The sequence below is a fragment of the Oncorhynchus keta genome, chromosome 5 (genome assembly GCF_023373465.1).
Source record: "Oncorhynchus keta strain PuntledgeMale-10-30-2019 chromosome 5, Oket_V2, whole genome shotgun sequence".
In the NCBI taxonomy this organism is placed as follows: Eukaryota; Metazoa; Chordata; class Actinopteri; order Salmoniformes; family Salmonidae; genus Oncorhynchus; species Oncorhynchus keta.
In genome coordinates, this window is record NC_068425.1 from 20,806,047 (window position 1) to 20,859,971 (window position 53,925).

Here is a 53,925-nt window from a genome sequence, read left to right on the forward strand (position 1 = left end):
CTGTCCCCAGTCCACCTGGCCATGCTCCTGCTCCAGTTTCAACTGACCTGAGCCCTAGGACCGTGCCCCAGGACTACCTGACATTAAGGCTCCTTGCTGTCCCCAGTCCACCTGACTGTGCTGCTGCTCCAGTTTCAACTGTTCTGCCTTATTATTATTCGGCCATGCTGGTCATTTATGAACATTTGAACATCTTGGTCATGTTCTGTTATAATCTCTACCCGGCACAGCCAGAAGAGGACTGGCCACCCCACATAGCCCGGTTCCTCTCTAGGTTTCTTCCTAGGTTTTGGCCTTTCTAGGGAGTTTTTCCTAGCCACCGTGCTTTTACACCTGCATTGTTTGCTGTTTGGGGTTTTAGGCTGGGTTTCTGTACAGCACTTTGAGATATCAGCTGATGTACGAAGGGCTATATAAATAAATTTGATTTGATTTTGATTTGATTTGAATTCACCTGTCAACACAAAATCTCATCATTACTACCTCATAAACACAGTGATATTCTTGACACAGCCATGATGGTTATAAATAGGGGTTGTGTGGCTTACCTTGTGATAGGCACTGATAGATTTCAGAGGCCCGAAAGATTCTGGAGTCATGGACTGAGCCAGGCCATTTTGCCACAACATTGCTGATCACACAGTCAGCATTGCAGACCATCTGAAATCATAAGATGAGGAATATTACACCAATCAATGCACATCACTGGCAATGCAGAGTGTTCGTCAATGGACAATATCAAAAGTTATGTTCACCTGAACATTAATGCTGTGAAAGGATTTCCTATTCACAAAATCGGCCTCATGGGCACCTGAGGGGGCTTTTATCCTTATGTGTGTGCAGTCCACTGCACCAATGACATTGGGGAAACCTGTCACACAAAGTAATGAGTATCCTACTATGTGTTAACAGTTGTCCTGTAATTTGTAGATCCTCTTACCTGCAATCCTATAGAACTCCTATTTGATGTCACAGAGTCTTCTGTGGCCAGGGAAGGAGATGAAGACATCTGCTAATGCTTTGATAGCCAGACACACACTCCTTATTGTGCGGCAAATTGTGGCCTTGTTCAGCTGTTCTGCATCCCCCACTGAGTACAGGAAGGCTCCACTAGCAAAAAAGCGCAAGGCCACACAAACCATTTGCTCCACACTCAGTGCATGGCTCCGTGCAGTGCGGTGCTTAATCCTGGGACCCAGTAGTCTGCATAGATACCTGATGCCATCTGCAGAAAACCTGTATCTTTCATATAGATGGTCGTCAGGGAAGGCCAGTGGGTCCAACCGGTCCCTGAAGACCCTTTCTCTCCTGAAGGCTCTCCTCAGCACAAGTGCTTCTTCATCCACCACATCTCGCACGAATGGGCATGCCATTGTCAGAGCAGAAAGGAACACACAATTTTGGGCCTTCATATAGGCTAGTGGCCACACCTGGTGCTGGGGGGGGGTGGGCAAAAGAGGGCGATGCCTTATAACGATGACTTGGTTGTACTGATTGCTGGGAAAATAAAAAAAACCTTAGAAAGATGCCACCGTCCTGTGTGCTCACAATAAGAGCTCATATGTCATGGCTCACTTGACTTTACGAGAATATACCTAATTTTTATTTTGAGCTGTGTCATCTTCTTGGAGCTGGGGGAGGAAATACAAATAATGATTAATACATTTGTGTTACAGTTAGCATTCAGTGTAGATTGAAGGCATATCTCACCTCCCTCTCAAGTTTTTTTATTTCAAGGTCCAGTTTCCTAATTGTCCTCTTTTTTATTTCAGACTCCAGTGCAAGATTTTCCATCTTTTTCTTCTTGTACTGAATGTCTATGTCTGCCAGTTCTATTTGGTGCCGGAGGTGGTTGCCATACAACTTTCTGATAGCTTGTGAGCTCTGTGAACACAATACAATTAGCGCAGCTGGAATTTGGCTGGATGTGGTGTCCTTTTATTAATACGCACTATGTTGCCAGGCTGGTTTTCCCACTGTATAGCATCTGGGTCCTGTAAAAGAAATTAGATTTTTTGATTTTGATGAGGACTCCTCACCATTGTAGAGTAAATAGTACTTTCACAGTCTTACCATGATACCTCATGCCTTCTGGAATCCAGAGAGATGGTCTCCTCCTCATCATCATCATCGTCTCCATCATGTGCTGTTGCTGCTGCACTGGGGCCTTCACCCTATCACATTTAATCGGATTCATATTGAAGCTAGTAGACAAGACATGCCAGGCCTACAGTATGCCTTTGATGGAGTACTCACTGGATCAGCATCGTCTGGTGCTTGTGCTGGTGGCTCTAACAGGAACACAGTGCTGCCAGACACTGCAAGGCAATAGGTAAACCAAAGTCAGACAGTCCAAATTGATTCAATATGAATGTGGTTGTATCCCATGTAGAGATGGAAGGACATACCTTGAATGAAGCGGGTGGCATCTTGGGAGGAACCTATGCTCGTCTCTTTCCCCCAGGGATCCCCTCTAAGACGGGCCTGCCTTTATTTAGCTCCAAGGCCATGTCCTCTGCTGGGGTAAGGTCAGCCTTTGGTGACCCACCACCCGTGCCTTGTCTGTGGGTATTCTTTTTCACTGCTAAAACAGTACAGACAATGTGTGAGCAGGCACCTTCTGGGTACAATATATGCTTGTGCTTTGTTAAATATTAGTCAGGGACCATACCATTCTGCAGAATGTTCTTGTATTTGATTTTGACCTGCTGCCATGTCCGTTTTGGCCCGTTCATGTTTAATCTACACACACACACACACACATTTAATGGAGTCACAATGCAAAAAATTACTTGGTATTTTTGTCTTGTTTTCAGTAAAAATATAAAAAATAAAAAACTTAAATAAAGATGTATTTTCTTGATTTGCTAAATGACCTAGCAAAATAAGTATAGTTTAGACAAAAAATATAAACTTTAAGTAAATGTGTGCTTAAAACAAGCAAATAAAAAAATCTGTCAATATAATAAAAATTCTCTTGAAATAAGTTTACTTTTTCCATAAACACTTAATTTTAGAAAAGTTCTCGTTTCACTGGCAGATTTTTGTTGCTTATTTTCCTAGGTAATTTTGCTCAAGAAAATATTCAAGATGTTTTTTAGATATTTTTTTTTTACTGAAAACAAGACAAAAATACTAAGTAAGAAAGACATTTTTGCAGTGCACTGAGCAACCGACCTTGGGTCCTTTGAAAGGCGCTATATAAATTAAAGTGATTATTATTATAGCTCATCTATTTATTCAATTAAATTTTATTTATATAGCACTTTTCACAATTGTTTCATTCTGTCAAAGCAGCTTTACATTAATGAAAGCAGGAGAAACACAAAAAAAACGGTGGACAACATAAGAAGCAGAGTACAACGGCTAAGATTAAACCGTACTGAGCGTAGTAACGTTAAATAATAATGTAAGGCTTTAATAATAATTTATCATAGCTTTATACAGTGTGATGGACTTACTTTACACAATTTCACTCATATCTGCAGTGCATTTCAATTAAAAATTGAACCGTTTCATAATTACAGTACAACTACGTTTTTGGAGATGTGAATTAAATATTTGAATTGTAATTGTGATGTTTCAGCGGAGCGGTGAGTGTGTAATTGTGCACTACTTACGCATTCAGGCGGTCTGCAATACTTTGCCACGCTTTTTCTCTTTGCTTTATCACTGTGGCGGTGTTGCCTTTCTTCTTAATTATATCTTTTACCTCCTAGTATGCCTCCATGAGGATTTGTGCTTCCGACGGGGAAAAGTACGCGGCTCTAGTTGCCATGGTAAATCAATTAATCTGTGATCTGTGGCGGGGTCTATTTGAGTGAGCCGTGAGCGCGCACCTATCCAGGATTGGTTTCACCTGGCTTAATGAATCCGTGTCTGCTCATCCTGGCTTGGTCTTTGTGCAACCAATTAAGCCTGGACGCACATGTTTTGGCTTCATTGAGCTCAGCTGAGTCATTTATCCCGGATGTCTTAATTCTACTTTTGTGCAACAGGCCCCTGGACATATTCTAATGCTAGAATTGTTTTGTTGTCTTGTTCAGTGAGGTGAGTTACAATTGACATTTAAGTTCTAATTGAATTTGGTGACCTCCATAGACCACTTTATCAACACCCAAACCAAAAGCACTGACACAATCAAAAACCCTGATTTATTTATCTATAAAGCAGGTAGAGAAGAGGCACAGGATTGCAGAATATTAAGAGGATAACTCCACTCCGCTTCATCTCCATGGATCTCTCCCTTTCACCCTCTGTTTCTGACACTGTCTGTGTGCTCTGGGGTATGTAACAGAGGTTAATGCCACTTTGAGATGGTTTGAAATTGGTGACCTAGATGCACAACAATGTATTGTAAACCCAGGGTCTCCTCTCCCCTCTGACTAGGCTGTGAGCTGAATGACACCCAGAGAAAGGCAGTGTTTGAAATAGCGGAGGATTTGTTGGAGCATCAGTTCTTTATCCGAACGGTCAGTCTAAGTCTTTAGTCCATCTCCAGCCCTCTCCACACACCCCATTAGCAGAGATCACTTGGCTTAGTCAGTGACACAACCATTAACATAGTCCAATGACAGCCCAACTCCTAATCTCTGCTCCCCTTGTGTATAGATGTGTCTGGGTGCAGAGGCCAGTAAGGAGATGCATGTGGTGGAGGTACAGGACAGAGTTGGGGAATGCTGCAAGCCAGTGCCCATTGCCACACTTCACCCTATGTGCCAACCCATGGTCAGTTTCAGTGGGTTTGAGCTCATCCCACCTGTCATCTTCAACCTTCGCTCTGGGCAGGGCCCCCTCTTTATTTCTGGACAGCATTTGACATGTAAGTAATTGAGATATGAGAAAATGATGTTATTGTCGAGAGAATGGCAAGAAAATAAATATTAATCGGAAACTATTTGTATGTCAATTCTGGGACTCGTTTTATTTGGCTTTAAGTTCCATTCAAATGATACCTGGTATTTTGTGCTGTCATAGTAGTGGAGGAGGAGGAGGAGGAGGAGGAGGAGGAGAAGAAGAAGGAGGAGGAGGAGGAGAAGGTCTTCTCATCAACACCCCCACTTGGTAAGTAAACAAATCTAGAACTTCTAAGCTTCATAACAGGATTACCTTATGACATTGTACAGTTCAGTATGAAATAGTTATTGTGTTTTTATTTCAGATCACAGTGGTCTTCAATAACATGATCACATTTGAAGGACTTCAATAAAACACAGCATAAAAAGTAGAACCTTTTGAGTTTCATGTATTTATTCATCACGGAAAGTGCATTGTTATTGCAGGATTAATATTTCACAATATATTAAGATAATACTACGGTATTCTTTCAAATGTACGAAAATACAGAGCATGTGAGTGCATAGCATAACTGGAGTAAGGAAGAGGCAGAAAGAATCACATAGAAGCAGCAGCATCAGTGGTCACATAGCTATCCAATATCATGATGGTCTAGTTCTTTACAGTAACGAAGGTTCTGATTACTCTATAGGAGTGGTGAGAGGGTAACCATAGGGTGGAGGGATGGTGTTAAGAGGGAAAGTTCAGCCCAACAGGCACAGGGAGGGACAGAGGCAATAGGCCTTGCTCCCAGGGGACTTGATCACCAGGTCCTTAATGATCTCCGTCGTGCCGAACAGAGGGAACAGCTTCTCGTTGAAGCTCTCATTGTAGGTGTAGATGTGGGAGCGGCTGTCTATGTCGTAGAAGGACAGCTGGCCCTGTTCGTAGTCCAGGTAGACGGCCACCTTGCGGGAGATGAGACCAGGCGGCAGGGCAGTGAAGGGCACAGTCAGGGCCTTGAGCTCCGTGCCCCTCTCCAGGCGCAGGGTCAGGTAGCCCGTATCTGTGTTCAGGGACTTGAAGCCCTTCCTCAGGGCTGACTCCTTGGCCACACCCAGCCGAAAGTCCCGCTCCCCCACCTCCACCTCCCAGTAGTGGCGGCCAGAGTTGAAACCCTCCACCCCTGTGGCGCACCACCAGCCATCGAATCGCTGGTGGTAGTTTGGCACATCCTTTCTCTCGAAGCCGCAGCGCATCTTCTTCTCGTCGTTGGAGATCAGCAGGTCAGGGTTGGCCGTGTCCAGGTCAAGGGAAATCTCCACTGCTGCATTAGAGATCCAGTCCCATACTAGAATATACATAAGATTAGTAACAAAAAATTGTCAAATTAACGATACATTCTGTGAACATCACACCTGGCTCTGTCAATGCCTGTCCAAGGCATCACATACCTGAGTGAGGAATGTAGTGGGCAGCACCTATCTTCTGAGTCCTCTGCTTCCATATGAGCCACTGTTGAGGGATGGCTTCCTGCAAGCACAAAGATGGAGAGGGAGAAAAGCGGCTTTGGTAAATATCAGAGCAGTTAACATGAATATACATTAATTTATTTTAAAGGGGGACAATTGATATTTAAGGAGGCCCCCACCTTGTCCAGGCCCTGTGTCAGTAAGACCCACATGAGCAGTTCCATGGCTGTCAGGAGGTTGGGCATGTGGTGACTCCTCCATGCAGCCTGGAGGTCCTCCAGAACTTGAGCCACAGCCTCCCCAGGCCACACACTTTGCTCAGGTTGGGCTCTCAGGTCCTTGGTCCAGTTAATGATGGTCCTCTTAGCGTTCTCCATCTCGTTCTCACTGAACAGGTCCTGCTCCCTCCACTCGCTCTCCTCTGGCCAGCCATCCGACTGCATGGGCCTCTTCTGCTGACAACAGGTGAAGACTCATTCAACACGTGTTTATAGAAAGTCGCCTGCAAGCTATACAGTATATATTAATAGCTGTTACAGTATATTGGCTCCTGCTCTCCATACCTTGCTCTCCAGCAGAGACGCCCACTCCAGGATGAAGGCCCTGCAAAGAGGAGTGGGCCAGATGTCCTCTAGTTTCCAGATGTTCCCCAGCACCTCAGACCTCTGCAGACAGGATATAGACAAGTGGGGGATTTAGTAGACTTGTTTATCCTCCAAACTAGACCTGACAGTGGATACTTGCATAATGGATGTTACAAAAGGTGTGTATATATTTCAGTGTACCTGGCACACTCGATTGAGATCTCTGGCCAGCTCCACTATAAACAGCTGATTCTCTTCCAGTGGCTCTCGCTTCTCATTCTTCGCCCTCTTGCGAGATTCCTGACAGACAAAAAAAAAAAAGAGTGAGAAGAGTTAGATCACATAGAATGTAGCAATGAAATATACATTTTAGGAAAAGAGGAAAGGAAACAGATTTAGGACAGAAATTAGTGTTTTTCTAGTGGTTTAAAAAGTAATAAGGTCAACCCAGAAAAGGACCCATCAGCTTTGATTTAATTTGTTTTAAATATAAATCAATAGGTAATTAAATCAAACTACAGGAGTAAGCATGTGACTGGTGACGCTACCATGACAACCCCTCCACAGCCGTTTCAAGGTGACTTTCCTTTATGATAAAATCTCTGACCGTAGCAAAACAAGATTTGAACAAAAAAACATGTAAATTGTGTTTTTGTTGTTTGGAGGATTTGTAATGCATGACAGGAGTTTGACCAACTGTACCTTAAGCTTGGCTGTGATGTTCTTGACCGGCTCGACTATAAAGTGGAAACACTGCATCATCTTGGAAACTGTGCTGAGACTCTACAAAGAAAAAGACAGATAAAATAGCATTATAAATGTACCTTGACAGACAGGGAACCTCTACTTGACAGAATGTACACTACCCGTGTAAGGATTTCAGATTGACAGGTGCTACTGCTGAACTAAAACCACACCACTGATCTGATTCAGTGGTAGCAGGACCACCTAAATTCTCTAAGGGGACTCAAATGGTTTGAAATCTAAAACTACCCCTGCCCTACTTTCCTTAGAAATGTGTCAGCTGTTCCACCCTACTGCCCTATATTCTGTCCCGAGTCAAGTTAAAAGACATTGGCATCATGGCCAAAGGAGTAACGCAGCTCCCCTGTTAAGAAGATTGCTTTAAATCGTTAATCATCGTGCGGAGGACAGGCAACACATGGCTAATCGTACTGGACCAAATCATAACAGTAACACCTCTGTGGTCATCATAACATGAAGAATACCTCCCCTTTGGTATTTTTAATGATACTCTGACCTAGTTATTGTGTGGATGTTATTCAAGTCATATTATCATTGTGAGATAAGCACGGGATCCTACCCACTTTTAGAGCCTGGGGCATCAACTGATCAGTAACTTGGTTAGGATCAGTGATGAGTCAGAGCAGAGGTTACTTGGCCCTCTGCAACGTGACTGGCCCTGCATGCTCTTTGCTGCTGTCTCATCTGCCAGCAGTAATGTTTGGCCTTTGTTTTTCCATAACATAGAGACACACAAACACACACCTTGTGGGCTAAGCCAGTAAGTCTGCTGTCAGCAGCAGGGTAAATGTGGCACGTGAGTTAAGTCAGTGTGCCACTGAAGCCCTTAGCAGATTACCTAGAAGGACTTCCAAACCGGGTTTATGGTCCTGATACAGCCAAGTACAAACAGATAGAGGATGGCAAGCACAATATAGACCAAATAATAATGGCCGGCACAAAATAATAATTTTGATAAATGAAATGCATATTCATCAGCACACATTGTGGAGAGCAGAACCAGGTGGCATTTGTTATAAAATGAATGGTAAACTCATGTCAACCTTTAATAGAATATAAATAAATACAATGGAAGGAAGTGGAATACAATGCAACACAAATGTGAGAAGGCAAATTAAATCATGAAAACAAAAACAGGAAACAATGTTCAGGTATTCAGAGTAGGCCTATGTGTATTACATATTTTGTTTGAGTGACAGTGACCCAGTTACAGACCAGTCTAGACACACGCAGTCTGCGCACAAAGTAATGAGTAGGTTCGTGTGACTTTGTGGCACTGCCAGAGAGCTTGATCCTATATATCCTTGGTTGACATTGCAACATGTCGAATTTTGCACTATGCATGATAGTTAAGTTATTTTTGCGACACTAAACAATGCCATGCTGTTATGTGACGTCTGTGGACTTCCATGCAATCGAAATTAATGTATTATATTTTATGGCAAATTTGACACAATCATGCAGTTGAGTCGTACAAACTTGTTAGACATACCTGTCACAATGTTGTAATGTAAGCCGATTGGTGTCTTCTATATACTGGAGAACAAGTTGACTGTATGCTGCAGTATGACTGACCTTGTTTACATACAAGATTTTCCTAGGAACGAAGATGGTTCGGCTCTCTCCGTTTTCTGAATCCGAAGGCAGACAAACAGCGCCGCCATGATTGTTGTGGTACATCAGTTGTCCACAAAGTGGAACTACGGGCTGTCTAGCTCCCGCCTATCCTTTCTTTGGATTGGTGGATACATAGCATTATTGTTATCCCGTTTTAAATATTCGATGAGATTTGTTAACGCCTGAATGCAATGGAGAGAGATGCTATGCTACGAGCCATCTCGAGACAACTGATATAAAGTGTTTTTTCTCAAAGTTGGAGGGATGTCACCCTGTCCTACTTATATAGTAGAGGAGAATGAATGTGTCTTTAATATAATAAACATGGTAAACGTGGGTTCAAATACTTGTGTGTGTGTGTGTACAATATAAATGATATGAAATGCATAACCATGGTTGCATTTGAAAGGGAACAGCTTGGAGATGATGGGGAAAGTATTAGATCAAAGGTGAGGATGCAACAGTTCACCTGACACGACTGAATCCAAACATTATTACCCTGTTTATTTAATGTGCATTTTACATTTACTGTACTTTTTGATGCATTTCTTGATAACAAAATCTAAAACTACTCTGGATACATTCTGTAACATGATAAGACTATTCCTGGAGAATATGGGGCAGGTGTAACATAAGACCCCTCAAAAATTACAAGGGTCTGAGTGAGTAGGTTCGAGAGGACTAAGTGGCCACATACCTCTCCAAAGTTTGCACAGTTCCTAAGCATTTTCAATGCACTTTTATGAGTCAAAGAAGAGTCTTCAACCAGAAGGATTTAGTTTAGCTCTCCTAGCTGTGCTGTTGAGGAACTAGAGCAAGCACACTTGTAGTTGTTTAGTTTGGAACACAACCCTGCATTCCTGCCATCACACAATTACTGTTGTTGTTTACGCAATCCAAAAACGGTCCATTATAAATCGCAATCTGGGTCAGGAGGGCATGATTTGAAAGCGTGTTCTATTGCCTACATGATGCCATGTCATCTGGTAACTGTACATCAAACATAGTGATCATAAACACTGACACTGTAAATGACATGAGTTTTATGTTTGGAAATGTGAAGTTCACATTTGGTCTCATGGATGTTTGTGTTGCTCGTATGACATCAAAGCTGTATTTATTATATTCCTCAACATCTCGTCTTTCAGAATACATTGATTGATTCATCTTCATTTACATAATTTCCCTCACTCAGACAACAAAATATTTGTAAAAGTTGCCCAATTACTGGGAGTGATTGAGGAGACCTCTGGCACGCGTGGTGCTCAAGTTCAGAACGGCTGTCAGCCAAAACCCATACAGCACTGTGAAGTTCAGAGCCAGAGCTCTGATGTCATGTATAGCATGTTACTGTACAGTAACTGCATTCCAATTTAGGCACTTATTAGTGCCCAAATCTGTCATTTTCAATCCATATACAGGTACGAGTGTAAAGGGCTACAAAGATTAGGACGTTTATTGAAGAAAAAATCCACTGCTATTTGCTTTCCTTCATTGAAATCTGAAGGGTTATCAGAAAGTAATTGTAAATTTAACAAACGCCTGTCTTTCAATATAGCATGTGCTAATCCCTTAAATGCCAAATCTGTATGCTTAATTAGCTGTTGAGATGTCAATGATGAAGAGAGCACCCCATGTCACCTCTTTTTGTGGTCTGTGTTTTAAGGGATCAAACGACCATAAGACCTAATTAACTATATGGGGCTCATCTTTTAGGACAAGAGCTCAAGGGGATTACCAAACAGTTGCACTTTGTGTCTGTCAGTCAGAAGACGGTCATGGAAGTTGTTCATCCTGTAGTGTCTTCTCATTCTGCCCTTAGGCTGTTTCAAGCTGTGCTGCCCAACTGTGAGGAGCTTAATGACCTCGTTTTGTTCTCTCTCTCTCTCTCTCTCTCTCTCTCTCTCTCTCTCTCTCTCTCTCTCTAATTAGACACCCAACAGCAGGACAATGGAACCCTTGTGGACACTTCATCTAATGAGTTCTATATATTACTGACTGTGACATCATTATGTGTATGTGAGAGTATTGTCTCAAAATTATGGGGTGGGTTGGTTCAGTTCAGTTCAGTTAATATGGTGATCTTCAAGACTGCAATTCTATAGCTGGCCACCAGATGTCAGAGGTCAAGCTTTTGAGTGACAATGGATGGAGAAGGACTTTGACAAGGCACAGAGGTAACATGTTCATTAATACAGAAACAGATGCATCCATTTTCCTCCTTAGACTGTCATTATGACTTTTAAAAAGAATTCACCCATTGCAAGTAACAATTTACATGATTAAGAAAATATAAAATACCCCCCTGTATATAGTCTCGCTATTGTCATTTTACTGTTGCTCTTGAATTACTTGTTACTTTTATTTCTTATTCTTATCCGTAATCTTATCTGTATATCCAACTGCATTGTTGGTTAGGGGCTCGTAAGTAAGCATTTCACTGTAAGGTCTACTGTTGTATTCGGTGAATGTGGCTAATACAATTGGATTTAATAACAGTTTATTATTTACATACATATGTTCAATGTGTGTGTACAGGTCAGATATAACTTGGTGCTGGGCTCAAAGTAAACTTACAGGTCATTAATTCACTTGTATAATCGTTAGGTTCCAGGGTCATTCAAAATGCACAAAAACACTGCTCCCACCAATGTAAAGTGCAGTTTAGAGGGTTCGGAAAGTGAAAGTTAGACGTCCTCCAGTGATTTTGTTTTACTTTTCCTGTTCAAATATCCCAAGTATAAATACATACACTAAAGGGTTAAAAAAAAAAGATGTTTTGAGCAAAATAGTGTTTTAGAGACAACCGCAAACTTTAAGTTAACTTCAAGGATTTTGGAGTGGCAGGTTTGGGGCGGCAGGTAGCCTAGTAGTTAGAGCGTTGGGCCAGTAACCGAAAGGTTGCTAGATCGAATCCCCGAGCTGACAAGGTAAAAATCTGTCGTTCTGCCCCTGAACAAGTCAGTTAACCCACTGTTCCTAGGCCGTTATTGTAAATAAGTATTTGTTCTTAACTGACTTGCCTAGTTAAATAAAGGTTAAATAAATAAAATAAAAGGAGATGGTCAGATGTGATGTCATCAGCCTCCTCCTTGTTTGAGGAACAATGGAGAACAAAAGAGGAAAGTACCACCTGCCCCTCCCCCTGCTTGTTCATGTCATACCTGGACCACCTATTGAGATGTGCCTTTTGTTAAGTAAATCATGTGTTAAATGAGGTGAAAAGGAAACTAGTGGACATTAAGGCCAGACAGAGACAGCACACAGGCGCTGTGTTAAACATGTCTTTATCTAGAAGCCACCACCATCTCAATTAGTTTACGTGACAGACAGGAATTTATATGTCTTTTGAATAGAACTTGCTAACGGCTGTTGAAACCTCATACTTTTGTTTCAGACATGATGTGAGGGAAATATTACATACTTTTTCTTGTCATTCATACTGGTTTCTTCTCAAGCTTGTGCAGGGACTGTTAAAACAGGCAGCCCAGTTAATCAACAACAAAAAATAAGCTTTTTACACAAATATTCTCATTCACTGTTCACAGAGCTCTTGAATAAACAAAGGTAGCTCCTTACCGCTTCCCACAATCCCAATGCTGAATTGTATCTTAAAGGCCCTGTGCAGTCAAAATGAAGTTTGTGTTTTGCATCATATTTTACAAATGCTGATGAAACTAACAAGATTTGATCAGTATTATTTCCTGGTTGAAAATACATTCTACAAAGGACCTTCTAAACAGCAGGTTTTGCATCACCAGGTGGTAAATGAGTTAATAGATTAATAATAAAGAGTTCCAAACCTCTAACAATAACAACTAGTTTTCCCTTTTCTCCTCCCCACTCAGACCACAATTATTGCTTGTTTAAACGTTTAACGCTTAAAAGCAACAAAAAAACAATTTTGATAATTTTAATGGAAAACCATTACAGTAAGGTACATTATTGTTACCCATAAATTATTTGATATAAAAAAACGGCTGCATTGGGCATTTAAGACCCGTTACCAGAGCCAACGCAGGTTTGGTGTTGTTGACTCACTCTTCACAGGTTCCAAGACTAACACACAAATTGTAGCTGGCTCAACTGTACAACCCAAGTTCAGCAGGGTAGGACATATGAGCATTTTACAACTCACGCTTATACGTTTTTGGCTCAGACATTGCACTAAAAGAGGAGAGTGGTTTTACTCAGAAAACAACTTGCTACAACACAGTTCCCCAAAAAAACAATAATCCAGATTACTTTAATCCATAAAATGATCAAATGTAGAAAATATGAGAAACATTTCTTTTAAATCTAAAGATCGTTCTTCCCTTTTTGGTGCTTTTTCTGTTCACAGCAAAATGATCTTTGTTTTTCAGCAGCACATTTGTCATGGAGTGTCTTTCTACCTGGCCTGTCTCCTCTTACAGTTAACTTTGGCATTAGAACCTGCCACCTCAGACATATATAGTCATGGTATTGGTCATCTACAGGACAGTTTCCCTTTTCACTGAAGAATGGTAATCCAAGTCTTCCCAGTTCATCAATCTTATTTAGGCTCCAGTTTAAAATCACAACTGACAAGAGGTGTTTAGACATTCAAGTTTGTCAGTATGGAGTAACCCGCAATGTAGAATTTCACCATCTTTGGTCACTATCTTCCAGCATACTGTCACTGCAGGATGTTCCTACAGTACAGTCAACCCATTGGCTGCTGGATCTGATTCAACCTATTGAGAATGTGTGCATTTCCCCTGTCTGTTATCCTCTGACCAGTTTGGCACATCAAGATGGATAAAAAGCATCAATACTCCAGTTGTCCTTGTCATCGTGTGTCAGTAGCGAGTCTGAGGATTCAGACTGGTAGGGTGGCACTGTTGGCATCCTGAGTGGATGGGCACTGAGTGGTTACCTCTGACTGAGTGGTAAGGTCTGTGCCAGTGTGCGGAGGGTAAATGTTCTGGGGATGAGGGGCGTCTATTACAGACCCCAGAATGTCAAAGGGCACTTCAATGGAGTGGTGGATGCTCTCCTCATACGTTGGAGGGGGCTGTGGGAGAGAAAGAGTAAGCTTTGGTTAACACTGCTTTAGAACCTAGGGTAAGTGGGTACGTGTCAAATGGGTGAGTGGATGGCTTGATTTGAGTGGGTCGCAGCTCATCATATCAAGCTATACTTTGTGACAAAGTGAGCCACTTAGAATGAGTCACCTTCCTAAAATAAAGGTTAAATAAAAAATAAATAAATAAATGCTAACACTCATAATTGAGAGGCTATAAAAAAATACTGAAAATGTTAAACGCTATATATTCCACACACACAACAAAATAACCCATGACCTTCTAAAATTACATCCCATCTAAGATTAGAGACTCCATTTCCCAGGTGTAGGTGTTTCCTAGCGTGTATTGGCTGATACATGATCTCTAACATCAAACCTAATGGCATCATGTTAGCGTTTACATAGCCTTTAGCATCACTCCTCCAGTACAGAGCCTATCTCCGTCATCAGCCAGCTCCTCACTCCCTGACTAACCCCTTATCTTTTAATTGCTTGGGGCCCCCGCAGGCGGCAAGGACAGCCCTGCACGCCTATAAAAACACCACACATGTACAATGCAACAAAGTTTCACTCCAGCCCCTACAGCCACAGCACAGACAGGGCAATTATGGGACATCAGACCCCCTCTAAAGTCTGACAGGGGCCACTTTGAGCTACCGGTGACAGAATGGGGGACTGAAGGGAGGGCACTTATTCACTGGGACGTTTACTAAAGAAAAAGAGGAGCAAAAAAAGACGAGTAAAGGAGGAAAAAAGCACAAAGCTGCATTCTCTGCCACTGTTTACACTGAGGACACAAGCTTTAATTATGTTTGATTTGCCTTTTTCTAATTACCTTGTTTGCTCGAGCGTTACACAAGTCAAAGCCCCGGCGAAAGATCAACAACAGTAAAACCTGGGAATGCGCAGTCTGTGCATCACTACAGCAGAAGATGAGATGATAGGGCTCCTATTTACGGCATTCTGAATAGTGTTTCATCTTAGAACAAGCTCCAGTTATCCTGTGACAGCACATTCATAATGAACAAAACCTCTCATTTATTCTCTTTTATAGGTCACTGCACTTAGGAGTAAACAACAGATTATATGTGAGGCTCTTATGGACTAAAGATTGACTTTGGTAACGTTCAATAACCTACACTTTCAGGCAGCGTTCAATACTTATGAGTATGCCACTTAATGCTACCCATCCACCCCCCGGTATCTTACCTCAGTCAGCATGGCGCCGTTGAGGCCGAAACGGTCAGCGATCATCATGTGTATCTGTCTCTGGCGGTCCTTCTTCCTGACACTCTCGTAGGAGGGCAGCCTGGGGAGGGGCGCCTCCAGGGAGGGCAGGCGGTAGCTGGAGGGCAGGCCGATAAGGAACAGCTGCCCTGACTGATGGAGAGAAGAAGCAGACAGCCGGGGAACACAATGGAACAGTTAGAGAGATGTCACAAACTCTTTGATGGAAGATACTGCTGGTGTCTGTTTGGTAACCTACACTCGATCCCTCCGATGTCAACAACTACAGACCAGTATCCCTTCTTTCTTTTCTCTCCAAAACTCTTGAACGTGCCGTCCTTGGCCAGCTCTCCCGCTATCTCTCTCTGAATGACCTTCTTGATCCAAATCAGTCAGGTTTCAAGACTAGTCATTCAACTGAGACTGCTCTTCTCTGTATCACGGAGGCGCTCCGCACTGCTAAAGCTAACTCTCTCTCCTCTGCTCTCATCCTTCTAGACCTATCGGCTTTCTTCGATACTGTGAACCATCAGATCCTCCTCTCCACCCTCTCCGAGTTGGGCATCTCCGGCGCGGCCCACGCTTGGATTGCGTCCTACCTGACAGGTCGCTCCTACCAGGTGGCGTGGCGAGAATCTGTCTCCTCACCACGCGCTCTCACCACTGGTGTCCCCCAGGGCTCTGTTCTAGGCCCTCTCCTATTCTCGCTATACACCAAGTCACTTGGCTCTGTCATAACCTCACATGGTCTCTCCTATCATTGCTATGCAGACGACACACAATTAATCTTCTCCTTTCCCCCTTCTGATGACCAGGTGGCGAATCGCATCTCTGGCAGACATATCAGTGTGGATGACGGATCACCACCTCAAGCTGAACCTCGGCAAGACGGAGCTGCTCTTCCTCCCGGGAAGGACTGCCCGTTCCATGATCTCGCCATCACGGTTGACAACTCCATTGTGTCCTCCTCCCAGAGCGCTAAGAACCTTGGCGTGATCCTGGACAACACCCTGTCGTTCTCAACTAACATCAAGGCGGTGGCCCGTTCCTGTAGGTTCATGCTCTACAACATCCGCAGAGTACGACCCTGCCTCACACAGGAAGCGGCGCAGGTCCTAATCCAGGCACTTGTCATCTCCCGTCTGGATTACTGCAACTCGCTGTTGGCTGGGCTCCCTGCCTGTGCCATTAAACCCCTACAACTCATCCAGAACACCGCAGCCCGTCTGGAGTTCAACCTTCCCAAGTTCTCTCACGTCACCCCGCTCCTCCGCTCTCTCCACTGGCTTCCAGTTGACGCTCGCATCCGCTACAAGACCATGGTGCTTGCCTACGGAGCTGTGAGGGGAACGGCACCTCAGTACCTCCAGGCTCTGATCAGGCCCTACACCCAAACAAGGGCACTGCGTTCATCCACCTCTGGCCTGCTCGCCTCCCTACCACTGAGGAAGTACAGTTCCCGCTCAGCCCAGTCAAAACTGTTTGCTGCTCTGGCCCCCCAATGGTGGAACAAACTCCCTCACGACGCCAGGACAGCGGAGTCAATCACCACCTTCCGGAGACACCTGAAACCCCACCTCTTTAAGGAATACCTAGGATAGGATAAGTAATCCTTCTCACCCCCCTTTAAGATTTAGATGCACTATTGTAAAGTGACTGTTCTACTGGATGTCATAAGGTGAATGCACCAATTTGTAAGTCGCTCTGGATAAGAGCGTCTGCTAAATGACTTAAATGTAAATGTAAATGTAATGTAAATGTCATGGAGAATCCTTGTCAGTGCATCACTGCTGACTAAACACATCAGAGCAATAAACCTATCCACACACAGCAGTAGCGGGGCCTCCTGTTCCTGGAGATGTTTTACAAGAAAAACATTGTACCAAAAAACAAATAAAATAAATATTATTTAACATGACAAATGTACATATAATATGATATACTGTATAATATGATTTTATTAAATCTTGGAATTGGTCTGAGCTGGTGTTGCTTATTTTATAAAGCAATGTACAGCTGTGTGTCGCTATACCCCCTTGATGAGCCCCCTGGCCTGAGACTGGCGCTGCGCTGCTGGTGATTATGGCTATATGAAATTGCATTGGCAATAGCCTTGTTTGTTAATTTAGTAGAAAATACACTTTTATATTCCTGTGCCCTTATCACAGTCAAGGCATCCCTATTTTATAGGTAGAATATTATGGAATATATAACAAAATAAATAGAAAATAATATTTTTGAAAAGCAAAGACTTGCAAGTGCGAAGTGAGATGCACATCTCATGACTGGAATGGTTACTATTTAAAAAGAGTGACAATTTGACAAGTCTCATGAGCTCAATTTTAAGTTGAAAGATAATTTATTCAGGGATATAAACCGTATCATTTCTTATTTTCGACAATATACATAGATGTTAGTTCGCATTAGGTTCTGCCTGTTCTTTGGACATTTCAAAATGTATTTACAATTTTACATTGCATGATTACGCATGAATGACCCCATGACACGACACATCTGTTCGGTGAGTAGGTTTACTATAATGTTCTCCCCTGTAACTTGTTTTTAAATGGCATATGAACGCAAAAGTAGTCTATTCTATATTACATAATTAGGTTGAACTATAGCATAGTAGTAGACACATGGGATTCAGTTCCTTGTGCTTGACTACAGAGAGCAATAGCCTATCAAATTGATGTGGATGTGTTTGCTGCTTATGTTGTAGACTGCGGTCTACCTGATCATGCATGATTAATGTTATTTAGTTTAATGTCTGACTTATCTAAAGAGCAAGGTGTAGCCTAGGCCTAATTCTTTCTCCATGGTTCTGACTTGTCTACTTGTCTGCTCGTTGCACATTGCACCCCCCCCCCCCAGCTCCGCCTGACACACAGGTATCAATGGGACTGACAACGTATTGACTGAAAACGTATTGACCCATCCAGTGCTGGGCCTTTTTACCTGTGAGTGTGTGTTGTCGTGTATGATGTCGTGAGTCTGGTCCAGACAGGGGTTTCCCACCAGTGTCTGTCTGCTGCTGTAGTACTGAGGAGGGGCATCCTGCAGGAGGACAGAGGGAACAGTGATTAATGTGAGTTAGACTATAGTATGATGAATCCTCCATTAGCACATTAACTACAGAGATGACTGAACAACTTCTAACAAGCCTACATTTAAATTTGAGAATCTAATTAAAATAGAGATTGAATGTCGACGATCTGCCCAACGTTAACCTTGTACAACATCCCAAAAGTCTTGCGAGGTTACATTCTGTTTTGATAACGCAGTGGTAATCAGTCTGGTAATTACGAGGCTAGCCCAACGTCCCAATTAGGAAGACATTCCCTAATTTCAGCCTCATTGACCAATTGTCATGCCTTGTTTCATTCATTTTGGACCTGACTGTTTTAGCAATACCATAAATTATCTATCCAATAAGACGACCACCCTACAGTTTCTGCGCCTCCTTCCAGTCCCACCCATTTCAAACAAGATTAGGCAGGCTCACACTGTATGAGGTGCTGGAATTCTTCAAAAGCCCTGCCGGAAAACTAGGTGATTACCCTGGGCCTAAATGAGTCTCTTTGTATTGGGGACAATGCAGTGTCCTACTGTGTCACCAGGGTCCCTAGCAAGAAACCACACAGTGTGACCTTTTCAGCATCTCTCTCTTTCCTTGGAACTGTAGCAGGTTCCTCTTAACAAGCATGCTCAAATACACATTATGGCCCCCATAGTTAATTTGGACGACATTACAACAAAGGAATTTTTTTGCCTGAGAGAGTTCAATCCAGCATTACAACTGGCCATGCTCGGGAGTCCCAATTGGGCCAGCGTCATCCGGGTTAGGGTTTGTTCGTCATTGTAAATAATAATTTGTTCTTCACTGACTTGCCTAGTTAAATAAAGGTCAAATAAAATAAATAAAAATGAGGATGCGTGATGAGTAGGAGAACGGTTGTAGCAATTTACATAGGAAAATTGCCCCACTGCAAATCATGCATAGGGAAGCAGCCTTGTTCATATTGACAAAATGGTCACCTTCAAAACATCAGGGCCAGTTTGATGCCTGCCTGAACAGGGACATCACTCACGTTCCCAGTGATGCAGTTTGACCTTTGTCACCACCCCTCCAGCATGTGACAGAGAGACGCCACAGAAACATTGATGTCAAAGGTCACCTTCCCTCGCTAGGTTGCACTTTCAAGGGGCGAAAAAAGTCTTCAGGATAAAAAGGGGAAATGTCCTTTTGTTTACTGCCTCGGATTCACCCAGCGTGAAAAAGCACAACCGTGTAAAATCAGAGCTGAAGTGGGGGGAGGACCCCATCGGCAGTGTGCCTTTTTCAGTGCCGCGACCTGAAGGAGAGCCATTGTTCCCAACACCCACAGGAGGGTCTGGCCATTATTCAAACTGAAGCAGGGAAAGGTATATGCAACAACACATATAGAGGAAAGTAAACGTTCCATAGAAAACAATAGAGGATTTTTTCCATGTGAGCCTCCCTCGCAATCTGGCTTGCCTTCAGGTTGGTGTCCTTGTAATGATCTTGTAACAAAACCACCCTCTTCTGCAACATGCCTCAGTTAACCAGTCACTATGACTATATGGGTGACTGGATAGGATTTCAGGGAATGTGTAAACAACATAACAGGGACACCAAAAACAAAACTGATTTCAACAAATCTGTTTCTATATAAAAACAACTTAAATCGTCAGGAAACTTGATTTTTTACTTTGCTCACACCGCCAGCTAGCTGTGTATTCTTTCACCCAGTACAGATCCCAGAGGTCATCTCCATACCCACCAAGATCTTTCCATGTTTACACCCTATCACCCACTGTTTACTATATAGACTAGACTCCACTCCCCACACTGACAATATGGAAATAGTGACGAGCAATGTTGTCTGATGTGTCATGTGTGGGTTACTCAAGCTGACAGCAGGTCAAAATGGCTGACATGTACAAAGGGACAAGCCTGTCTATTCCTGACAAGAGACAGAAAAACTTTTCTCTAATCTGTTCAGGCCAGAGCCAAACATAGCAGAAACAAAGGAGATGTTGGTGTTTCCTGTCTCTCTGAGAAAGGGAAAGAGTTGGAAGGTATGAGTAGTATCCCTGTGCTCCAGAGATAACATACTAACCCTACCCCAGGGACGCAGGTCAGGAAGAGGAAACATGGAGGAAACTGAAAACTGACCTCCATGGAGAGTTTATACTTCCTTTTCCCTATTTCCTGTACCAAGTTAGGGACTTGAATATTGGTCATAGTTTGAAGTTGTTAAATAGTATTGATATGTATGAACCTCCATACTTTGGGCATCCATACTCTTGTCTGCTAAGTTCTATTCTCTGGGAGGGAGGGGAAAGGAGGTCAACAGTGATACAGAAGACTCCTCTGTGCCAGTGTTTGTGTTCCTCACTCAGGGGAACACTGAATATTGTATCCAGTTTTTGGTTTCTGGGTGAGATTTTCCAGTAGGCTGTGCAGGATATGCTTGTCTGCAGTCAAGATCAGATTTTCCTCCGCCCTGTGTTAGCCATTCATATGTTTTCATATGTTTTCATACAACATGTTTTGAGTCAAATGTTTAGCTAAACAATCTGTTTGTAATATTCTCATTGTAGTGGTGTTGACACATCACAAGATTGCCGCAGGTATCAATAGCATTTGTCAATGCTGCCTCACCACACACTATAGCCCATGATTGCTTTGGCACTCAGGGATAGTTATGGAAGCTGGAGCTCATAGCCAAAGCACTGTTAATAATTCCATGAAATACAAATGCATGGTTTTACAGTGATCATATCAAGTTTATTCTGGGCCTGTTCCCATAGCCATGCAAATTAAACGTGCCAACTCTTAATGGCGCTACATTTACTTTGCATGGTACATTTGGCCTCAGTCACATCTAATCTGTATCTGTGCCTAACTTTAATTTATGGTTTGTTTACAAGTGACACTTTCTCATTAATTGTATCTTTCAATAAAATATAGTGAGTGAGCTCAAGGTCCTTACCATGTCTCCATGGGTGTCCTTGCAGCAGTGAGGTTCTTTCCGGTATATGGACAGCAGCACCACGATCACCACAAAGAACACCAGACCTGAAACTAGTAAAGGAGAGGAGAAGAGAACTCATCACCCGCTGTTAACAATGCATCAAAATGACAATGGACACGCACTTGTACAAAAGGTGCATTATGTAATGCCTCAGTCTAATGAATGTAAAGTAATAGTTTATTATAGTGTTCAGAAGACTGTAATATGCGGTTGCTAGGGGACAGAGCTTTTCCTGCTCAGGTCACAGGTAATTAAGTTGAAACGCTGTGTGGACATACTGTGTAGACTATTTAATGGAACGCTGTTCACAATATGTTTTTCAATCTGTGGACAGGGATAATTGGCAATCATAATGTTAGTCGCAGTCGATTTTCCACACTTCAAATTAATTTACTATCAAATATAAATGTGAAGTCAACCATGTCATTCATCTTCGGATACAAAACAAGTCCAAGAGGAACACTAGTAGCTTCAAGATAATACAGATAGGTTCTAGAAATAGAAAGCTTCATATCTAACGTGGTCGGCAAATAGACTGCTATCTACAGTGATAGCAGCTGGCGAACAGTGTATTCAACATATTCCTTATCACACCACCACAGCAGTGATTTGATGAGGTAAAAGAATCATCACTGGTGTGAACAACCTGCTGAGGCATCAGACTCCCCATCCAGATCTATAGCATAAGTCAGTGTTCCACATAGGCTACACTGTTGCAGTTTTCTACAACTTTACAATAGTTGTGCTTTGTCCAAAGAAAACGAATGAACACATACAACTGTTATTAATGTAACAGGGAAAAGTGACATGACAATATGCCTGTTTATCATAACAGATGGGTTAATTACAAAAACATGCCTAAGCTTATATCTGATTCTGATCTATGCTCAAATGCCACCATCAGTTTCATGGAAAATTTGACATTTTGAGAGATTAAAATTTTACTTACATGCTGCCACAATGACCGTGAGTTGATCCGATGTTAACTGAGAGGGGGTGGTTGGAGTTGCAGCGGTGGACATCTCTGGCGAATAGACCATCTACACCCAATTGAATCATGAAGTCAGAGGGTAAAATGGGACTGTTTTCATCAAAGGGACCGAGATCATATATTCGGATTATTTTCCTTATCCCTTGTACTATTCCAATGCAAGAGAGACGAGCTCCAAACAAGAGTCGGATCAGGAAAACTCACGTCGGTAAACATGCCACAGTATTTGAGTCCTAGGGCGCACTGTCGCGCTCCCAAATTCCGTGACGTTGCGGGGCACCGGACAACAAACATTCCTTGTACGATGTTGATAGACACGCGCGCGCAGTCACCAAGGAGGCAACTTGGCTGACACTGGTTATTAAGCAGCCACTGAACTCATAGCAGCACACCGAAGCCTTTTTTCATAATGTTGAGACAATGAAATAAAGGTTTTTCTGTTACATTTTCTTGACAGATCATAGGCTAAATCCAACTTTACTCGATCAATCATTCAGAAATGCACTAGTTTGTATTCTTAATGATAGTCTGGTTGATGGTTAAGCCTATCTAGTATATCTAACACTAATGCAAATAGTTTATTTATTTGATTAAATGTAACTTATTGACTACATTTACAACATCCCGCTTTATAATATCGCAAAGTGTACAAAGTAAGAAGCCTAAATAGTTATCTTGGTTGGGAATCCCAATATTAGGGTCCAAATCAGCCAGGAGGACATCACATTCCAGCGTTGTAGTCACAGTTTACCTTGGAGATGCCTGTGATGGGATAGTGTGCAATGAGAGGGAACAGCCTGTTGGTGGAGTCCAAAACTGCATCTCTGCTATATGTACAGTTCCTTCGGGGAAGTATTCGGGCCCCTTTGACTTTCCACATTTTGTTACGTTACAGCCTTATTCTAAAATGTATTCAATATTTTTTCCCCCTCATCAATCTACACACAATACCCCAAAATGACAAAGCAAAAACAGGTTAGACATTTTTGCTAATTTATAAAAAATTAAAAAACGAAATATTACATTCACGTTCCTCCTCTCTGGCTGCCTATTATTTTGTTTAATACTTTGTTTAATATTAAACAATATATATACTTTTACCCCTTTTTCGTGGTATCCAATTGGTAGTTGGGCAACTCCCATATGGACTTGGGAGAGGCAAAGGTTGAGAAACATGACCCAACCAAGTCGCACTGCTTCTTGAAACAATGCCCACCTAACCCGGAAGCCAGCCACACCAATGTGTAGGAAGAAACACTGTACACCTGGCGACCATGTCAGCGTGCATGCACCCGGCCCTCCACGCTAGAGCGCGATGGGACAAAGACATCCCTGCCGACCAAGCCCTCCCCTAACCCGGTCGCTGCTACAGAGCCTGGACTCAAACCAGGATCTCAAGTGCCACAGCTAACAACTGTGATGCAGTGCCTTAGACCACTGTGCCACTCGGGAGGCCCAGGCTCCCCATCATTACCACACATTATGCACCATCATTATGCACATCAGCGCTCATTGAACTCCATTGCCTTGTTGATTGCCCCTCCTATCTGTTTGTTCCTCGGTTAAATCCCTGTGTCATCATTGATGTCTTTATTTCCCCCTGTCCAGACGCTGTTCCTGTTCTGTTTCATGTCTGTTGTTTATTAAATGTTCACCCCCTGTACCTGCTTCTTGTCTCCTGGGTTGATCCTCACAGAATGCTGACACCAATATGAGAAGCATCAGGGAGTTCTTGTTTTTGTTGGCAACGTCGGGTCCGGGTGCCGTCGTTATCGGGGGTGCCTCAGCTGGCTTTTCGGGTTTCCACGCCTTAGCTGGCTCGAGAGGTTCTCTTGCCTTGGCTTGGCAGGCGCCCATCCCACGTCATGCCTCAGCCGGCTCATCGGGCTCCCACGCGTAAGCCGGTCCATTGGGCTCACCCAGGTGGGACCCCGGGTGGCGCCCCTGGGGGTGTAAGGTCACTCCTGCTCCCACTTCTCCTCTCTGGAGCTAGAGGGCGCCAGGCTGCCCATCGTTACACACACCTGTCACCATCATGTGCATCAGCACTCATTGGACTCACCTGGACTCCATTACCTTGTTGATTGCTCCTCCTATATCTGTTTGTTCCTCGTCAGATCCCTGTGTCAGCATTGATGTCGTTATTTTTCCCATGGCCGATGTCAATTGTTTATTCGTCAATCCTCACATAAGTATTCAGACCCTTTACTCAGTTCTTTGTTGAAGCACCTTTGGCAGCGATTACAGCATCAAGTTTTCTTGGGTATGACGCTACAAGCTTGGCACACCTGTATTTGGGGAATTTCTCCTATTCTTCTCTGCAGATCCTCTCAAGCTCTGTCAGGTTGGATGAGGAGTGTTGCTGCACAGCTATTTTCAGTCTGAGGTCCTGAGCTCTCTGGAGTAGGTTTTCATCAATGATCTCTCTGTACTTTGCTCTGTTCATCTTTGCCTCAATCCTGTCTAGTCCCCCAGTCCCTGCCGCTGAAAAACATCCCCACAGCATAATGATGCCACCACCATGCTTCACCGTAGGGATGGTGCCAGGCTTCTTCCAGATGTGACGCTTGGCATTTAGGCCAAAGAGTTCAATCTTGGTTTCATCAGATCATGGAATCTTGTTTCTCATGGTCTGACAGGCTTTAGGTGCCTTTTGGCAAACTCCAAGCGGGCTGTCATGTGCCTTTTACTGAGGAGTGGCTTCCGTCTGGCCACTCTACCATAAAGGCCTGATTGGTGGAGTGCTGCAGAGATGGTTGTCCTTCTGGAAGGTTCTCCCATCTCCACAGAGGAACTCTAGAGCTCTGTCAGAGTGACCAGCGGTTTGTTGGTCACTCCCCTGACCAAGGCCCTTCACCCCCGATTGCTCAGTTTGGGCGGCCAGCTCTAGGAAGAGTCTTAGTGGTTCCAAACTTCTTCCATTTAAGAATGATGGAGGCCACTGTGTTTTTGGGGACCTTCAATGCTGCATCATTTTTTGGTACCCTTCCCCAGAGCTGTGCCTTGACAAAATCCTGTCTCTGAGGTCTACGGACAATTCCTTCGACCTCATGGCTTGGTTTTTGCTCTGACATGTACTGTCAACTGTGGGACCTTTATATAGACAGGTGTGTACCTTTCCAAATCATGTCTAATCAATTAAATTTACCACAAGTGGACTCCAATCAAGTTGTAGAAACATCTCAAGGATGATCAATTGAAACAGGATGCACTGAGCTCAATTTCGAGTCTCATAGCAAAGGGTCTGAATACCTACGTAAATAAGATATTTTTTAAATATTTTTTTTATACATTTGCAAAAATGTCTAAACCTGTTTTCGCTTCGTCATTATGGGGTATTGTGTGTAGTTTGCTGAGGAACATGTTTATTTAATCAATTTTAGAATAAGTCTGAAATGTAACAAAATGTGGAAAAAGTCAAGGTTTCTGAATACTTTCCGAAGGCACTGTAGCTAAAGATATGGCACTGAACTGCTACAAGCTACAGCAAAATTATAGAATCTGATTATCATTATAATTTTAAAATGATCCATAATTATCATACTAGCTCATAATCAAATAAACCATAAGCGGATTGACAAAACGTTTGTAGAAAGGGCCGCACTTTTCATCCTTATATGTAATTAGGAACACGCAAATAGCATTTTGTATTAACATTTAAATGCATTCAATGCAATGTTATTACTAATGATGATAGGCTTTAATTGTATTTGTTCTTTTTCACACAGGGTCTCCGATTATGTTCATCATATAAATGACACATGTTCTATAGAACTATATAGCTGTAAACCTATAACATTCTTGAAATAAAAAAATAAAAACAATGATTTTAAACCATAATCAAACGTATTGTTTAAGACTTAAACTCAGAATTAAACCAAAATTGTGCAATCAGAAGCCTGCCTACAACTTCTAACCTGAGGAAATGCAAGTCTATGACGTTACGTGCGCGTTGCTCAGATTTGCTTCTCTCCTCCCCTAGCAAACCCTCATGTAAACTAGAATTGGAAAAATGGTGGCCAGCGTCAGAGTGCAGAAGCTCCTCCGACGATACAAACTAGCGATTGCCGCCGCGTTAACGATTCTTCTGATTCAAGGGCTAGTAGTATGGAGTCTGAGAAGTCTCGAAGAGGGCGAGGCGGAGGTAAGAAAGCTTAATTTGACTTTGTTTAGCTGGTTAAAATAATGTTTGGTCTCTGTAAAGCGAGTAGCGGTAGTTAGCAAGCTAGCGTACAGTACTCTGCTGACGTAAACGTTAGCTAGCTTTTTCTAGTACTCTAGCTAACTACAGTAAAGATGCTGTAGTTAACCAATGCTGGTTCATAGTAAGCTTATTCCGCTTATTATAGCTAGAATTGCACATTTAAACCAATTCGCTAGATAAACCACACCAGACTAGTGAACCACTTCTTTGGCCAACCTGTCTCCAGAATTCAGGTTAGACGTTTCCTGAGTGTAGTCATAAGAACTTGTGTATGAGGTCATTGTGTTGTAAACTGTAATCTGCCAACCAGCTAGCAAGCAAATATTTAAAAACAGGTCGCATTGTTTAGGCTCTCATTTCATTCTGTTGTGACTTGGCATGTCCTTGGATGAATTGGTTCTGCGACTGTCACTTCAATTAGTATTGTGTGACTTGTCTTTTAGTGATGAAGAGAACGGAAATACATGGCGAATTTGATTATCGGGCTTGCCAACTGTGTTAATAGATTCGGTGATTATTCAAAGTAGGTGTCAAGACTAGCCAGTATAATGTAAATGTATGACATGCAAGGAGTTGGAGCGAGCGTATGGAATGTGCGGTCAGGCTTCCCTTTATCTTTACTTATCATCCTTGGACCAAGTTATGAGTTGGCTCATGGGTCCATCGCATACCATAGTAATCTTAGTCATTTACTCTCATAGTTTGATTCAACATTTATTGGTCTTGATATAAGCATAACAATTGACTTGTACTTTTTCCATGTATAAAACTACACCTGAACTATTTTTAGGTGGTCAATCACCACCTTCCGGAGACACCTGAAACCCCACCTCTTTAAGGAATACCTAGGATAGGATAAGTAATCCTTCCCCCCCCCTAAAAGATTTAGATGCACTATTGTAAAGTGGCTGTTCCACTGGATGTCATAAGGTGAATGCACCAATTTGTAAGTCGCTCTGGATAAGAGCGTCTGCTAAATGACTTAAATGTAAATGTAAATGTAAACAACACATTTAGCCAATTTGGTCTATATATTCTAAAGCACATTGAAGTAGAGCATCTGAACCGACCTGTAGCATACGTATCCTTGGGAATCTTGTCTCTCCAATCTCACATGCACACCTGGAACACTACCCTAGAGGCAGTGGCCTGGAACCTCCCATTGCTTCTTCAAATAAAGTCATTGTGAGCTGTCAACAGATTTAACCCCGGGGGCTTGCATTTAGTTATCATTTAAGGTATTGATACAGATTCTGCTTCAGGAATGTGTGCTGAAAGAGTCTGTCCCGCTCTGCCTTTCATGATGTGACTTGTGTTACGTGTGTGCGTAACCCCCCGACTAATCAAATCAAAGCAATGTCGGAATGGCATTGACACAGTATAAACAGGAAATGTGACATGACATGAGATCCCTCTGAGAGCAGGTTGTTCCCATTGTGACCTCTAGTAGATTGCTTTAAAACATATTACTCTCCATGTTCACCCCATGAGGATGCATCCAGCTCTTGCTATCACTTCAGTCCTTAGTCAGCCAGCCTAAACAAAGGCACATGTATACGCCCCCACCGCCCAATGGTGAAACATCATTTTGAACCTTATACCTACTGCTGACATACTTTTTTGTTAGGTAAATCATGTGATAAATGAGGTAATTGGGAGGCAGGAGGAGGCATTTTTACAGTTCCCATGTGGCTCAGTTGGTAGAGCATGGCGCTTGAAACGTGGGGGAACAGTATGAAAAATGTATGCACCCACTACTGTAAGTCCCCCTGGATAAGAGTGTTTGCTAAATGACTGAAATGGGAAAACAATTATTTAACACAATGGCAGTGGCCCTCCCTTTTTTGAGTGAGTGGGTATAGAGTTGGGGCCTATGTAGGGCTGAGTGATTGGACTGAATCCCTCTCTGCTCAGTGGCCTTGATGTAACTCACATCTGCTCTAATCAGAAGCTGGCTGTTTGCTCTGCATGTTTGAACACAACCACATGCATCCTATTATAGCCCCTACAGAAAAGGACTTGAGAAGAAGTGAAGAAAACCACACAATCAGTTCAGTCGTCCCCAGTCAGTGACTTCATAAAGAGCTGCTGGGGCGTGCTGGTCCGCTCTCCTCACATGGTGATGGCAGTGATATGGCTTCAACTAATTAGAAAGAAAAAAAAAAGAAAACCCGCCTTTGGGTCGAAGTATTTCTGACGTGAGGGCGTTAATTAAAAAGTACGAAAAATAGGGAAAAGTTTAATTGAAATCGCTGTGGTTTTCTTCAATGTGATAACAACCCAGATAAGTCCACTTACAATTTGGTAGCAGTTTTGAACCAGTGAATCACCAATAGAGTAACAGTCTTTTAAAATATGGACTTTTCTCTCCAAAATCAACTTTTTTTTTTGGGCCCAATGTGATGCTTTTCATTAGACTCCATGACGCAAATCATATTCAATGGATCTGGGCTGTAATATCATTGTTGACAAATGCTTTTTAAAAAACTGGAACACCATTTGTGGTCCACTGAGTGATCAGTAGCTGTGTTGTTTGGATTGGCTGCTAACTGGCACTGGTCTAGCTCCCTGTGCTGTCTGTCCCAGGCCATAGCCTCTGTTCCCACAGTCTGCTCTGGTCTGTGCCAGTGGCGTGTGGCGAGGGCCCTGGGCCATGCCGTCTGACAGGGACAGGAAACGCACGGCCCACTCCCTGTTTTTCTATCCCCTCTCCGGGTGCATATTTTGGGGGCCTTTCTGTACAATTCCAATAAGCTGTGATCTTTTCCTGCCAGAAGTGAAAATAGATGGGGGGGGGGTTTGATTCTTTCGACGCATCCATTTGTGGAGGCCCCATTTTTTTTGCATTCCAATAAGAGTCTGGTGAGCAGTCCCCCTGTTTATCTCCACTAACCACCAGAAACACCCTTAAAGCAGGAAGAGTCATGATGTTTTTTTGTGTTGTGATTTGCTAGAGTTGCTCCGAATGAATGTCCCTGCCCACCTCCCAAAACACACACACACACACACACACACATCCCCACATACATACATCCCCTCCTCCCCAGGTAGCCCTGGTCCTAGTTATGGTGGAGGGCCATTGCTGTGCACTGTACAGTTGAAGTGGCAGGGGCTCAGGGCTGGGTGCTGAAGTGGGCAACGCTGAGCGCTCCTGGGGCTGCAGGGGTGGCTGCTGATAAGGCCACTTGGCCACTGGCCGACAGTGATCTTATTGGGCAGCTCCGAGCGTGGCAGCTCCCCTGCCTGCCTGTCGTTGCCCATTTACAAGTCTCACCAATTACACATCAGAGAACGTCTTTGTCTGACACACACACACACACACACACACACACACACACTCCCCTTACTGGTCTGATAAGGACTCTCATTGTAGATGTGAGCATATGTCCAATTTCATGTGGTGTGACAATGTGTACAGTCCATGCATGCGCTGTGTGCTCTGTACTGTGCCCATGGTCTGACTGAGTGTTTTTTGAGATCACTGCGGTTTCACTGCCTTCATTACCCATCTGTATGTTGTGCCTTTTCTGAACTCTGTCTTTCCCTTATTACTTCAACAAAAGGCAGAGGCTAAAAATAACCCAGAGCAGAAACAACACGCACTCTAAACACATCTCGCCTCTGGTGCTCCTGCTCTGATGTCGACTTGTTGTTTTGTTCGTTCTTAGATGGTGAATCATCTCCTCATTTCACAAACACTATTCCTAATAATTTTATTGGTCCCAGTATGTTGTGTAGTGTATCGACAGGAAAGAAGGAGAATGAGAATCTTCTCTGTGATAACTCTTCCCTCCCCAGAGGAAAACGCGGCGGTCCAAGCTACCTGACCACAACAGCCAGGACCCCAAAAGGGAGGCAGTGGCCTGGGAGAGACAGAACGCATTGTCTGGGAGGAGCGGGGCCCGATGGAACAGCAGGCTGGAGAGGACGGGGGCCACGGCTGCCAGCGCCCTTCAGAGGGGCACCAAGCGCCGGGGGAAGCACACCATCAGGGTGAAGATGCCCCTGGGCCAGGGTGTAGCTGTTGATGGCGTTCCCCCCCATGACCCCTCCAGCAGCCGTAACTTCACTGATACCCGGGGTGGAGGGGAGGGGGCGGCCAGACTACCCCCTCCAGCCATGCCAGGGGAACCAGGCAGTGTGGAGGGGGCGCCCCAAGCCCCCAGCAGCGACTTTGTGCCCAAGTGTGACATCATGGGCAAGGACGCCCTGTCGGCCCTGCACCGCGCAGGCTCGCGGCAGTGCCGGCAGGAGATCGCCAACATTGTGTGCCAGCATCAGGCCGAGCAGCTCATGCCAAGGGCACTGCCTCAGTTCTGCCCGCTGCACGGTGAGACACACCCCTGCCTAGCCACCATTCCTCTAGAGATCAGAGACTAACAGCACATCCAAACAGACCACACACTGCAGACTCTTAATGATCTATGGGATATATTTTTTTCTCCCTGGTACATTTTTTATTTGTGTCTTGAAGTGCCTCCCAAGACTAAATTTGTGCATGAATATTTCATTTGCAGTTCCATTTCTTGTTTTAATGTAAAGATGTCCTCAAACCCCACCCACCTATAACGCAGGGGTTTGAGGACTATATATTTTCCATTATTGGACAGTTAATCAGTCCCATGTGTATCATCCAAATAATCTTTATCCAGAGACTCATTCCCATGATCCTCTCTCTCATCCTGTGTTGTGGCTGTATCCAGGCTATATCACAACCGGCCATGATTGGGTGTCCCATAGGGTGGTGCACAATTGGCTCAGCGTTGTCCGGGTTTGGCTGGTGGAGGCAGTCATTGTAAAAAATAATTTGTTCTTAACTGACCTAGTTAAATAAAGGTTACATTTAAAAAATGGTGTCGTCCTCCCAGGTTTTTCCAGCCCGGTCCAGACAGCTGATGAGCTGGACAATGACCTGTCCAAGGTGGAGAACCCGGTCAGGGTGGCCTTCGTCCTGGTGGTCCACGGCCGGGCCATCAGGCAGCTCAAACGCCTCATCAAAGCCATATACCACCGAGACCACTTCTACTACATCCACGTGGACAAGGTAACTACTGGCAGACGTACACACTACTGTGATGGCTTCAAGAAGGATTTCATCTTGAATAACAACATCCAATAAAAAACGTTCACCAAAAAAGCATTACTTAGTTTGAACTTCTCTAGATGCACCATAAAGTCTCTTATGGCTGGAAATGGTATTTTGTCATTGGGATGATCTGGTTTGGCTGGCTCAGTTGAGGGTTGAATTCAAGCAACTTTCACACAAAGGAGATACAGAGGAGGTCAGATTAAGCTTATGCTTTATCGTACTCCGCACGTTCCTTGTTAGCTTATGAGGACGCCATGATATGTAGAATTGCTTCTCTGGTTCTCATATGCTGGCAGGTGCTCTAACCTGGAGGTTGTCGCTGACTCGTGCATGCTTGATAAGGTCACTGTTTTTCGTGTGTAGTAGAGTCTAAAATAACCCTCAAGTAAGGAAGTGTTTGGAGGATTAGACAGGATAGAGGGGTTTGTCTGGTTACTGTGGGAGCTTTAAGAGGTGGCTGTCTACACAGCTGCAGAGCCATAGAGCAACAGTTTAACACTGCAGTAGGGAAGGGAAAGCACTGATAAATGAGGAGTCAATGGGCTCCCACTGTCGACTACGATAGACGGTAAAGGCCCACCACCTTATCGCTCCTCTCACTGGGACGGGTAGGCAGGCGCCTTGAGGGATGGGACAGGATGGAAAGCATGTCAGGCTGTTCTAGAGTCCTTCCACCAGGCAGCCCTCCTCTCGCTCTCTGTCTCTCTGTCTCTGTACCAGCAGAGCAGGCCACTCTCTCCCTGTATTAGCCTGGAGCTGGGCCCTGTCACAGTACTTTCTACCTGCTCCTCTTCTCAATGCAAGAATCTGATCTCTCAGGCCTGTTTGTCACCAACCCTGCTGCAGTCCCCCCCCCAATCCATTGTTCCCCCTGAGTGATTAATCCTCTTCTTTACAGTTTGGAAGTAGCCTCTTAGCTGAGTTCTTCTTATTCTTTCTTCATGTCCTGATGCTAGAGGAACCTACAGCTATTTCATACCAGGAGATTTCTATGCACGTGCATGTTTTTGATTTAATGAGTATGTTTACATGCACACTAATATTTCAATATGAAACTGATTATGGCAGCAGGCAGATTGTTACCTTAAGGTGTTTACTTGTCCTAATAATTGGAAAGGTTGATCAGAAAACCAGGTGTTCTAATCGGCGTATGCTTACTTTGATTTTGACCTTATGCCAATAAGTAAGGTGTTTTCGTGACTAATGCATAATCGGCCATCTGCCATAATCAATTTAATATCAGATTATTACTGTGCATGTAAACGTTCTGTCTCTTAACCCCCCCAGCGTTCCGACTACCTGCATCGGGAGGTGCAGCAGATCGCCCAGCAGTACCCCAATGTGCGTGCCACGCCCTGGCGCATGGTGACCATCTGGGGCGGTGCCAGCCTGCTGAAGGCCTACCTGCGCAGCATGCAGGACCTGCTCTCCATGCTGGACTGGAATTGGGACTTCTTCATCAACCTCAGTGCCACTGACTTCCCCACCAGGTCAGTGACCACAACACCACTGTCTTATGATGGGCTTTGAAACTATTGTTTAATGTTTATGATGGTTAATTGATATATGTGTGATGAAGACTGTATTCCTCCTACCACACAACTCAGTCTGTTTAGAAGAAACATGCTCTGGATTTGTAGTTTTTAATCTGTGCTGGAGCTTTTTGGTTTCATGTCATCCTGCAATTTAAAAAAAAAAAAAAAATGATTCCGTTGACCTGCAGTGACTTTGACTCCTATAGCTACAAGATAAAGGAGAGCCACGGTTCCTTCTAGATGAAAGCCCATGCTGTCATGGACTGTTTTAGTCACTGATGCACAGAGACAGACTGCTAAATCGCCTCTTTCTTGTCAATCAGTTCTGGGTGGATTTCTGAGGCCCTTCTGAGCTGCTTCCAGAGCAGTGACCAATCCTCCTGAACCATCCCAGGGTTTAAAGGGGGGAATAAATGCACACAGAGGAGCTGCCGCTGCCTCCCAAATCCTGTCGACAGTGGCTAATTCCACCCATGGAAAGTCATCGTCCCCCCTTCTCTGCTCCTCGCGCCATGCTCCAGTCATCGTTTTATTCCCAACCTAATCCTCTCTTCTTTCCTTCACTCCTTTCTGTCTTCTCCCCGGCCTATTGCCTTCCGGCAGGACCAACGATGAACTGGTGGCTTTTCTGTCACAGCACAGAGACCAGAACTTCCTCAAGTCACATGGGCGGGAGAACGCGAGGTAGGGAGGTTAGTTAGGAAACCTCTGACTCACAGCCTCGTCAGTCTGTCTGACACACTTGGCTCTCATTGTTAGTGTCTGACACGGCTCACATCGGATGACATTTTCCTCCACTGCTCTTCTCATTGAGCTTAGCTTCACTCAGGATGATGTAATGGTTAAGCTTTCATATTGGAGGACAGGACTAAGATGTTGGAAGGGGAAAGGAATGATTATTTTGTAAAGCTTCTGTTTGATGTTTACTTCCCATATAGTCAAGGACAGCTCTCTGACAAACTATTTAAGATCAGTTATTATTGCGGAAGTTAGGAAACAACTGGTTAGATAAATTATTAACTCTTAATCACTGTCCTTCCCTTTTGGCAGCTATTTTAGATTTAGTCTTTTGACTAAAATAGCTTTAACTATTACTAAAATTACCAATTTGAGTAATTTCATTCTTCCTAATTTTAGTTATCAGTTTAAAACTCTAGACTGAAGTTGCCACCTGGAAGATGTGTGTGTGTGTGTGTGTGTGGGAGAGCCAGGCTGATCAGCTTAATCAGAATGCGCAACTGAAAGACCAATGAAGATTGTATTATATTATGTAAAGGCATGCATATTTATGATTGGACAAAACAGATAAGAAGGAAAAATAGGTTGTTAATGAATATCTTCTGTCATAGTTGTTGAAACAAACACTGCCTATGACCTCCAGGTTCATAAAGAAGCAGGGTCTGGACCGGCTGTTCCATGAGTGTGACAACCACATGTGGAGGCTGGGTGAGCGGACCATCCCAGAGGGCCTGGAGGTGTCTGGGGGCTCTGACTGGTTCTCCCTCACCAGGCGCTTCGTAGAGTATGTCATCAACTCCCAGGATGAGCTGGTGGCGGGCCTGAAACAGTTCTACACCTACGCCCTGCTCCCCGCTGAGGTAATGGACAGGGAAAATGACGATGGTGAATATGACACTGTGACTGCTTAAGTCACAGCCTCTCTGGGCAGTAGAGGTGCTACACTGAAGAGGGGGTCACAGAGAGTTTAGCTGCCAGTTAAAGTGGGTTGGTTGAGGTCATATCTTAATATTGAATGTTGTACACTAGAGTCAAAAGTATTGATTTTATGTTTTGAAACATGTCTGGATTGTCTTCATTGTTCAGGAATACCTGTGGAGATGGTGTAATGTTGCAATTCTATTTCCAGTAATGTCACATCCCAGTGTTTGAAATAGGAATATAATCCCTCTTTGTTCCAGTCCTTCTTCCACACAGTGCTGGGGAACAGTCACATGTGTGACTCTCTGGTGGACAACAACCTGCGTGTTACCAACTGGAACAGGAAGCTGGGCTGTAAGTGCCAGTACAAACACATAGTGGACTGGTGCGGCTGCTCTCCCAACGACTTCAAACCACAGGACCTCGTCAGGATACAGGTCAGCCAGCCAGCAGAGGGCACTGTTGTACCTATCATGAGACTTCAAATTGAGTGTCCTTAACTGCTGCACTCCTCCTCTGTCAACAAGTGTAATATTTAACCTTGATTCTCATGTGTTCATTCCCAAACAGCAACTGACCCGGCCCACGTTCTTTGCCCGAAAGTTTGAGTCAACGGTGAACCAAGAGGCCATAGACATCCTGGACACCCACCTGTATGGACACTACGCCCCAGGGACAGTGGCCATCAAGGCCTACTGGGAGAGCCTGTTTGAGCTGGCGGACGGGGTGGGCTCCCTCAGTGACGTGGCCCTCACGGCCTACTCTTCCTTCTTCCGCCTGGGCCTCAGGAGCCTGGAGAGCAGCCAGACCAGCCTGGAGACCTGCAGGTGAGGCCCTGCCCTGAATACTACAATTCTTCCAAATGGTAGATTCAGAGTGGAAGATTTCACTATTACTTCGACTAGTTGAGACTCAATAGATTGATTTCTTCAAAAGAAGGACAACTTAAGTCTGGGTTTAATTATTGATGTACACACTAAAAAGATATCTCAATTTATTTGTCCATCTCATATTGTCTATTCAAATATCTCTTTCTCCTTTTGTGCAGGTATGAGCCAATAGGCTACCCGGTGTCGGTGCACCTCTATTTCTACGACGAGCGTTTCCAGGGCTACTTGGTCCGTCAGGAGGTGCAGAAGGTGGGGTCTAGGGTCAGGGAAACGGTGGAGGTGTGGGCCGTGCCTCAGGCCACCATGCAGCTAGAGAACAACCTCAGGGAGTTTGAGAGGCTCAAGAACCTGGAGGTGGGTGGGACCTGATATACATATGTCTATCTATCTGTATTTATATGGGTGTTGTGTACAGTCAAGGCTGTTGCAGTTTAGATAATGGTGTATGACAAGGGCTGAGACTACAGGTGAACAAGTTTGTGGAGCTAATTTGATGATGAAATACCAGTACATACTGTAGACTAGATGTTGGATACAAAGGAGCAGGTTAGAATACCAATAGGACAACAAGGATACAAGACTGCCCTACCACATTGATGTGAAATGTTTGTGCTTATGTTTCCCCCTCAGGTGGGCACAGAGTGGGACCCCAAGGAGAGAATCTTCCGGAACTTCGGCTGTGTGATCGGGCCGCTGGACGAGCCGGTGGCGGTACAGAAGTGGGTTCGGGGGCCCAACCTCACTGCCACCATTGTGTGGATCGACCCCGCCCAGACGGTGGCGGCGTCTTATGACATCAGTGTGGATGTGGACGCAGAGTACACGCAGTACAAGCCCCCGCTGCAGCGCCCGCTCCGCCCCGGGGCCTGGACAGTCAGGGTGCTGAGGCTGTGGGAGCGCGTGGCCGAGGCTCGCTTCCTCGTCATGCCCCTGGCCTTCAAAGGACAAGAACTTCTACGCCAAGGTGAGCCTGGTGGTTTGAGGGTCTGGTAGTTCATTACTTTTTTACCAGGAAGTGGAGTGGTTCCAAGGGGAGTGTAGTTCAGGGTAGTTTGCCTCTTTGGTGTTCTGTTTGATTCAGTGTGGCCATTCAGCCTCTGTATTCAAGTCACTGGAAGACTATCAGTATGTATTTATGTATCAGATGAGGATGTTGCGAACTGATCCCTAACAGTCCTCTCTCCTTCCCTTTCCTCCTCTCTCTGCCACCCTGCCTGATCCAGAGGAGGACAGCTGGCTGCACGCGGGGCCACCAGGCAACCTGTACCTGGAGCAGGGCTTCCAGCAGCTGAGATCTGTTCTGAAGCTGCCCCCACAGGAGCCCGCCCTGCAAGAGGCCCAGCAGAGGGCCCAGCTGGTGGGCAAACCCCTGGAAGCCTGGGTGGACCGCACCGTGGGGGCCTTCTGGGTGACCGGGGACCTGTGCTCCACCCTGCCTTCCCCGGGCCCCTGCCCTTCCCTGGGCCCCTGTACCAAGTCCACCTGGAGCTCCCTCGCCCCAGACCCTAAGTCAGAACTTGGCCCTGTCAAAGGTGATGGCCGGATCAGGTAGCCCCCCGGACAGGAGGCATGCTGGACTACAGTAGAGGGAGAGGGGAGGATGTGTGAGCCCCGAGAAGAGGAGAGGATGTGTGAGCCCCGAGAAGAGGGAGGATGTGTGAGCCCCGAGAAGAGGGGAGGATGTGTGAGCCCCGAGAAGAGGGGAGGATGTGTGAGCCCCGAGAAGAGGGGAGGATGTGTGAGCCCCGAGAAGAGGGGAGGATGTGTGAGCCCCGAGAAGAGGGGAGGATGTGTGAGCCCCGAGAAGAGGGGAGGATGTGTGAGCCCGAGAAGAGGGGAGGATGTGTGAGCCCCGAGAAGAGGGGAGGATGTGTGAGCCCCGAGAAGAGGGGAGGATGTGAGCCCGAGAAGAGGGGAGGATGTGTGAGCCCCGAGAAGAGGGGAGGATGTGTGAGCCCCGAGAAGAGGGGAGGATGTGTGAGCCCCGAGAAGAGGGGAGGATGGGTGAGCCCCGAGAAGAGGGGAGGATGGGTGAGCCCCGAGAAGAGGGGAGGATGGGTGAGCCCCGAGAAGAGGGGAGGATGGGTGAGCCCGAGAAGAGGGGAGGATGTGTGAGCCCCGAGAAGAGGGGAGGATGTGTGAGCCCCGAGAAGAGGGGAGGATGTGTGAGCCCCGAGAAGAGGGGAGGATGGGTGAGCCCCGAGAAGAGGGGAGGATGGGTGAGCCCCGAGAAGAGGGGAGGATGGGTGAGCCCCGAGAAGAGGGGAGGATGGGTGAGCCCCGAGAAGAGGGGAGGATGGGTGAGCCCCGAGAAGAGGGGAGGATGGGTGAGCCCCGAGAAGAGGGGAGAGGGTTCTGGTCTCTAAGGCTAACTCATAAGGCACATAAATAGACACGGCTTCTCTCTACATAAGCTGAGGAGTGGCTATGCTCCCAGTTTAGAGGCTACATGCCCTTTTCAGAGGAGATGCGTGCTGGAAATTTGCACATGAAGACTGCAAGACACAGGTTTTTTGTGTTTGAACGTCATTTCTCGTTACATGGAATTTGTGTTATGTTATCTGTCTGCATATGTCTTCATTCAGGATCTGTCTGGGTAGAACTTTGGGAAGAGGAGAACCCCACCCGCATATGTTTGAACTCTGTTCAATGCACAGTTTTCTTCTGCTTTAAGGAATTTAAAGCAGTGGCCAACATTTTGACAGTGGTTAAATGCTGTGTTGTATTGTCAGAGGGCAGTGGTTCATCTGGACTAGTATCTTCATGCTTATTTTCAAGCATTATTATCAGAACAGCAGCAGCAGATTGGGGAAGTGCACTTTACTGTAAGACTAAGGTTACACAGGACAGGGTCGATCAGTAGTTGGAGAATGACAACGAGGAGGATTAGGAGCCTAAAAGGTCAAGGTGGAGGTCGTCACAATGGTGACGTGGCATCCTCTTCACTTACATGTCTTGTATAAAAATGCTGCTAGAACTTTGCGGCGTCACTATCACATATCTGACCTGGCTAGCTCACGTGGAGGAGGAAGAATAATAATGTTCTGAGTTACCAGCTGGGAGACAAGTTAAAGTTGGGAGAGAGTCCTCTTCTCTCATGAGTTCTGTTTACTGTGACATTATCATGTTTGACATTTTTGTTTTTGTTTCTTGAACATTGAGATGTGAAATGTCTTTGTTGTCCATGATCACTGCAAAGCCACTGGGGGTTTTGTGTGTCAGAGGAAGTGCCTAACTGATGTAGGTAATATTCTAGGCTACAGTGGCCTGGCTCCCCAGTGTGGCATCATCATTTTCACAGTGGACTACATCGCTTCTCAATTTGTCTAGTTACAGTTATGCTATATAGGCCTAGCTAGAGCCATATATTTAGCAGACGCTCTTATCCAGAGCGACTTATTGAATATTGTTCTAATACTAGACAGTCATGCAAATACATTATAATGCAGAAACCTCGTTGGCCCAACTCTAAGTACATGGCTCTGGGCTAGCTGCCTCATCTGTATCCGTGAATATGCAGCGCAGTACTGTCCATGCTCTGTATGCCAACAAAGTGAAGAGTCTTCTGTCATCTTCCTACCACTTTAATGTTACTGGCTGTCCATAAGCATTTCTACAACAATGAAACTCCCGTCCAAGAGGGGTCAACATGACTATTTCATGGTCTGGTTAAGAAATCGAAGCTGCCTTTACTTTGTTAATATGAACTGTTTATAATGGGAGAATAGCTTCAACACGTGCACTTATTTCCCTTTTAGACAATTCTGAAACCCTACCCTATACCTTTTTTGTTTTTAATTGTAATGTTTTAAAACTAAACTGGCTGAAACTCCTACTTTTATTGTTTTTTCAGTTTCTTCTGAGTTTACAAGTGACCTTGTTTCCCTTGCACACTTGCTTCAGTGAAGCTTCCATTTAATAGAAAGAATTGCAGAGCACTGTTTAGTGTAAAGGGAATAGGTTATTCATATTTTAGTCTTTGAGAAATATATATTTGTCCATCCATTCAATATCAACTCCTCTGTCAAACTATTGAGAACCACTTGTATTATTATTTTTTGACACATCACACTTCGTTCAATGTCACTTCCGTCCACGCTGTATCACCCCACAGCCCACTCATGACTCACTCTGATGATGATGACATAGTGGCACTGAGGCATGACAGTGATGGACTGGAGAGGGGAGTGCTGGCCAATCACAGAATGCCTCTGGTAAAACATGGCAACAGGTTTACTGGTGGCACAATAAAAAAATATCTGATCTTGTCCAGTCTTCCTTTTTTGGGGTATTTCGTTTTTGACTAGTTTATTGAATTCAAATAGCTGAATGAAATGTATTCTGCTAGTGAGTAATATCGGTGCTTTATGGGATTATTTTAACAGGTTCCCATTGCTCTCAGAGAGGCTGGATAGTATCAATAATCATTAAGGGGTCGTGTGTGCACGTGTGAAATTAGTTATTGATATACAATATTTCGGCCACAATTACTAGTTTAAAAGCAGTTTTAGGATAGGACTCAATATGCCTCATCCATCCATTCGCAATAATCCCAAAGAGAAGACACGTGATGATTTGCGTTTGAAGAAAGGCGCTCACCATGGTGCTGAACACTGCACGTCCTCCACTTCAACGCACACAGTTGACATGGTTTCATAAATACTATAGTACACCTCCGTGTCCGCTTCCAGTAGGAGCGCTTTGCTTTACATTTTTATTCGACTCTGCGGAAATAATCCCCCTAGGTGGCTATAGTTCTTGCCAGGAGCATCAGTATCAAACCTGCAAGTGCAAGGGATTTAGACAAGGAGGGGGCGGTGAGTGTAGAGAAGAGCGACAGCAAACGAGAGAGAGCGGGAAGGGAGATAAAGTTATTGCAGCGACGTGTCTAAAAGCTCTGCTTATTAAAAAAAATAAAGCTTCTCAACTAGTACCTTGACAAAAGGATTCTATAGGAACAAAAAAAGAAGATGGATATCATTATGGAGAATAGCCCTGAAATGGAATGTGTTGACCAGGGCGAGGCTCTTCACTCGGACAGTGCCTATGGGTCATCTGCGGTGGACACGGATACAGAGGACTGCCTGACTCCCCTCGAGATCACTTTCCCCTATAACGAGGACCTAATGCACAAGGTGATTAGGCTACTTTTTCACAACTTCACTTAACTTAGGCTAACTTAAAATCACCAAAGAGGCTGAGCTCACATAAGATAGGCTTCCCCAGTAGAATTGGCAAATTTAGCATATCTCTATATACAGAATCTACCTTTTAAATTGTACTCTTTTATAAATATATATTTTAATATTTAAGTGTGTCTCTAATAGTATACAAGTAAACTTTTCTGTCTGTGTGAACAATGCCTTCATTATGTGACATGGGAGGTCCTACAACAGTCAGCATTCTACTTGAGTGGATATTTCAGTTGTATGTGTAATGTAGAGGTAATAATATCAAAGTTGGACTATGTAGGTAAGCAATTTGGAATGGTTGCGCATTGCAGGGACATCGCAGTGTGGGTTGACTGCTTGTGGAGAACCCATTCCCTTTGTCAGCTTCCATGACTTCATTCATCTCTCTCACCTGAATCAGCACCTGCCAGGTTTCAGGGGCCCTGGACAGCCAGGCTGACAGCTGTACATGTCCAATGGCAATGGGATTTTAAAAAAGATAGAACTTTGTCCTCCAGGTTGCATCATGAAAATGTAACCTGACTATCACTTTCTCATGTGGAATGTATGGTTGAACTGCTCCCCCTTTGTTTTTGTGAGCCACAGCAACACGCATACACCAGCAAGTGCCTACTCATAGGATGTATACTTTGTCATTATTGACTGCATTTTTATTTGTACTTCATGTGAGGACACTTGGAAATTGAAGGGATATATATGTATCATGGTTGGGGTCAACTCCATTTAAATTCCAGTCAATTCAGGAAGTACACATAAATACAAATTCCAATTCTCTTCAATGCTTTTCAACTAGAAAAATGTGGTATTAGAATTTGAATATGGTTTACTTTCTGAATTGACTGGAATTAAAATGAAATTGACCCCAACCCTGATATGTATGCTTCCTGTACGTTCTCTGTTCCTTTCTATGTGTAATCGCATAGCCTTGATAGAACATCTTCCTGTTAAAGACCAAGGCTGCTTTTGAGGACATTAGCACTGATTCCAACGTTAAGTTATTCTAGAGAAATTTGCATCTTTAATGACTTTTTTTTACCTCAGGAAATATGTGGGTGTGTGGTGGAAGTAGATGGGCGGAAATGTCATGAAAGAAAGATGAGACTTGGGGCATGTTATTCCTTTACAGTTGGAGACCAAATTCACTTTAATGCCACATCATTTTTTTCACAATACACCCACTTGTACTCATCAACATTGTTGGGGTAAATTGCTTTAGTAAGCAGCATCTAATATTAACTTCATACTTTTTCATATCACTTTATTTTTAGGGCAAGTATTTAAATTCATAGAAAGTATATATTATTTATCCATAGGCATCAAGTGATATGCTAATAATTTGATCATTCTATAACAACTCCATTCCCCAAAGCAGCTAGATAAATCCAGCTCTAACGCCAACTGACTGAGAATACTCCAGTGTAGGAACAGAAAGTGCTTATGTTGAATGTTTCCATTTACCCTCTGTGTTACTTTCACAAACGATGCAGCGTAATGACTCAGTGGGGGTATGAGGACATCCCCAGAGGTAGATTCTCATTAACTGAAGGAAAACAACAACCTTTTGCTATATTAGAAAGAGAGAGATGTGCAGGGAGATGGGTGTTTCCTCTAGGTTGACAGAATCACATACCCTTCTAGTTTGTTTTTGACTTAGTTCATTGTGAGACATCGGTGGGGGGGTTATTAGTCTGGGTACCAGTCTGTTTATCTATCATTCCACTCCTTGCCACTCCTGTCAGTTAAATAAAGGTTACATAAAAAATAAAGTTTTGCAACAGAGACTGGCAATATCTACCTTCAATATGCAGCTGGAATTACGGCTGAGTTGCTCATTGGTTGTTGGAAGAAATGGAGTACACGGACAGGTACTTAGGGGGTCATGCCTGATTAACTAAAACAACTCAGGGGGGAGTTGGTACTCTCTTGTGTGTTGCTATGGTAAAAACATTGCTCCCCTGCCCCCTGTGGTATGCTACACCCCCACTTCCTCTACATTTTCCCAAACTCTCCCCACCCCCTGTTGCCCCCCACATACAGACATTAAAGTTGGATGAGAATGACAAGAAATAGTAATGTAGTTATAGGTTGACAGTGGCTTCCGGTTGCTCAGGCCTCCGCACAGGGTACACCCACGGTGTGTGTTTGTGCTTCGTGTGTCATCAGACGAAGCCGCAAGTCTGCTGTTGGTGTTGTGACCGTGTATTCATGAATCCTATCCTTTCCTAAGCATCCACCCCCACAATTAACCTTTAATAAAATATAAATAAAACTTGAAAATAATACAAAGTATTGTTATGGCACGTTATTCCAAAGCTTTCGATAAGTGAATTTTAAAGTCGCTTCAAAAGGTCTATTGGATGATTTGAGATTTTAAATCGATCTGATATTTTCAATCCCAGATTTGAAAAGGTCAACACTAATGTCAGCACGTATATCTAGTCCAGTCTCCAGACAGTATTCTGTAGGAAGAGAAAGAGTTCATCTGGGTGAAGACTAGAAATAATCTATTTTAGCTAAATCTACCATATCTGGTGAGACAGTAATGAAGAAATTAACATTTTCTTTTTGAGGCCTAAAAAATGAGAAAGTTGAGAAAGGGATGTGAGTGATTAGCGTGTTGCGGAGCTGAGTGGGCTGTGAGGCTCTATGAGCCAGCAGATAAGAGGCAGTGGGGCCGCCTGCTGGGAGGTGATAAATGTCAACAAAAGAGGCGAAGAGCGTCTGCCGACTGCTGCCACGGAGCCCCAGGCTAGCCACACAACGCCAGCCACCAACCTGATAACCATGGCAACAGGGCCTTATTGATGCCCACGTGCAACGCTCCCCTCTCAAATCAACAGCAGATCCCCGTTGGGATGACGCATGACCCACAGCAATGGGAAATCATTCCTATCGTATAAGAGGACCCTCTCTCTCTCCATGTGTGTGTGTGCAGAGGTGCCTGGAGAAGTGGGTATACTCTAATATGGCCAAACATTTCCCAAACGGCCTGGCCGGCGAAGGAAAGGCACGCTGTGTGAAAAATTCTATGAGAAACAGTGACATATACTCTGACTGACATAAAATGATCAATCCCATATTGATCTTTCACAGTCAGGTACCCAATCTGTACTGTGCAAGTAGGCTAATAGTAGGCCTACTATTGAAAGATAAATGAGGATGTCAACCGAGTAAGACATTTAGATTTGTTTGTGTAGATACCCTTTAATTCAAGTGTGCAGGCACCTAGCACTGTTGTTTGGTTCGTGGTGTTTCTGTAGCACATATAGCACAAGATGGAGATCGCAAAACAAATGGCAATAATTGATGTAAATAATCATGATATCATTCTGATATCACTTTATTTTATGAGGCACGTCTTACCTTGCTTCAAAGTAGCCTATATAGCCAAAATCCCACCATAGAAACCTGGAGGTAATTATTTTCTAAAGACTTCCTCTTATGCATACTCCTGTTCTATTGGTTTTCTTTAAGCTTTCTTTCATTGTCTAGCAGCCAAATGTATTATCCTAGTCATATTAGCAACCCATGATAGTTGTTACATCTTTAGATCTCCCCTCTTTCTAAATATAGGCCTACCGCCGTGTGCACATTGCTGCGCCTAAAATGCAAAGAAATAATAGTTTATCAACATTTTAAGAAAAACATTCAGATTTGTTCCATCAGACTTATTTATTGATACAGCATATACCTCCACTACACTACTTTGATATGCATCATGGGGATTAAGAAGGGAGTATACACAAGGCCCACTAAAAAATAAGTGGGCATACACCGTATACCTGCGTATACTCTCTACTACACCACTGTGTGTGTGTGTGTGTGTGTGTGTGTGTGTGTGTGTGTGTGTGTGTGTGTGTGTGTGTGTGTGTGTGTGTGTGTGTGTGTGTGTGTGTGTGTGTGTGTGTGTGTATAGCCTGCTGATGCGTGTTTGTCTGTGCTGTGTGTCATTGTGCAAGAGGTTTTTCAGTTGAGTGGGCAAGGAGAGATCTCTTAATGCTCCCTTTGGGGCACAAAGAGCATCGTCTTGAATCCAAGTAGCCATGGCTGACATGATGCTCAGGCTGCAGCTGCCTTATATCCCTGGTACATTCAGACTCATCCACTGCCATTTCCCTCCTCCCGCCAGGTATTTACCCAACTGACCTTCATAGCATCACATTATATTACACACATTATATGGCATCAGGCAAGAGCATGTTCCGCACTATAAGCTACAGATGCACATATACAGTAGGGTACGCTACACCCACTCATGGTACAGGCCTATAGATGAGCAGTGTGCTGTGCTGTTCTGTACTGTGCTAAAAAAAAGGTGCTATCTAGAAAGTAAAATGGTTTTTCGGCTGTCCCCATAGGATAACCATTTGAAGAACCCTTTTTGGTTCCAGGTAGAACCCTTTTGGGTTCCATGTGGGACCCTTTCCATGGAGGGTTCTACAAAAAATGGTTCCAAAATGGTTCTTCGTGGAACCAAAAAGGGTTATGCTATGGGGGCAGCCTGAGAACCCTTTTTATAAGAGTGCACTATGCTGTTCTGTGTAGTGCTGTGCTGTGCTGTGTAGTGCTGTGCTGTGGTGTGTAATGCTGTGTAGTGCTGTGATGTGGCTAACCTGCTCTCTGTTCTTCCTGCTATCCACAGACCATCATGGTGGGAGACAGCGGCGTGGGGAAGACCTCTCTGCTGGTCCAGTATGACCAAGGCAAGTTCATACCCGGCTCCTTCTCTGCCACTGTTGGCATCGGCTTCACGGTGAGTCTCTGCGTTATTGTCTGCCATGAAACATAGGGGACAAGTGACCATGAAGGACCAGATCACTTTGTCACTGGGATTGATGGGACAACAAGTGTCTTCCCTTCCAGGGCCCCTAAATGTTGTTGCCTGAGGTGCCAATCATCTTTCTCTTTCTGCAAATCATAATGATCTTTAGCACACAGTTGGGTGTTGCTAGAAAGCGGGTGTATGATTACAGTTAATGTTGCACCAGTTGGTCTGTTCCCTGATGGATAGCTGTGTTTCACAGATGTATCACTCACTGTTGTGAATGTGAACTGGAGTGATTGATTGTCTGCATATACAGTCTACATTATCACTGTGGTGATGTATGGTGGGATTCCATTCACAGAGAAAATTAATGAAAGAAAGAAAGAAAGAAAGAAAGATTTTCAGAAAATAGACCTGACTGTTTTGTGATGTGACAGACAGTGATGACGAAGGCTTTGTTTGTCTGAAGGCATATGAGCCACACAAAAGCAATGCAGAAAATGGACACACAAAGCTGCTTACCTTGGAGATACGAAAAATGCTTTGTCATACAGTAAGAGGTTGTGACGAAAATGCAGTGGGAATAAAACATTTTGGTTGCACTTGCAGAAACCTTTATTGTACTAGGCGGATAGAACATTAACCAAGGTTCTCCTGTCTGTCTGTCTGTCTGTCTGTCTGTCTGTCTGTCATGTGAAGTGATGGAGCTAGAGAGAGAGACACCCACAAACATCTCTTTTTCTCACCTCTCTCTTTTGAACACTGGGGGGAGACAAACTCTTAGTCCAAGATTTATCTGGTATCCATTCACATGATCATACATGGCTTGGCAATTAGGAGAACATTTTTGACATTATGTCATGTCAATTTAGTGAAATAAAATGAGATTCTCATATGAACACTGTCTGTTTATAGTGTCTTTCCTCAAGGCTACAAACATCCTTTGAAAAGTAGACATTGGTGAGGAAAGACCACCTACCTGACATGTTGTGGATTCAATTGTAGGAATTTTTCAGAATTCTGAAATCACTGGAACAGCATTAATTTAAGATTGAAACCGAAAAGTGGATTTTTCAGTAGCAACATGTTGACAGACGTTTTTGTCGTTCGCTGAACTCCTCCTCTTTCATGATCAACGAGTTCAGTACCACCTGTGACTAATAACTCTTGCCATCACTGCCTGTTGCGTCCGTGCTTCGTTTGAAGACCTAGTTGTTTTCATTTGTGAAAATGACAAAAAACGGCCTCATTTCATAGGCCTAAATAACATTATCTTCATTGGACAAATGACAACGTCGTTTAATCTGCCAACGCGTAAAGAATGATGCGGATCCGTTCCAACGTTCTGCATAAATGAGAAATGTTTCCGCATATCGATCATATTTTCTCCACGAATGTAGCCGCGTCCTCAAGAGAATCCCCCTTTAAGTTTTAAGCACGACTCTATGATTGGCATTAGTTGATTCAGCGTCAAGAAATTGTTCTTAGAAAGCGCTGGGTGGTTTTGGACAACGCTAAGTGACTGCCGATGGACTCATTGCTCGTGTTAACTGGTTTTGAGTAACTGGCATCTCGGGAGGAACATCGCGCGGCGCGCTGACAGATCTCGGTGATACTGTGGTCATAGTCATTGCGATGTCCACAAAGAAGGCATCGTTGAAGGATAAAGAGACTAAAAACGGAACATCAAAATATGTGTTGGAGAGATGCGCCTCGGTTTGCGAGTATTTTGATATTGCCTTCAAGGTCTGTATTAGGCTATTCTTATTATTGGGATATATATTATTAGGCTATGTTTTATGTGCTTAACAGTATTCTGCTTAGGATCATGTTATGGCGCTGCCTGCTGGTATTAATATTGACTGTAGCCTAATTGAGACGCTTCACTGGTGGTACAGGTGTCCATCTCTCAAACAAATGAAGGAAAATCTATTAAAATACAGTAAGTAGCCTGTCTACTCTGCACACCAGTACACTCTTATTAAAAAGGCTGTCCTCATAGAATAACCCCTTTTGTTCCAAGTGAAACACTTTTTTGTTCCATGTAGAACCCTCTGTGGAAAAGGTTCAAAACTCAGCAAAAAAATTAATGTCCTCTCACTGTCAACTGCATTTATTTTCAGCAAACTTAACATGTGTAAATATTTGTTTGAATATAAGAATAAACAACTGAGACATAAACTGAACAAGTTCCACTGACCTGTGACTAAGAGAAATGGAATTATGTGTCCCTGGACAAAGTGGGGGTCAAAATCAAAAGTAACAGTCAGTATCTGGTGTGGCCACCAGCTGAATTAAGTACCGCAGTGCATCTCCTCCTCATGGACTGTACCAGATTTGCCAGTACTTGCTTTGAGATGTTACCCCACTCTTCCACCAAGGCACCTCGAAGTTCCCGGACATTTCTGGGGGGAATGGCCCTAGCCTTCACCCTCCGATCCAACAGGTTCCAGATGTGCTCAATGGGATTGAGATCCGGGCTCTCCGCTGGCCATAGTAGAACACTGACATTCCTATCTTGCTGGAAATTACGCACAGAACAAGCAGTATGGCTGGTGGCATTGTCATGCTGGAGGGTCATGTCAGGATGAGCCTGCAGGAATGGTACCACATGAGGGAGGAGGATGTCTTCCCTGTAACGCACAGCGTTGAGATTGCCTGCAATGACAACAAGCTCAGTCCGATGATGCTGTGACACACCGCCCCAGACCATGACGGACCCTCCACCTCCAAATCGATCCCGCTCCAGAGTACAGGCCTCGGTGTAACGCTCATTCCTCCGACCATCACCCCTGGTGAGACAAAACCGCAACTCGTCAGTGAAGAGCACTTTTTGCCAGTCCTGTCTGGTCCAGCGACGGTGGGTTTGCGCCCAAGGAGACTTTGTTTCCAGTAATGTCTGGTGAGGACCTGCCTTACAACAGGCCTACAAGCCCTCAGTCCAGCCTCTCTCAGCCTATTGGGGACAGTCTGTGCACTGATGGAGGGATTGTGCATTCCTGGTGTAACTCGGGCAGTTGTTGTTGCCATCCTTTACCTGTCCCGCAGGTGTGATGTTCGGATGTACCGATCCTGTGCAGGTGTTGTTACACGTGGTCTGCCACTGCGAGGACAATCAGCTGTCCACCCTGTCTCCCTGTAGCGCTGTCTTAGGCGTCTCACAGTACGGACATTGCAATTTATTGCCCTGGCCACATCTGCAGTCCTCATGCCTCCTTGCAGCATGCCTAAGGCACGTTCACGCAGATAGGCAGGGACCCTGAGCATCTTTCTTTTGGTGTTTTTCAGAGTCAGTAGGAAGGCCTCTTCAGTGTCCTAAGTTTTCATAACTGTGACCTTAATTGCTCGCCGTCTGTAAGCTGTTAGTGTCTTAACGACCGTTCCACAGGTGCATGGTCATTAATTGTTTATGGTTAATTGAACAAGCATGGGAAACAGTGTTTAAACCCTTTACAATGAAGATCTGTGAAGTTCTTTGGATTTTTACTAATTATTTTTGAAAGACAGGGTCCTGAAAAAGGAACGTTTCATTTTTTGCTGAGTTTACATGGAACCCAAAATGGGTCTACCTGGAACCAACAAGGTTTCTTCATAGGATTCTCCAATCGGGACAGCCAAAGAACCCTTTTAGGTTCTAGATAGCACCTTTTTTTTAAGAGGGTAGCCCTTGCTTTTGTGAAGTTTCCCCTTAATGTAGCACAATATACCACTATGGAATAAGAACAGCTGTTATCATTGTGGCAAGCTTCTATTCTGTTTACATTACTCTTAATTACCACAACAGTATCAATTATGTGCCTTGCCACACACAAGTGCATACCAATTTCACCCCTCCCTTATGGATAATGTCAGTGGTGGAAAAAGTACTCAACAGTCATGCTCGAGTAAAAGTAAAGATACCTTAATAGAAAATGACTCAAGTAAAAGTGAAAGTCACTCAGTAAAATACTTCTGAAGTAAAAGTCTAAAAGTATTTGGTTTTAAATATACTTAAGTACATTTGAGCAATTCCATTTACTTTTGATTCTTAAGTATCAAAAGTAAAAGTATAAACCAGAGGGAGGACACAAATGTTTTTATTTTTTATTGACGGATAGCCAGGGGCGCACTCCAACACTCAGATATAATTTACAAATGAAGCATTTGTGTTTAGTGAGTCCTACAGATCAGAGGCAGTTGACCAGTGATGTTCTCTTGATAAGTGTGTGAATTGGACCATTTACCTATCAAAATGTAACGAGTACTTTTGGGTGTCGGAAAATGTATCGAGTAAAAAGTACATTATTTTATTTAGGAATGTAGTGAAGTAAAAATTGGCAAAAATATAAATAGTAAAGTAAAGTACAGATACCCCAAAAAACTACTTAAGGAGTACTTTACACAACTGGATAATGTATCCAATGTGACACATGTTAATTTGATATGAATCACTCTATTCAGTCCTCCCATTCTTAGTGATATCTAAATATTGGCTCAAGGAAGAATGTAGCACTTGGTAATACAGGTTAACTGCATACCACGTAATAGTACATTTCTCTGCAAATCTTAGGGGGAAAAGTCCATGTTATTGTATTTAAAATGTAATTACAGTAAAGGTGCATATTGTTACATTGTACTTTTAATCATGAGCGTTTGGGGATTGATCAGAATCAGGAGTGGTTAATGGACGAGACCAAGCAGAAGTACAACAGGTTATTCACATAGTCAAGTAGTTTCACATCAGTCCCATGATGGTTTGTGCAAATATGATCTCTCATACATATCCACTCAGCTGTTTTACTGCAGAACATTACTCATGTTTAAATTAATAAGGGTAAGTCCCACACATCAACCACATCATTTAGTCTACAACCTTATAAAGATGAACTCAACGGATGGATAAAATATCCAAACTAAACCAGGCGCCCAATAAATAACCAGGAAGTTCAGATGAGGCTAAAACAACAAGAACATTTTGCAGTAGGATCATGAGTCAGTGCTTTGACACTTAACAACACTAGTCACCATGATGTCGTGAAATTCTAGTTCTATAATTTTCACTTCTCATGGATGCACAGCATCATGAAATAATCAACTGATGACTTTCAGAAAGTAATTTGCATATGAACCAGTTGAACTCTACGATCCATCTCTTAACACCAAACATTGTTCAGTGAAAGCTTGTTTGGAGTTATTACCATTCTTCTGGTCATGTGAGGGTTGATGTCAGTGTGTTGGGCCCAGGTATGACCCCTAATCCCTCTCTCTGACCTCTGGCTATGACGCCTCTCTAGGTGATGCTGCTGGGAGACTCTGCGGTGGGGAAGACGTGTGTGCTGGTGCGCTTTAAAGACGGGGCCTTTTTGGGAGGCAACTTCATAGCCACCGTGGGAATAGACTTTAGGGTGAGAGAGATGTCAGTAGACTCAGAGTGGGGTCAACTCAGGATGGACGGTTCTTTGTGTCTATACATTCATCATGTAGACTTTGTCTGCTGTTTTTCTGTTCTTTCTCATTTCTAAATGGTCTATTTACAAGATAAACGCTAGAATGTTGAAGAATCCATACATCAAATATTTTCCCATCCTATTTCAGTTAAATCTGTAAATCCAATAACCACTTTAAAGTGTTTTCATGCAGTGATGGCTCAAAATGTACAAACCCTTTCACAAATCAGTCAAGTCCATAGAGCACTTCTGCTACTGTGCCACATATGGCTCCAGAGTCATTGTTTTCAGCCTGGAGGAGCTGTACTTTATGTTACCCCCACAAACGATGCTCTGTCACAAGCAGCTCTCATGTGGAGGACAGATTTCCATAGCTACCAACCAGCTGCTGGAGAGACAGAGAGAAAAAGATAGAGAAAATGAGTGAGAGATGGAAAAAGAGAGAATATGGACAGAAAGAAAGACTCTTGCACCAGTGGATTTGGTCCCGCTCCCCCTCCAAAGAAAACACTCTATCTAATGGCTGGTCAAAAGGCCGTTTTGGAGGAAATGATGTTGCATTAAGGCAGAGTACTGTATTACCACTCAGTGTTGATGGTGTAGACATTGGGACTGCCTGGGATGGGAGTACAACATGGATAGGGATGTGTGGACCTTTTATGTAGACAAATGGAGATAATTTTATCCATGCTTGTGCAACAGGTAATAATTTTTCATGAGATTCATAAATAAGTGCATTATAACAATGAGTTGTGTGTAGTGACCACCCACGGCTACTTGCATTGCATTTGTATTGAACAGAAGATTATAAAGCGAGATGATTTTGAGACTGATACATGATCAGTCAATATGTTCCTTGCTGAGCCTCCAGCTATACCAGTCAATACCCTGTGCGGATGGGAAGACTGCTCTGACTAGCTCTAACGTGGCAGGGCTATTTTGGCCCTGCTTCCTTGTAGCAGTTACTCAGCATGCAGGCTTGTCAATCTGCATAATAATTGGAGGGAAAAATGGAAACCCATGGCAACTAATGCAGGGTTTGGACCATGTCCGTTCGGCCAAGGTGGAAGTCTCAATGGGTGGTGACTCCCATTGAGAGGGCCCATTTTAGAAGATTGGACTCACTTCAGAGAGAGTGTGTGTCTGTCACAGTGTGCTCACAGGAAAGGCAGGGGCTTGACAGTACCCGGGTACTGATAGTGGAGCAATGAGGTTAGCTTAGAGGAAGTGATTTGTAGTGTTCACTTCCTTCATTTCAACATTGTTGCTTGTGTCATGTTTTCACTTAGTGACTTTCCTCCTGTTTTCCCCAGAAATACAAACAGGAAGTTTAAAAGGCCAGGTTGAGGTTAACTGGTTCAGTTACCTGCATAATAATGACACCTACACAGCCGACTGACCTTACAACAAGCTGTTATTGGTTGACCTTTAGAATGTGTATCATTGGGTTTGTTCGTGTGTATGTGTAGGTGGGTGGGTGTATGTACGTATTTGGGACTTAGTTTAGAAGGGACACATCATTTCACATGACTTAGGCATCTTATTCCTTCTCAATCTTGCATATTCTTTCTATACTCCCTCGAAGAGCATTTTTCACAATATATGTTTTTCACCTGGAAGCATCTTATTCCTCTTCAATCTTCCATATTCCTTCTATATTGTCTTGAAGAGCACCTTTCACAAGATATGTTTTTCACTAATCCATATCCGTAGCTAATATTCTTTTTTTCACTCATGACTATTTTAGAATCCTGCCTATACAGGAAATCACATGGCGTCCCTGACAGCCACAGGAAATGAGCGGGGGAGTGGGTTGTTATTTTGCCAGTCTTCTTTCTCACTATCGTGCAATTAAGTCTAATTCCAGGACCTTTGTAGTGTGGGTGTCGCAATTGGCTTTCTTTGCCCGCCTCTGAAGCTTCTCTTAGTTGTCATGTTGTCTGCATGAGTCTATATAGCAGTGGCGATTTTAGCATGTAAATCTTGGTACCCCCCCCCCAAAAAAAAGTGGGATGCATGCCATCAAAGCCATAACACAACACTAAACACGACATGAATTGCACTATAACGGTGACAAACGGTGCCCACAAACTGTTAGACCCTACATCTTACCACTGCTACACCTGGCTTTCAGCGGAGCCTTGTCTGGCAGCGAAACAGTTTATTCAGCCTCATTTACTGCCTTTTAAAAAGACATGGCTGACTTGCTTAAACAAATGTGGTTTCTACTGACAAATGAGATGTACAAACTATGGCATAAGGGGCAATCCGTAATTCCGATTAAGATGTTAATGAGCAAGCGATGACAGACGTAGTCAATATAACTATTTGTTCAGTTCTTTTGAAATGTACAGCGACAGAATTCAGAACATGGGCCATTCTTACAGTGTACTCCCTGTACACGTCAGAACCGTAGGATTTAAAAAAGGGGGGCATATAAACAGACAATGAAAGCTTTTACAACATTCGATGATTACAGTTCTCTAAAACAGTTTATAGGCTATATGTGCACCACCAAGTTAGAACAGTAGGCGAAATTAAGAGGTGAAAGTAGACCAAATTATTAGGGTGAGGCACATTGAACGCCATTTGGGTGAAAGCTGTACAAAACAGTAGTAAAACAA

At 43.8% G+C, this 53,925-nt stretch overlaps 5 protein-coding genes and 1 long non-coding RNA gene across 10 annotated transcripts in view; 3 read left to right on the forward strand and 3 right to left on the reverse strand.

Annotated features, from left to right (window-relative positions):
* Positions 1-1,905: 1,905 nt before the first annotated feature.
* LOC118376798 (uncharacterized) lies at positions 1,906-3,744 on the reverse strand. Its single transcript, XR_008136613.1, has 5 exons — positions 3,621-3,744; positions 2,409-2,742; positions 2,257-2,318; positions 2,074-2,174; positions 1,906-1,994 (listed from the first exon to the last, which is right to left on the reverse strand). It is a non-coding gene; the product is annotated as an uncharacterized LOC118376798 (long non-coding RNA).
* Positions 3,745-3,908: 164 nt separating this feature from the next.
* On the forward strand, positions 3,909-5,213 carry LOC118376795 (nucleoplasmin-like). Of its 3 annotated transcripts, none has more exons than XM_035763580.2 (6): positions 3,909-4,050; positions 4,171-4,286; positions 4,390-4,472; positions 4,612-4,822; positions 4,978-5,064; positions 5,162-5,212. In XM_035763580.2, exons 2-6 carry the CDS (start codon positions 4,235-4,237, stop codon positions 5,179-5,181), a joined length of 453 nt encoding a protein of 150 aa, XP_035619473.1. In that variant the 5' UTR covers positions 3,909-4,050; positions 4,171-4,234; the 3' UTR covers positions 5,182-5,212. The 3 variants fall into 3 exon arrangements, with proteins under 3 accessions (XP_035619473.1, XP_035619475.1, XP_035619474.1); XM_035763582.2 differs by having other exon boundaries at positions 4,981-5,064; positions 5,162-5,203; XM_035763581.2 differs by having other exon boundaries at positions 3,912-4,050; positions 4,174-4,286; positions 5,162-5,213.
* Positions 5,214-5,232: 19 nt separating this feature from the next.
* Positions 5,233-9,216, reverse strand: LOC118376794 (butyrophilin subfamily 1 member A1-like). 2 transcript variants are annotated; one of them, XM_035763577.2, is made up of 7 exons: positions 9,090-9,216; positions 7,535-7,615; positions 7,034-7,132; positions 6,812-6,913; positions 6,428-6,703; positions 6,231-6,309; positions 5,233-6,127 (listed from the first exon to the last, which is right to left on the reverse strand). In XM_035763577.2, the coding sequence occupies exons 2-7, from the start codon at positions 7,592-7,594 to the stop codon at positions 5,541-5,543; spliced, it is 1,203 nt and encodes a 400-aa protein (XP_035619470.2). In that variant the 5' UTR covers positions 7,595-7,615; positions 9,090-9,216; the 3' UTR covers positions 5,233-5,540. The 2 variants fall into 2 exon arrangements, with proteins under 2 accessions (XP_035619470.2, XP_035619471.2); XM_035763578.2 differs by having other exon boundaries at positions 6,428-6,700; positions 9,090-9,215.
* Positions 9,217-11,697: 2,481 nt separating this feature from the next.
* LOC118376793 (uncharacterized) lies at positions 11,698-23,276 on the reverse strand. The gene is made up of 5 exons (XM_035763576.2): positions 22,500-23,276; positions 21,509-21,600; positions 18,447-18,545; positions 15,471-15,641; positions 11,698-14,249 (listed from the first exon to the last, which is right to left on the reverse strand). The coding sequence occupies exons 1-5, from the start codon at positions 22,588-22,590 to the stop codon at positions 14,055-14,057; spliced, it is 648 nt and encodes a 215-aa protein (XP_035619469.1). The 5' UTR covers positions 22,591-23,276; the 3' UTR covers positions 11,698-14,054.
* Positions 23,277-26,479: 3,203 nt separating this feature from the next.
* Positions 26,480-37,486, forward strand: LOC118376797 (xylosyltransferase 2-like). The gene is made up of 11 exons (XM_052519045.1): positions 26,480-26,685; positions 30,544-31,075; positions 31,614-31,789; positions 33,122-33,324; positions 33,973-34,053; positions 34,751-34,967; positions 35,289-35,465; positions 35,599-35,855; positions 36,077-36,272; positions 36,549-36,882; positions 37,142-37,486. The coding sequence occupies exons 1-11, from the start codon at positions 26,554-26,556 to the stop codon at positions 37,468-37,470; spliced, it is 2,634 nt and encodes an 877-aa protein (XP_052375005.1). The 5' UTR covers positions 26,480-26,553; the 3' UTR covers positions 37,471-37,486.
* Positions 37,487-46,998: 9,512 nt separating this feature from the next.
* Positions 46,999-53,925, forward strand: part of LOC118376796 (ras-related protein Rab-37-like) — an 11,249-nt gene continuing 4,322 nt past the window's right edge. The window contains exons 1-2 of one of the 2 annotated variants that reach the window (XM_052519046.1): positions 47,006-47,621; positions 51,149-51,259. In XM_052519046.1, coding sequence (XP_052375006.1) covers positions 47,511-47,621; positions 51,149-51,259 — 222 coding nt within the window. In that variant the 5' untranslated portion in view covers positions 47,006-47,510. Of the gene's footprint in view, positions 47,622-51,148; positions 51,260-53,925 lie in introns of both variants that reach the window. The other variant, XM_052519047.1, reaches the window with a different exon arrangement.

Coding starts and splice junctions, on each gene's coding strand:
- LOC118376795 (XM_035763580.2), top strand. CDS start 4,235: ATGGATCTCTCCCTTTCACCCTCTGTTTCTGACACTGTCTGTGTGCTC. Junction 4,823..4,977: donor TTCTGGACAGCATTTGACAT/GTAAGTAATTGA, acceptor GTGCTGTCATAG/TAGTGGAGGAGGAGGAGGAG. Junction 5,065..5,161: donor CTCATCAACACCCCCACTTG/GTAAGTAAACAA, acceptor TTTTTATTTCAG/ATCACAGTGGTCTTCAATAA.
- LOC118376794 (XM_035763577.2), bottom strand. CDS start 7,594: ATGATGCAGTGTTTCCACTTTATAGTCGAGCCGGTCAAGAACATCACA. Junction 6,914..7,033: donor ATCTCAATCGAGTGTGCCAG/GTACACTGAAAT, acceptor TCCTGTCTGCAG/AGGTCTGAGGTGCTGGGGAA. Junction 6,128..6,230: donor CCACTACATTCCTCACTCAG/GTATGTGATGCC, acceptor TGTATATTCTAG/TATGGGACTGGATCTCTAAT.
- LOC118376793 (XM_035763576.2), bottom strand. CDS start 22,590: ATGGTCTATTCGCCAGAGATGTCCACCGCTGCAACTCCAACCACCCCC. Junction 18,546..21,508: donor AGGACACCCATGGAGACATG/GTAAGGACCTTG, acceptor GTCCTCCTGCAG/GATGCCCCTCCTCAGTACTA. Junction 15,642..18,446: donor ACGACAACACACACTCACAG/GTAAAAAGGCCC, acceptor TCTCTCCATCAG/TCAGGGCAGCTGTTCCTTAT.
- LOC118376797 (XM_052519045.1), top strand. CDS start 26,554: ATGGTGGCCAGCGTCAGAGTGCAGAAGCTCCTCCGACGATACAAACTA. Junction 31,076..31,613: donor TCAGTTCTGCCCGCTGCACG/GTGAGACACACC, acceptor TCGTCCTCCCAG/GTTTTTCCAGCCCGGTCCAG. Junction 34,054..34,750: donor CATGGGCGGGAGAACGCGAG/GTAGGGAGGTTA, acceptor TATGACCTCCAG/GTTCATAAAGAAGCAGGGTC.